Source organism: Cygnus atratus, chromosome 5 (assembly GCF_013377495.2).
Source record: "Cygnus atratus isolate AKBS03 ecotype Queensland, Australia chromosome 5, CAtr_DNAZoo_HiC_assembly, whole genome shotgun sequence".
NCBI lineage: Eukaryota > Metazoa > Chordata > Aves > Anseriformes > Anatidae > Cygnus > Cygnus atratus.
Window position 1 is genome coordinate 38,859,007 of NC_066366.1, and position 72,089 is coordinate 38,931,095.

Here is a 72,089-nt window from a genome sequence, read left to right on the forward strand (position 1 = left end):
CTCCTCCCACCCAGCAATCTCTATTTCAAGAGCAACCTGAGCTACCGGCAGCCAGAGCTAGGGAAAAGGAGTGGTGACCAGACAGGGAGAAGCACTGGCACTATACTTTCTTTCCTGACAATTTTTTCTCCAGTTTTCTGAGCTCCAGGCCAGCAATATAAGTTATCAAAATTTGTTCTAACATTATAAAAAGAACTGAGGGAGAATGTGAAAGCAAGGCCAAGCAAAGGAGGGTCAAAAGGAAGGCTCTTCTCCCACAAGACCTTTCTTTACTGAGGACACTACTTTAATAACTAGGACGTACTAAGACTATCTCAAGGCTTGCTCTCCTGCAAGCTAGCTTCAGGTACTAACTTCCTTAACAGTGGAATTCTTGTGGCTTAGAAAGACAAGCTTTCTGTCAGCCTGACAGCCAAAGAACAAGTTTTCATGCATTTTAACCCCTACCTTGCTCTCCTTCTCAGCCCAGCAGCATTGCTGCATGGGCAGCATGCTAGACCAACTGCCTTCCTGGAGAAGATGAGCACACAAATAGAAGCAGGCCTCCAGGATTTCTCCTTTTGCTCCACCTACAGCAATATTTGGCTGTCCTGTCCATCTCACCTGCTAAGCTAGAAAGGCTACAAAAAGGCTGACATTTCTTCCCCTTACTTTAAAGGTCATGAGTTTTATGCAAACAATGGTTTTCACAAAGGAAATATTAGTTCTATTGTCACCTCTGTAGGCAACGCTGATTCAATGCACAGAAACAGGTGGCTTAGACGCAAGGGCCTCATCTGTGACTAAAAAGCCTGAAGGTGTGTAAGGAACCCCATCCTTTCTGGTCTGCTTTGAAAATGGCTTCAGTGATTTAGGTCAAAGGAGGAAAAAAAAAACCCTACCACCACATCTCTTTCAGAGTCATCAGCTAGGCCTTTGCCTTTTCCTCTCTAGAGATTCATTGGCTCTGTCTCTCCATCCAAGTACATCATAAGGACTGCTGTATAGGTCAGACTGAAGGTTTACCTCGCCTCTTTCTCCCTCCAGACAGAAGCCTGTTGGGATTTCTGTGGTTTACAGGAGTCAGAGGAAGCATGAGACAGATTGTGTATGGAACAATCCCTCCCCTGCCACACCCTCCTTAATCCTGATGATCAGCAAATCACTCCTGTATCCCACAAAGGTCATTCTCACCGGAGTACCCAGAGGCCATAGCAGCAAATACCAGTGTCCGTGGGACTTGCTAGAACTTGTACTCACAGCTATATTTTGAGCAGGTAAGGCCACCCCAGCCCCATCTGCAAGCATCTCAAAGTTCACCTCCCACGGGGGTTCTCGGCCAATTTAGTGCAGTGGGTTGGCGAGCCTGTTAGCAGAAGTCCCCAGAGTAATAGTTTGTGAATACTTCCTCCTACCTATCCCTCCCAACTGATTTTCATGACTAACATCAAAATCTGATACTTAGACTTCTCCAATATGAGGGTGTGCATAACTATATATGAAGTTTTAATACCACAGCACATGGAGTCAGCTCATTTCTGGCCTAAAACAAACCTACCAATAAGATGGGATCAGGACAACCCATTTTGCATGGGCAGGGAAATGCCACTTGACCTCTGGCTGGAGCATTTGCTGCAGCCACAAGCAATCTGCCTACTCCAGTGCCTCTGAGCCACCAGGTGGGTGGCCTTAGAGAACAACTGAGTCAGAGCTTGTTTCTAGCCACCAGTTGACAATCAAAGCCAATCTCAGCAAAATCTACATAGGATGCAGTGGTCAACATTTGGCCTGTGATTTCCTGTGTTACACATAATTATATTACCCTTAATATAGAGGTAGGGCCACCGTATGTTTTTCACATCCCCCTACTTATATCATCACCAGCACCCAGCTGTGCTCTACAGAAGATTCCCAGTAACTTTCGTGAGGTCAGATATGTAGAATAAGTAGTATGAGGAGGAGGAACAAAGCCCTTTCATTATTTTTATAAATATAGCATTTATTTCAATTAAACCAGACACGTAATATTACTGAAACAGAATGTTGAGGGACTGCAAAGAGCTCAGAATAAAGGTTTAGTACAGCAGCACCCTCCAGATATGACCAAGGTGAAAGAAGTGACAAGTGAGCAAGCCTGTATAAGGATGATGTGGACACATTTACATAGTACAGGTGCAGCCATATTCCCCAGCCCTCCTGATTTCCCAGCACCAGGCATATGTACCAAGCAGGTTTCTACTACACACAGTAGGGAAGGCAAAAATCCTTTCTCAAATTACATGCTGTCCCCTTCCCACAAGCGATTACTTCAGCAGCTGAAGTCTGTGGTTAATTAGTGCAGGAAACTGCAGCATCTCACCCCGTTTCAGCAGGAAATTTGTGGCATTGCAGAAAGGCAGGAGCAGCTGCTGCTGTATTTTAAAGAAAGCATGCAGGACACTTCTCTGCAGGAAAGAAGTTATAGAATGGGGCAAGGAATAGTCACAACTTCTATAAATGACAAAGGTTTGGTTGCTCCAAACTGTAATCACAGCAGACCTCGTGATTTTTTCATTACCCTCATAAATTACCCAGTGAGAAACCTCCTTCCTAAAACCTTGTAAAATCCCATAAAATATATGTCGTGTTGTTCCAACCACTGTGAAGTGTCCTGCACAGAATGCTGGCACTTCCATCCTCCAGAGCAGCCCATAACAGTTAAACCTGCAGGTCACTTTGGTCCCACTAAAACCCTGCAGAGCCATCCTTACAACATTTGGGCCAGAGCTGAGACAGCAGCTTTCCAGCTTTTGAAATCGATATTTTAGAAGTATGCATGTAAGAGCGAGTGATAAAACACACACACCATTTACAGGAATGAAAAGGGGAAAGAAGAGGCTGTTTTGCTTCTCTGAATGACTGCTATGCAGCTTTTTTCAGCTGCAAGAACTCACTTCTACACTCACTTCTACTTTGGTGATTACCAAAGGTTATTTAATCACAGTCAATGCCATTAAATCAGGCCACACTAGGAAGAGAGGTAAGAGATGGCAATAGCCTGTGCTGGATACCTTTTGTAACTGCAGTAGTTTTAGCTCATTCAGCTTTATAACCTTACCCAGCACGTACAGGCGCGCACACATGCAATACCTGCAGCAAAACCTGTGCCTTTCTGGTCAACGGTGGCCATCCTCAGGGTACAGCAGCACCTGGAAAGGTTGCAGAGAGCTGGAGAGCCAAACCCAGGTCCTCCGAGAAATTTACCCTCCATCTCCCTCTGGTGGCTCGGTGCAGCACTGTGACACCGAGCCCGAGGTTGGCAGAAGGCGGCAGGTTAGCATCCAGCTCTCCAAACAGCAGATCAAGCTCCAAGGCACTGGCTCCTGACAGCAAACAGGGATTTAAGCGAATCATATGCAACTTAACTCAATTTTCAACATTACGGCCTCCCTAAGACTTCAAGAAATCATGAATTTCCAATGAAAATATATAAATATAAAATTAGATTTTTACTTGCCTTTAGGGATCACATCTCCCAGCAATTCTCCTTAAGCTTTAAGGTGGAAAAATTTGACCCTGAAATGATCACACCATTTGTTTAGCTGGATGGAACTGTTCAGGTGAAATACCACATACAATGCGAGAACTGGCAGACTAGTTTGACTGGGGCCAAGCATTTAATTGTTACTTTCTGTTGTGGAAACAGCAATCAAAGTGGATGAAAGGTTCTCAGACTACTCTGGCAGAGACAATAATCTTGAATTCTCAAAGTTCAGGTAATCAAATCCCCAGATGCCACCTAACCTTCCAGAAGCACATTCTTATTCCCTGGCACTAATCAATTGATTAAATTTAGCTAGCTTCATGAAGACAAGCTTCTGGTTTTTGTTCCTGAAAAATAAATAAATAAATAAATGTAAAAGTAGAGAACTACAAAGCAAACTGTTGGTTAAACATATCTTGTGATACAGAGTTTTGGTGCCTTCAGTGAAGACACAGTACTGATTCCAGTGATCCCTACCTGCAGGATAAGTGTCTACTGAACTGTGTCTTTCATGATGCAAAGAAAAGTGTGAAGTCCTATGATACAGGTGAGAAAGAAAAAAAATCCACTTGTTCAAAAAGGGGACTAACTTCCTTGAAGGAAAGGGTCAGGACTTGGACCAAACCACAAACTGAACAGGAGCCCAGAGTGCAAACCAATTGTTACAATTTGTCTAGAAAAGGTCAATCTTATTCTAGGACCACAGGAGCAGTACACATTTGGTACTAGAAAAGAAGCATACAGGTCTGTGCAAACATAAGTGATAAGGAGGACGTGGAGAACATTTGCTATTTCTCACGATGCAAGAGCTAACGGGGAGGGAGGGAGCAGTGGTTAAACTGCCAGACAAACACATCTGAGACAAGCTGTGGGAAATATGTTTTTTGTGTGGATAGCACATAAATTGAGGAACTCAGTGTCACCAGATGCTTTGAAGATTAACCATAAAATTTGTCTAACTTCTTTTTCAACCAATTAGCCCATCAGGGCCTATTAAACATGATGATGCAGATGCAACCTCCAGTTCAGGAAGTTTTTAAACCACTGATTGCTGAAAGCAGAGACAGACATATGGATTAAGTATAGTAGGATCCTTATATTTTCCCTATTCATAACTGAGTAGCATGAGACATCTTATAGTGCACTGAACTGTCCTGTATGACTGGCTGTTAGGGTATTTTTCTACCATTGCAGATTTCATCTCTACCTCAGCAGAGTTTTAATCTCTTCTAGGCCTCACGCTTACCCAAAATGCAAGCTAGTTAAAGGAAAATGAGTAATATTGATAGTTTAGGAATTACAATCAACAACAACAAAAAGTTAGAAAGAACATACTTGTTTTGCCTCACACAGGAAAGACTTCAGGAATATATGGCAAAATATCTTAAATATATAAAAAAATGAAATTAAAGAATATGGTTTAAGTTTTCTCCACCTGAAAAAAAAATGCAATTCTGAATTTATTATAAGCAAAATTTCAGTTAATCAGTGCAATAAAATTTCATAACTGTAACGTTAGTTAAGCATTATTGTAGGCAACTTCACTTAGACTGTGGAATCATCTTCATGTAGGATCCAGGAACAGGTTTAGACAATTCATCAAAATTACTAGATATTCTATACGAGATGGCCTAGGTATGCCTAACGCTGCCTTTGTACAAAGGAAGAACTGCATTCGTTTACTAAGTTTTTTTTCTGCCTGCATGTCTAGGACACCCAAGGATTCAAGATGCCAAGAACAAAACTAGTGAAGACAAAAGAGTGCAAAGTGGGGACCAGGCAATACACAAGGGGAGTCAGAGTTTCCCCCAGAGGACAACCTCTGAGTATTTCTAATACCTCTCTGGGTATTTCTAAAGCCTTGCAAGAATATCCAAAACAAACGTTATAGCCTATTTCAGAAAGGCTCAGTAGCAAAAGTGGAGGGAAAGCTACATCTGAAGATAAGTAGCTCTGAAAAAAAGCAGAATGGAAGCAACCCTCTTTCCAGGGAAAGAGAGTTTCTTTTCTTTACGTCCCACATTCACTATCACACCTCCACAACTCAAAACCCTGCAGCTTCCCTGTTTCATGCCCACCAGACAGGAAATAATGCCTTGCAGCCAGTCACAGCTATGCATAGCACCAGCTGGCCAGCCCACATCATGCTGCTTGGCAAAACAGATGCTAGGACACTGTCACAGCTGAGCTTTGCTGGTCTCGTCCTCAGTAAGGGCACCAGTCTGTGTTTCTCTCTTCTACCTACTCAGGTCTTTCATTAGATTTATAGGTGCTTTACTATTGAGGCAGAAAGACCTCTGCCTAATTTGTTGTCACTGATGACTAGGAAATAACTGATTCAGGTGATAAGTGGTTCACCCACTGGTTTCAATGGGCCGTATCTTTCCTTTAGCCTGCTGAATAGAAGATTAAGAGATGACTTGACAACAGTCTAGATACACCTGTGTTTCATAAGAGGGCCTTCTCTTACCACTGACACAAACATAATAAGCTCAAGTGGCCTCATACTGAAATCCTGACTAGAAACATAGCACACCTTTCTAACGTGGACCTTTACTAACCTTGTAACCTAGCTTTAAAGAGTCGCAGGTTCTCCCCCACTGGCCATTCTTGAATCAAAGCCAGATGATTTTCTAGAAGACATCTCATACAGGCTTGTGTTACGCAGTCAACAAGGCCTAACATGCTCATCTCAGTGCTTCTCAGGGCTCTTCCTTCCTCTGCCCCTTCAGCTGAGCTTCTGCCTAATTACAGAGGGCACAGTGCTTGTGGCTGGGCCTGCTTTTCACACAGGCATCCCATTATATCTGTGACCTTATTAATGATACAGACTGTCAACAAAAGTAGCACGGCACCTGTCCTGTTGCAGGACATTTTAGGTCATTTCTCACTTACTCTAATATTTTGTTCTTCAAAGAAAAGTGCAACAGACTCACCCAGACATGCCTCATGTCCTCCAACAGCCTCCACTTCCCCAGCATCACAAACAGCTTGTTTCTGGCACAGTTTTCTTCCCCAGGCTGGCAACTGCGGTGCTTACAGCTAACAATCTATTAGCTATAATTAAACAGCAGGTGCTGCCTCAGGAATCAGCTGCTCTAATCTGTTGTAGCAAAATGGTGAAAACATCCTCCATTTGGGAGATTTGAGTCAGATGGCACGCAGACCATGGGTTAGAGGAGAACAGATGAAATTACAGAGTGATCTTCAGTAGATCCAGTCGTATAGCTGCATTAAGCTGCAGGCCTTGATCCAGTGTGCAGAATACAGAATTAAGTCTAAATAACCTCCAACAGCACTGGGCCAGACCAGTAGCGTTTGCTGTCCTAAAGCATGGATTCCCCCCTGCTAAAATGAGAGCTTGGCACTGCCTGAGCCCTTGGCAAGTGACAGTCTGTGGGCATGACAGGTAAAGTACAGTAGAGAGCAGGCAAGGAAATTTGTTTGGGGCAGACTCAAGGCATGCCAGGCCCAGAAACCTTGTCATGTCCCCTTCCCTCTGCCAAGTCACCACGTGAGACCGAGCTCCACATCGATCCCTCCTCATTCAGAAAGGAAGATCTCAAGAACTGCCCACGTGCCTTTGGCAATAATGCTCTAACCTCGTGCAATAAAAACAAAATGATAGGCAGCTTTAGTCACCGACAGCTGTAAACACAGCCCCTCTCACCACTGCTACACTCACTTAATTGTATCATCCTGCCCCCTCAGAGCACACACACTGCCTGCTCATTGAGCACGGGAAGGATGTGGTTCACCAAGAACCATTTTCCAAATTCATCCCAATTGCTCAATTAATTATCCTTTAGCTTTGACATGAGGAACTAGTTTATACCTTCTGCAGCAGGTCTATTTTTAGTAAAGCATCCATTTTCTCTGTTTTGTTATCCTTTACTGTGTTAGTCCTGCCCATACAACAAATCTGGCATTGATCGCTTGTGGTAGACAAATATTTTGGCTTAGGCTATAAAAGAGGCAACAGGAGGAGTGTAGAGAAAAGGAATCTGAATAACCAGAAAGAGTATCGCTGTAAATCAGAGTTCCCACAGAGAAAGCAAACCTAATAGAAAGAAATCAAAAAAAAAAAAAAGTATTAGTACGTAGAAGTGAGTAAGTGTTTGTGACTGTGCAACCACATAAGTGACAAGCATCCCTCAACCTCTGCCCGTGCAAATTCAGGTTAGTAAAATATATGTGCATATGAAGGGAGGCTTCAGTTTTGGCTAGTGTTCATAATGTGGCAAAGACAACCCTGCACACTACACAAGATCATCCCTTCCTACCAAACTATGGACCTAGATCAACAGGAGAGGCAAGACTTATGGATCATTTTGTAGGCACTTCATATCCTCACAATGATTTCAGACTGTGAGCAGCTGCCAGAAAAGGGATTGATCTTATCAGAGATCTCACCTCTGTGCTAATTGCTTTCCTGCCTGACTGAAACGAAAATAAGCACTAGGGGTACTAATGGGACCCAGACACTGTATTCAAGAAAACACTGCTTGAATGTTGGTCCTGCTACTTGCACAGCAAAAAAGGGAGAAGTCAAAAGGAGATGTCCTCCTTGTCAACATTCATCCAGCTTGTAATGACACTAACACCTGAAGTGATTTGAAGCGAATGGCTTTAAGGCACAATCCAGCTCTTCTTGTTACCTGCAAGGTGTCACTCTCCATGGGTAACACCTGGTGCCACGTGGCTGCTGCTGCCCCCCTACCCCCACCAAGAGCCTTTCAGGAACTGTGTTGTGCAGTCTCAGGCTCTTAATTCCATGTTCTGTCCCTCACCCAGGTCCTCAAAGCACACCCTCTTTCCTTAAAAGAGGCTCTGCACATGAATCCAGAGCTAGACTAACATCCTCTGGTGCTTACCTGATATCTGTTCTGTGGCTGAAGGATATAAGTGAGGAAGCAGCACAAACACCCAGCCTGTGAGTGCAAGGTTTTTAGAAGGAAAAGGCCTCCCAAAATCATGCAAACCAAAGAAAGCCTGAAACTTAACGTGTTTTTTTTTGGACTCAGGACAGCAAGGAGCAGACTTGGCTCTGGCTGAAGATGTCACTAATGCTATATAGGTTCTGTTACGGACTGAGGAACCTATAGCAGAGTGAAAGCCAAAGACACAGGCACCAGGAAAGACTGAGGAGACAAAATAAGAGTACAAATTCTTCACAAACCACTTATCGTTGCGTACATACGCACCTACCACATTTATTCTTCAGTCATGATTTTGATTCGTGCTAGTCCTGAATGTTATCTCCTGCCACAGTGTGTGCATGAAAGGAAAATAATCCTCATGGGATCTGGAATTCTTGTATTCCTGACTCCCCGCTTCTCAGGACCACCGAAAGAAACAACTGCTTGCAGCCAGGCCACGTGCTGGAACAGCTTGGACTGAGATCCACTGCCCAGTGGAGACACAGTTTAGCAGCAGCAGAACCTGGACATCAGCCGGTGCCCCAGACTTTTAACCTTTCCACTAACTCAGTCTTTCTGTCATCTTGACCACAGTCCTCGCAGAACAAACGCTTCAGCGTGTCCTTGGCTGTGATGAAAGGCCGGGGATCAAGGGACGTGCACTCAGCCCATGGGATGGCTTCTGCGGCCTCCTGCCAGATCTCTGTCTGCAGGCAGCATTTCACCAAGGGGATGTGTGAAAAGCAAGGCCGTTAGGATGTGTGTGGGCATGAGGCAGACTGGGGAGGAATCTCCTATCTAGAGAACAGAGGAGTTTAAACCAAACCAGGAACAGAAAATGAGTATCAGAGATGTCTATGATCAGTCCAAATACACAAGCTGTCTACAGCTGTGGATATGTCTCTTGCAAGAGATGAATACAAAGCAGAGAGGGAAAGGAAATCCTGTAGAAAAAAAACATTTATCTTAATGATAGGCTCCACAAGAGTTTTCAAGCAAGCAGCACAGTTCGGGAGACAAATTATCAACCAAAGCACAGCTTCCAGGACTGCTGTCGGTAGCTCGGAGGAACAGCAGGGGAAGATTATTAGGCTCCACCTAGAAGCCTGCCCCAGAGCCTCAGGCCAAACGCTACATGCCATCCACTCCCCTAGGTGCGGCCGAAGCCGCCAGCATCACCGCGCCCTCGCCAGCTCTGTGAAAGGTTGCCGTGTGCTGGAGGAGCCCTTTTCCCATCCTCCTCGTCTGCAGAGCCAAGCAAACAAACAAACAAAATATCCAAGATAATGCCAGCAGATTTTTTTCCTCTGGATTCCCATCTTCCCAGGCACGGAAGTACCAATTCAGCACTTTTCCCCCTCACTTTAAAGGGAGAAAGATTGATCTGTTTGGGATTCTGCCAAGAAGATCTCAAGCTAGACTTAGCTTAGACTTTTAGGTCCTGTTTTTCCCCCATCTGTAAAACACAGGTAGCAAAACATCTCATTCCTCCACACCCTTTCTGTCTGGCCAGAGCATACATCCTGCAGTTGAGATCTGGTTATGGTCTTTGTGAAGACTTGAGGAGGCTATGGGTTCACAGTGGAGCTGAGTTTAACCCAAACTGCCTAAGAAAGCAAAAGATATCTCTTTTCACATTAAGGTTTGCATTACTCTTGTTCACAAGGAGCAGCACCTATGCAGAGCTACTGCTGCGGTACCACCCGCTCACACTGTGCAATCCTCCCCAGGAGGATGAGGGTAAAACTCTGGAAACAAAGCCCCCACCCCTCCCTGTGCTAATCGGCATATCTCGGGGGGGCAGAGGCTCGAGTCTTTGCTTCCTCCATAGGCACCACACCTAAAATATAATTTATTTTTCAGAAGGTGGGGGATTTTTTCATTTTTTCCCCATTTTAGCCTTTTGCAAGGGTGTGGAAAGTGAATAATTCCAACTGAGCATTCCTTACCTAACAAACTCACAGTTTGCTTCTTAATTAGGAATTTAATAAATGCAACTTAATTATCTCTTAACACGATTACTTTATTAATGCCCACGGTCATAGCCCTTTAGGGCTCTTGATCTTGTCAGATCTCAAAAACTAGGCTGAGTCAACACTTGAATAAACAGCTGCCAATAAAATACCTGGTGCTGCCAGAGGTGGCATTTGCATTTCACTAGATGATTCCCTTCCCAGCCTGAGCTCTGTATCTTCATCCAGTGCCAGTGGGAGGCAGAGCTTTGCTCTTGGAAGCTCCATTTCTGTGTCAGATGAAAAGTGACAGAACTGACCATTTTTGATGCAGTTCGCAGCAGGCAAAATTTTAGAAGCCTGCTGGCCATGCCCCAATCCAGCTGGAGTAATTATAGTTCCCTTTCCATACTTGAAGGGAACTTCAGTTTTCACCAGGAACCAGTTTTCTCCACTTCTGAAGAGCTGTTGTGCAATGCTGCCATATACTGTTAAGACCTGTCTACACGACAGACTCCTGGAAACTTTTTAGGTACCTGAAGTACCTATAAAATGCTCCTTGGCCATCTGTTACCTTTATGGCTGTTAGCATGTATTAGAAGAGAAGCATGTATGAACAACTCTTTTTAAGGCCACCTAATCATTTCTGTTCTCAAGTGGCTTTTTTCAGTTGTAGGCAACTTCATTAAACTTTAACCTTTTCAGCTGGAATTCTCCCCTTCTGGTTTCTGCCTAATATTTTTGGAAAGTTTGGTTCAGATGTTTTTCAGTTTTAAGGCAGTGAATAGGCAGGGAAAAATACAACTGCTGCCATCATTTAAATGTTAAAATAAATTTTCTGTCAACTCATCTTGAGCAATCCTGTTCTTCAGCAAGAGGAGCGAACTTTTAAAGTTGGCTCAGCCATGCACGTGTTAGTTTTCCAGTGAAAACACATCTCAAAATAGCTGAAACACTTCAATGCCTACTGAGCTAACCTACCCAGGATCCGCTACTTAAAATCCAGGAACAAATCCAGAGATGAGTCTCTCAGGCATTAATGTCTCAATAGCAGTAATGGTGATGGAGGTCATGACACTTCAGTGCTAGAAAAGACTTTTTCAGAGCCTGTTCTTCAGGGCAAAGGAAGGCAGTTTAAAGGAAAGGTTGCATCCAACGTCAGACAAGAGAAAGATAGTGGGAAAGAACAGCCTATTCCTGGGAGAAGGAGGTACAGCTCACCCCCACGTTTGCAGAGCTGACAAGGTGACATTCCTTTCTTCAGCTCCACAAAGAATATCTGTCCACTCAGATGGGTTTCACCTGGTCACAGAGCGACTGGGTCTGAGAGGAGTGAGGTATTGTGAACCTCTGTAGGGAAATTATCGAGGTGGTTGTTGGATCATCCCAAACCAGGAACAGGAAAAGGCAGTAATAGGGTAGAGCAATATTTAGCCTTCCACACAGAGAGCTCAGAGGGCCAAAGCACTTCTGAGCAATGACTTCAGAGTGACAGAGAAAACAGGAGTGGAGCAAGGGAACACCAAGTGCCTCTCCTTGGACCCCACTTCCAGGACGCAATTTGATGGGAGAGGTCAGTGCTCTGATTCAGGCTGCTCACTTTGGCTACCATGCTCCTCACTTAGTGCTAATGATCCCCCTGGGGCCAGTTCAGCTGTAATGCACATCCATGAAATGAACCAACTCCGATTAATTTTAAAGATTTTTTTGGTTGAAACAGTAAAAAACAAGCAACACCCTCCTACCCCAAACAAACCATGCTGTTAATTTTGCACAGAGCACAACAGAGGATGCAGTAACCCCTGGGGAACAAATGCCTGATGAAGTGACACCTAAAACTGGATCCACAGGTGACACTGCTGTTGTGGCATGAAGCAGCAAGATCAGCAGAAGGTTCTTATCATCCAGGCAGCAGCAGAAGAGTCGATATCAGACAACAAAAGGTCCTTTTTCTTGCCCTGGCTACTCACACCCCAGACCAAGCTAAAAATTGATTTTTATGAAAATTTGCATGTTCTGAGACTTTCTGCTCAGAAGACCATCTCTGCTCTGTCCATTCAAGGCACGCTGACCCTCGGTGCTGCATTCCCTCTCCTGTGATTCAAAATAGCCAGTGTTTCTTACATGCAAAACAACTGCAGCCCTGTGCACATTTTCTCCTGGCCTGCCACAAAATGAAGGCGTGTTTCCTGGCAGACAGCTTGTTGCTCTTCCAAACCACTCTGAGTGGTCTGTTCAGTGTCACAGCCAATGCAGCCTGCTGCGGAGCAGCACACTGAGGAAATGTCCTGGAACAGTTTTATTTGGAGCTGACATCTTTGATGGTGAGCTGATGCCTTGTGGAAAGCTTCGAAGCAGGACTAATGCTGCCTCTAGAGCACAGCAGCTTCTGTTCTCTCCCCTCCCTGCTGCAGATCGTTCTTCTTGTACAAAAACAGCAGAAACCATATTGTGAGGGGAGGATGGGGGGAGAAATAATCCGGAAACCAGAGGCCCAGCCAGTTCTCTGGATTTCACCACTATCGTGCTCTACATCTTTAAGTTAGTTGCCATTTCTCTCTGTGCATTCTCTTTCTACCTCAAATCTGTCTGCTCTGTACCAGTCACGAGCTTTTCAACCCATGGGCAGCAGCATCTCAAAATATGTAAGCCTCCAGTCCAATGCAGGGAGCATGGCTAAAATATTTAAATGCAATCAAAGATCACTAACAAAAGTCACGTTGTATAGGAGAGGTTTGGTCAACTTCTCTCATTCTTATGCACTTGAAGGCTAAATACTTTGTGGTACATCCACAGTTGTTCCTGTGTCAGTTATCCTGGACAGTGTAATTCTAAGGAAGCATCTCTTGTTTTTCTATCCCAAGATCTTAATAAAAGTACCTTTGACCTTTGGGAGGCAGCCACAGGAGGATGGAAAATGGATCCCACTGGTAAGGTGTCCTGGAGCACGGGCAGCAAGGCTGGCACTCGTCACACATTTCCAGGCACCTGCCCTACAGGAAGCCAGCAGTGCCACTAACACAATCTGTTAGAAGGCTGCAGAGGCCAAGTGACTCTCTGGCCCTGGCTCCAACCTGACCAAGCCAATGGGGTGAGCTCCTCTGGCTTCAAGTGGCCTGCATTCCCTCTGTGACTGTATCACGAGACACAGCTCACTGGTGGCATTTTCAGGCACACCTACATCTTGCTGCAATGCCATGCACCACATCCTGGCAAGTGATCCATCAGTTTCACCAGAGCACTTGATCACTCTGCACTGCAGCTGGGATGAATAAGGTGCAGCCCTGCTCCCACCCATCCCACTGCTCTGCTTTTCCAGCTGCCTAGGCTCATTGCCTCCAAGCAGTCTCACAGGCAAGAGGAGTACCTGGTGCTCTCGATCAGCCCATGCTCTCTGCTTATGCCTCCATACCCTCAGATCAGATGAGCTACGTGGCTGTATAAATGCTCTAAGAAGAAGATGAAGGAATATCCCTCCTCTTGGGCAATGGCACTGGTGTATTGTGCCCCTATAGATGCACGCCCCCTCACCACAACGTTCTGCCAGGCTTTGTCGTTGTCTTGCCACCCAGCTCCAGCCAGGTTGTCTGCAAAAAGCACTCTTCCTTTGAGTGCAAAGTACAATGGACATGGAGCTCAGTAAGAAATGTGAGGGACCCATCTCCTTTACCTCCTGCTCTCTATTTTTACTGCAGTCTGCAGAGCAGGCCCACTTTCGACCATTCCTTGACTCTGGTGAACGCAGCTGCAAGACCCGGAGCGCGAAGTGCTTTTCTCTGCCTGCTGAGCTGCCACCCGTCACAAAAGCCAGCAACAGCCCCCTCGGCTCATTTTCAGTTCTCCTAGCCCTTTCTCTTCTGAGCCAACAAGAGAAACCCACTCCTGACACCAAACCAACCTTCCACTTCAGCTGCTTGCACAGGCAGCTTACTCAGAGAGCGACACTGACGGCAGGCCGCAGTTAAGGCCCCACGAGCTTTGAATCACTGGCCACACAGGGAAGTAGTGTTTGTCCGGCCCCAGTAACACAGTATCAGCCCAGAGTCCTCATTAGCATGGACTTCCTCTCAAGACACCCATTTTTCCTTAAGTTCAGCTGGCTCAAGAATAGGTGGTGCTGTAGCACATCTACGTAGTCTCAGACTAATGGACCCCCAGTGACCTGCCTAGCCACCTCAGCCTCAATTTGCTGCACAGTCTGCTCTGCCTGTCCCACAATCCTTCCCCAGCTCTGCCAGTGCTGTGCAAAGCTGGCTGTAAGAGGCTCCACTCTAAGGCAAAAGTCTCTTTTGAAGCCTCCTTAGAGAAGAGAAGAACAAACACTGAGGGGAATCTGTACTGGAAAGAAGTCTTCAGCAACACTGCAAAGGGAAAGGGAAAGGGAAAGGGAAAGGGAAAGGGAAAGGGAAAGGGAAAGGGAAGGGAAGGGAAGGGAAGGGAAGGGAAGGGAAGGGAAGGGAAGGGAAGGGAAGGGAAGGGAAGGGAAGGGAAAAGAAAAAAGAAAAGAAAAGAAAAGAAAAGAAAAGAAAAGAAAAGAAAAGAAAAGAAAAGAAAAGAAAAGAAAAGAAAAGAAAAGAAAAGAAAAGAAAAGAAAGGAGAAAAGAAAAAAAGGTGAGATGATTTGAAAGCCCTCTTCCCCGGAGCTAGTCCTGTCTCCTGCACAGGGACTGTTTTACCTCTCTGGAGTGTGATAACCCTGAGGAACCAATGATGCCCATGCTCCTACGACCTCCTCTCTCCCAGGGCCTGTGGGTGGCCTAAGCCAAAGGTTACACGGAAATAATTTTCATGTTGTCGGAGGCTAAAATTGTCTATGTAAATATTACAGGGGTAGGTTAACAATGCAGACTGAATCCCCACCCAACCCACACAGTATCACAAGGCAGGCAGGTCAGTTCCAGCCCAGGTTTCAATTAAAGAGAACTTTGTGGTTAAAACTGTCCCTGCCTGCTTTTCTTTTAGGTTTAAAGCTCTACAATGCAGCTGCTTTTAGTGCAAGTTTATTATTAGTCTCATCTGTATTACGACCTCTTCAGCTCACTGGAATGACCAGGAAACCCACTGAGAAAACAAACAGCACAAGGCAGCCCCCAAAAAAAGGTATATGATATATAGGTATATCCTTTGATAAGCACTCTTTAGGTTTAATTAGCAGTAGTAAAGGGGTTTGCGGGTGTAATAAAAGCTCAGAATAAGGATTACCCCCTCCTGTGGCACCTTGCTGGTCAGTTTGGGCAGGAAATGGCAAGACATGAAGGACTTGAGCCAAACAGATTGAGAGATGTGGAAGAGACATCTCACACATGGTGGTTTTTTTTGTTGTTGTTTTTTTGTTGTTGTTGTTGTTTTTGTTTTTTTATATATATAAAACAAGAGGTCTGTGTTGGCAACAGGTGAGGCATATACACTTCAAAGCTGTTGTGGGATGACAGCTCCTAGACCAACACGTGCACATGTGAACGCAGCACATGCTGTGGGGTAGGAAGGAACAGCCATAGGGTATCCACACAACCTAGTGAGGGGATGAGGCAGTTCCACCTTGCAGCTGCAGTGCTCTGTCTGTAGTGAGAAGCAGTCAGAAAGAGCCTTAAAGCTGAGCTAGGAAAAGGACAATTTGATGAAGCGAACCTTTACACAGTCCTGTGGCCAGAAATGGGCTCTATGACCCTGCTACATGGAACAAAGCAAAGCCCACTATTTACAGCTAGCAACGCAAGTCAGCCAGGGAGCAACATCTCTTCAGCACTAACATCAGGTACCTCACAGAATGCTTCAGTTCTGGGAATTAATTTCCTCTGCAGACAGTTGTGTACAAATGCACGCAGAGGTGTGTTTCTCTTTCATCTGACCAGCAATCTTGTATACCCTGAAGTATGAAGGCTAATAGCCCCATACAGTTAAGAAAATACTATTCTTCATGGGAATACCTGGTCGTTTTTTTTTTCCTTTAACATGCACACAGTTCTCTCCAGCTAATCTGATTTCTTCATCGTTCACTGTCTCTTTGCAAAAGAGTTACTAAATCATCCCATTCATCCTTAGGATTTTTCCTGTGCCACATTAGCCTTCATGGTTTTGAACTCCCATGGGGCTGCTGCTCCTTCCCTTGGGAGATGATTACAGTCTGACAGCTCTCACTAAGAGCCTGACATTTTCCAGAATTCCCTGCTGGTTAACAAAACTGCAAACACTCAAAGAAAAGGACACTCTGCTCAGCCCCACACATGCTGATGGCAGAGCTGAGGCTTATGGCTGGAAAAACACATGGGTTGTCCCAGTGTGAGCAACGTGCATGTGCTGCCCATGTGGAGCCCTCCATCCCTTTCAGCCACTGCTCCCCTGCCTGCTTTGGTTCACATGCATGTGGTTTTAAACTGATGAGCTCATCTTTTGAAAAAGCTTTATGTTTGGCTACAAACAGACCCCAGGGCTGCGTGTGATCTAGGAGTGGCATGGAGGCTGTGTTAATGAGGCTCACCATTTCCTTCAAAAAGGGATGCTCACTGCATGTCACAGACTGCTCAGGGACCTAATTGCTCTCTCATACAGAGTCTCTCCACTTTCAGAAACAGAAAGGAAGGTGCAAATATTTTGCAGAAATTTCCAAGGCAGTGCTGGACTACAGGAACCTGCACGACCACCTGTGAGAATTATTCTTTGAGGAACTAAGAGCTACCTTGAGATCAACTGCCCCTGTCCTTATGGGAGACTTCAACTTGCCAGACGTCAACTGGAATTACCACACGGCCAACACAAGCAGGTCCAGGAGGTTCCTAAAGCACCTCGATGATAACCTCTTGGTGCAGGCGCTAAGGGAGCCACCAAAGGTGCCCTCCTAGATCAGTTGCTGGAGAACAGAGAGGGTCTTGTGGGGAACGTGGTAATTGGAGCGGCCATCTTGGTCATAGTGACCATGAAGTGGTTGAGTTTAAAATTTTTGGTGACAGAAGGAAAACTGCCACCAAAACTTCAGCCCTGGATATGGGGAGAGCAGACTTCAGGCTGCTCAGGGAACTAGTAAGCAAGGTCCCATGGGAAACTGCTTTTGAAGGCGTTGACGTCCATCAGTGCTGGTCAGTCTTTAAGCACTGCCTCCTAAAAGTACAGGATCAGGCAATTCCAAAATATCGGAAGTCAAGCAGGTGGTGCAGAAGGCCGGCCTGGCTGACCAGGGATCTTCTGCTGAAGCTTAGGCAGAAAAAGAAAGTGTACGGCTGCTGGAAGCAGGGTCAGGCAACGTGGAAGGAATACAGGGATGCTGTTCACATTTGTAGGGAGAAAATTCATGCGGCCAAAGCCCAATTAGAGTTGAAGCTGGCCAGGTCTGTGGGAGACAATAAAAAGGTTTTTTTTTTAATATGTGAACAGAAAAAGCAGGACCAAAGAAAACAGAGGTCCGTTATTTGATGGGAAAGGTCACCTCACAGACAAGGACATAGGCAAAGCAGAGACATTTAACGCCTTCTTTGCCTCTGTCTTCAACGCTGATGATGGGCTTCGGGACCCCAGGTGCCCTGAGCTGGAGGACCGTGATGGAATGATAAACTCCCAACTGACCCTGAACATGTGCGGGATTTGCTGCTCCACCTGGATCCATACAAGTCCTTGGGTCCGGACAGGATTCATCACAGAGTGCTTAGAGAAATCGCTGACGTCATCGCGGGATCTCTCTCAATTATTTTTCAACGGTCTTGGGAATCTGGAGAAGTCCCAGTAGACTGGAAGCTGGCAAATTTTCAAGAAGGGCAAGAAAGAAGACCCTGGTAATTACAGGCCTGTCAGTCTCACGTCTGTGCCTGGTAAAATTATGGAGAAGATTATCCTTGAAGTTATTGAAGCGCACCTGGGGGACAATGCAGTCATTGGTCCCAGCCAACATGGGTTCACGAGGGGTAGGTCCTGTTTGCCTAACTTGATTTCCTTTTATGATAAGATTGCCCATCTAGTCGATCAAGGGAAAGAAGCTGACGTGATCTTTTTGGATTTCAGTAAAGCTTTTGACACAGTTTCCCATAGGATTCTACTGAACAAAATGTCCAGCATACAGCTAAACAAAAACATCATACGATGGGTGAGCAATTGGCTGACGGGCAGGGCTCAAAGGGCTGTGGTAAATGTGGCCACATCAGGCTGGCGGACAGTCACTATTGGGGTCCCCCAAGGCTCCATTTTAGGGCCAGTCCTCTTCAATGTTTTTATAAATAATTTGGATGTAGGGCTAGAAGGTATTTTGAGCAAATTTGCTGATGACACTAAACTTGGAGGAGTTGTTGACTCTGTTGAGGGTGGAAAGGCCTTGCAGAGAGATCTGGACAGATTGGAGAGCTGGGTGATCACCAACTGCATGAAGTTTAACAAGAGCAAGTGCTGGGTCCTGCACCTGGGACAGGGCAACCCTGGCTATACGTACAGACTGGGCGGCGAGACCCTGGAGAGCAGCCCCGCAGAGAGGGATCTGGGGGTTGTGGTTGACAGCAAGTTGAATATGAGCCAGCAGTGTGCCCTGGCAGCCAGGAAGGCCAGCCATATCCTGGGGTGCATCAAGCACGGCATTGCTAGTCAGTTGAGGGATGTGATTGTCCCGCTCTGCTCTGCGCAGCCTCACCTTGAGTACTGTGTGCAGTTCTGGGCACCACAGTACAAAAAAGGATGTGAAACTATTAGCAAGTGTCCAGAGGAGGGCTACGAAGATGGTGAAGGGCCTAGAGGGGAAGACGTATGAGGAGCAGCTGAGGTCACTGGGCCTGTTCAGCCTGGAAAAGACGAGGCTGAAGGGAGACCTCATCACGGTCTACAGCTTCCTCACGAGGTGGAGTGGAGGGGCAGGGGCCGATCTATTCTCTTTAGTGACCAGCAATAGGACCCCCAGGAATGGTGTCAAGCTGCGACAGGGCAGGTTCAGGCTAGACATCAGGAAGAGGTTTTTCACTGAGAGGGTTGTCGCACCCTGTAACAGGTTCCCCAGGGATGTAGTCATGGCACCAGGCCTGTCGGAGTTGAAGAAGTGTTTGGACTGTGCAATTAGTCACATGGTCTGAATTTTTGGGTAGACTTGTGCGGTGCCAGGAGATGGACTCGATGATCCGTGTGGGTCCCTTCCAACTTGGGATATTCTATGATCCTACACTAGAATTTGGTTAAATCTTGACTTTCTTTTTCTTCCCACCCAGCCATGAATGTGAACATGACCTCTAAACGTGAGCCTTTTCAGGCTGACTCAGTCTCTCCCCCTTTCTTCTCTATTCCTTAGTCTTAAAGGAGTTATGCTGGAATATTTAACAGTGTTTACACTCACAAGCTTGGATTTTGCAATTTCATCTGCTTCCACTGAAGAAGAGGAACCACTTACCCAAGTCCATGACCCTCAAACTAGCATAATTAGTTTCACTTGTCTCAGCTTGAAGGGGTTAAAACATTTACCCACTTTACACGAAGACAAGTTATTTGTTTGCTTTTTCAAACAGACTGCACACTCCTGTCCAAATAGTTTTTTTTTTGTTTTGTTTTTTATTGAGAGCAGCAGGATGTTGGGCAAGTTCTGTGCACGAGCAAAGGATTTCTCCTGCAAACCTACTTCATAATTCAAACATGATTCCAGCCAAGGCACAAGCTGAGCATCACCCAAGGCTAACCAGGAAGTCCAAGATCAAGCAGAGACTCTTTTTTTTTCCCAGACCTTTGGGGTTTCCCTGCCAGAGGGAGGCTGAACAGGCGAGCTCCAGAAGAGCTGCACCGCAGCACAGCCTGCTGGCACGTCTCAGCCAAAGCAGGAGTGCTCTCAACATGATCAAACCTAAAAACAGCACAGAAAAACAAGATCTTAAGAAATATGAATGCAGTGAAGGATAATGGCCTGCTACACATTCTTGAACCACAGCTGGACTATGACATTTTGACACAGGCTGGACAATTAAGCTGAACAGCGTAAGAGTGGTTATAGATTAGGTTTGTCAGGGCCGAAGACATGAAACCACAAGGAAAACAGCCCAAAATGCTGTAGAGCAAACACCAGCTTCGCCAAAATGTCAAAGCAGAGGCCTAACCCCAAACGACCTAGGCCTTCCAGCAGATAGGAATCATTCTAGCTCTAGGTTTTCCTGTTGCGGAGCCTGCTTTTTTTCTAGAAAAGCATGAACTTACAAGTCCGTATTTTGTGCAATATGAAAGTATTTGCTTTTGAACCCACGGGCCAATTTCAGTCAAGTGCAACAAAGATAATGAAGTTTCATGAGACTTAGAGGCTGTGGAAAGGAGACAAGTAGAGTTGCCTTAGTCAAGGGAGATGCTGTAATATGAACTTGTCTTTACTGCATACCAGAGAACCCACAGTGGAAAAAGTCCTTAGAAATGCTTCAGTAGGGCAGGGCTGGCTCAGGTTTCTTTCTTTGATGCCAAAAACTCGCAACCACCAGACAAATCCAGAGAAACCAATTCCACAGATACCTCTGTTTCCAGAGCTCCCCATGTGTCTTCCGACTACCTATGTTAGCTGTTTTAAAGATAATGCATGAGAGTTCTGCTTATGCTCCCCAACTCTGGACACCACATGGCATATTACAAACACACATTTTCAGTCTATGAGTTCTTCATTCCTATTTTTCCATGTTTCAGTATTCCATTATTTCCTTTATTCTCCGCTGTCTAGAGCATCATACTTCTAATACAGGCAATTAAGTAATAGGGAGATGGCATTTAGAATTAATCAAACCTAAATTTAATTCCAGGATATTCCTGTGTTTCATTAAGAGGCCATGCAACAGGTTGAAACCAAATGTGGATCAGGTATAGTATGCTTCACAGCAGCACTGTTGTTTTTGGCAGTGCCTTGGCAGATGTCTTCTAGATAACTTGGTAGGACCCCGTCTATTGTTATACCATGAATTCAGCAAGCAAACTTTCAAAAGGCGTTGTATTTCCTTGTTTAGCATACTAGCTTCTTACTGCAGCACCGTACTGAGAAAATGGAATTGTTTTTGCCACCAGTTGCAGACTCAAAACCAAAACAAGCAAAGCCATGCTGGGAGGCAGGCTTTCACCCACACAGAAACAAAAAGTTTGAGGTAGAAATTACCAAGCAACTGGTTGCTGCTGGTGGCCTCCAACCTAAAAAGAGACAGCAGGGAAGAAGCTCTAATTCTTTCTGACCTGCACATCAAGCCACGGCTAGAGCAGAGCCCTTGGGAAGGCAGCATGGGCAGCCCAGCTTCTACAGTCCCACTGCCCTCCTGTTGAGTAGCTAAATGCAAAAGCATTACAGAATGAGCAAAGCTGCCAAATCTTTAAAATTGGTCTCAATATACAAACCAGAAAATACACCTTGACTTTTGGAGGCCAGGCTGCAACCTAATTATTTTTAATGCATGAACTGAGCATGTCTCACAAAACCCTTGGGATGCAAAGAAAAACCTAGTTGCCCTTTCTCCAGCTGGCACCACACTTGGAGTATCATTATGGTACATATGGTGATCTCTACCTTGTTAAAAAATTGCACTGAGGCAAGACGTGATCTAGCACTCAAACTTACGCTAAAAACCTCAGTTTCTGCCGAGACATTAATTCACAGCTGGAAGTGCCGTAACTCAAATCAGAACAAAAAAGACAAGCTGTGCCAGTATCTGAAGAGGAGACTGAGATGTAAACACACACAGGGCTGTGGGAACTGCAATAAGCTTCTGATGAGTACTTACCTTCCTGTAAGAACCTGTTAAGAAGCCACAAAGATTTTTATGGTAGTGGTTTCTTTTAGCTATGATGCAGTTGTAACATTCTCATTCCATCCATGAGAAACTCCCTAGGACTATTGTAAATACAGTTGTAACCCAATTCCAACTCTCATAATTATATTATATATACTTAAATTATCCCTGAAGGGTTTTTTTTTGTTTTTTAATAAACAAACCCTAGAAAGTCTGTTTTTAGAAAACTGTTTTCAGAGTCTAAAGTAATGGCCCCTTCCTCTCCTTTCCAGCTCTCTCAGATAAATCAGTACAGGGCTCTAATATCTCTTTACTAATATTTCTCTAAAGAGGAGAACAAAAATCTAATGCAACTTTAAAAGCTTCTGCTCCACTCCACAGAATCCAGCGTCCAACTTTTGGTCTTCCTCTATGAAGAAATCCACAGAGACCAAAAGAAATAAGGCCAGTTGGTGCAAAGTTCATTCAAAAAAATCCTGTTTCTTACAAGCCTGATGATCAGTTTGCCCTGGTGGAAATGGCTCAGGACATTTGAAAAAAAAAAAAAGATTACTACAGAGCACTAGATAATAGCTGCAACAGCAGCTCCTTATGCAGGAAGGCACTTCTTAAGGAGAATTCACTTACACTGTGAGAAATTAAAACAGAAGGCACTACTGCCTGGATTCAGCTTACCTCAATGCATGGCTCTATTTGAGAAGCCCAAATGAGGAGAAAAAGTAGAGAACTGAATCCAAGGTAACACCCAACTCCTTACCTGGGAGACAGCAGGGAGCTGAGAGCTCTTATCTCAGTATCTGGACCACAGCACAGACCACAAGCTCAGCTCTGTGGTTAGTGACTCACCTGCTTAAGTCATGCAATTAAAGGTGAAACCTGAGATCCCTACCTAAAGATCAGTCTTTGGACTTGGCAGTTGTGGAGTATCTGTCTGATGTCTGCTAATAGCTCAGAGCAGCGTGCTGAGAGGCCCAAGCACCTCGACAGGATGCAAGCATGCTGAGGGATTTTCCCAGCGCTTTACTGCATCAGATGCTGCACATGGGCAGCTTTGGGAAGATTAAGAAAATTAGGGTTCAGTTCCATTCTTTAGAGGAGAGGCACTGATTAAAAATAACCTTAAAATACAACAAAAAAGTCAGCCCCTCAAACTCTTTCTTGAGGAAACCGTGTGAACTGTGGTTTACACAACAAGCCTTCCAATGAGGGTGGCTCCCAAAACCACACTATCTTTTTGCTTTGAGAGATGCTGTAACTTATTGGAATGCAGATGCTGTCTATGCAAAAGCACTGTAAAATGGTAAAATGAAGTCAGACGCAGACAGGCAGGTTGTAAATATCTTTCCTCAAGATACTCTATTTGCTGTAATGTTGTCCCCAAACCCACAGCAGTGTTAAGAAGCCTTTTATAACAGAAAAGGCTCAGGAAACTACCTTCCACCTCCTTTCTTCCAACCACCCCTTGCCTCTGCTGCTGCCAGTGCTAGTTGGAGCTGTTTTCATAGCACTTTCAGCTTCATGATGAACAAGTCATGGTAACCTTTTCCAGGCTACAGACTCCATTCAAATTCTAAACACGCAAAGGATTTGGATAAATAACCAAAACCCAACAGCTCAAATTCTGAGGTTTGCCTATTATCAGCCTCAAGATTACATGCAAGCAGGATCAAAGAGAAGACAACTAATTTGAAGTGAGATACAAGACAATCTAGTTAAAGAAATACAATGCACCTTGATCCAGCATTTTGCTGCTAGTATATACACTCTGCTCAAAATTCATTGTTTGCTGAAGAATACTATATATATATATATATATGTATAAAAAACACAAATTGTTTTCTACTCCCTCTCAACTGCAGATCTTCAGAGGTCAGCTCTCTGTGTGCATGTACAATAAGGGTTACCAAATTACCAAATGCTCTGTGCTGGTCCTGAATGCAAGAGAAGAGCCTGATGCTCTATGCATGGAAGTTAATAATCACACTAAGGCAAGTGTCTCTGCATAACTGGGAGACTGGCAGCATAATCCTCTGAAGGAACAGAAGCCATACCCTGAAAGACAACCAGCATCTTCTGTGACACATTCATACCTCCACTGCAGTCCTCTAAAACCCTGTACTCCGACTACTCAAATAGATCTCATTGGCACAAGCCCCAGAAGGCCACTTGTCTGCTTCTAAGCTGACGAGAACAGGAATGAAAACAGAAATGCAACAAGATATGCCCTTTCAGGGCTCCATTTATTGAGTGAATACAAAAATAAGATCATGTAAGTGAAGATGCACGGTAATCTGCTCCCTAGTGAAAAAGGTATCTTGGATTAGCAGTAAACAGTGTTTACAATGTCTTGTAAACAGACCTCTTTTTACAAGCTAGAAGCGTACCGAAATATAACACATTAGATTAAAAGTTCCCCATTGTGGCAATACTTCATACTTCTCATCAAGTGATTTCAGAGTATTTTGTAAAAGGTGAGAGCATCCTCTGTTTTGTTTTCAGAAAGAAACACACATGAAACCAATGAAACATGATGAATTTGTAATGTAAACAGTTGAAAAAGTGCCACATCATTTTCAGACGATGATGGCTTACCCCTTGATAGGTAATTTACAATGAAAAATAATGATCAAAGCTATAGCACGTTATGGAAAGGTTTTAAAAACGACTATTTTTTACAGCAACCTGTTGCAGTTGAATAAAAAATATATATTTTTCTTAATACAGTACATGGCATTTCTCCTAAATTGCACCAGAATTAAGTTTGGAAGCACTTTCAGTTTCTGTTATAGGCAAATGGGAAAGAAAAACAAGCCAGGTAGGCCTTTAATCTCCCTTCCATCTCTTCTGCCCATTGCTTTATCCCTACCCTTTCACATCTCTGAGTCCACATACATTCCATTGATCAGGTAATCCACTTGCGTATAATCCTTCTTTTTGTAACTTTCATAAGCCTGCATAAGGAAAAGGACTATGACAGTTATGAAAAAAAACGTACCAAATAAAAGCACTGCAAGAAGCGAACTTTTATCCACTAAGTACTGAGTCAGAGGCTCAGCAGCAATGAGAAGATACTCATTGTTTGTGTCCCGAGTCTTTGCAATGTTCAAAGTTGTTGTTCCAGGTGCATTTGCTGGAGTGGTGGTTGTATGTTTGATTGAAGGAGTGAGAGATACTGACTTTATTCCATGCCCAGTTGTAGCTTGTGCTGTAGGACCACTAGTTAAACCCATGGCACCTCTCGTAGAACCCTGAGAAGAGGTTGATTCACTTGAGGATGTTGGAGCTCTACTTGTTTCTGGCAACATGGGGAGCGCTGAATTCACAGAATGTGGACTCACTGAGGAGCTGAACGTAGCAACACGAATAAAAGCAGTGGAAGATGTCACTGCATCCTGTCGGGTGAGCGTGGTTGATGTTGTGCTCCATGTTGTGCTCATTGTCTTCGGGCCAGCTCCAGCAGTAATGAGGCTACTGGAGTGGGGAGCGCTGGTCGTGTTGGTGGCTGTGCTAAACTGCTCAGTGTGATTCATTTGAGTACCTGCTCCAGTAGTGGCAGTGATGGGAGCAGAAGAGGGGGATGATACTGAGCCAAAGCTATCATTTCCTAATTTTTCAGCGGTGGTCAGGAGCTTGGTGATACTCCTGGAAGTGGAAGCAGTGTCATTGGTAGGAGTGGGAGAAGGGACAGTGGATGACATGGCAGCAGGAAGGAGCACTCCTGAAGCATTCGAGGCTTTGGCAGTTTTTTCATTAGCTGCACTGGGGACAGTTGCACTTGTACCAGCCATCGTTACAACTGTGGTAGCACTGACAGTTGTGGTGGTGGTGCTAACACTGCTTGCAGTTTTTCCTGTGTTTGGTGCTTCAGGATAACCTGAATTCACAGCCAACTGCCTCAAGTAAATCTTGTGAGCCTGAGTGGTGGAGGAAAATAGGTTCTCTCTGTTGTATTGTTCAATCTGTGCGTTCACCATCCTCTTCATTTTCTGTGGATAGCTTTGGTGGTGAAACTGGACTGTTTCCCTTTCCCCAAAGATGATTTCTTAAAAGAAAAAAAGTTGTAAGAATAAAACTCTGAAGCCCAAAATCTGACCTCACACTCCCACGTGCAAACCAGAATGTGTATTCTGAAGTACATGCAGTACAACTGGACTGAATCAGTCCCAAAGTCAGCAACAACATGAAAACCCAGACCCCTGCCTTTATTGCATCCCTTTGGGTTACTTTTTTTTTTCCCCTGCCACAGACCTCTGGCATTTGCCCAACCAGGGAATTAATTCCATGAAAGGAGGGTAATGAAGTACAGAGCTACAACACAAACATTCACAAAAGGAGCAGCGTCATGAACACCAGCTCTGAAGAAGCAGTGTTATGTTTTCATCAGGTTACACATTCTCAATAAGCCCTTCATGCTTAGATTCCTAATTTTCACCTCTCAAAACTGACAATTTCCACATATACCTTCATACCTCAGGAGAACCTCCTTCACAACTAGTCATCTAGATTTATTGCGACATAAAGCCCATCTGCTTATCAGAGGTCTGGTTGCTATGTTGCAGAGAAACTTTTGCCAATGCAAAAGAACAATGAACAATTTTTTTTAAGCCTGTGTATGGCATACTCTTGAAACATACTTTAAAAGATCAACTCCTTGATTATGAGCAAGCTCTGTTTTGTTACTTAGTCAATTAAAATTGAAGACCCTAGCACTCAGAAGTGACCATGAGCAACTGCTACTAAGACTGCTCTGATTATATAAGCAGCCTTCTGCCTCTGGCACAAAAATCCTGGCAATCTCAGAAAATACAATGCCAAGACATTTTTCCTTTCTCTTAAAAAAATAATAAATACATCTGTTATGCCTTTATTTTCCTAAGGACAGAATGTGGAGTGCACATGGGCTGAATGAATCATGCCTTTCACATGGAGAGGCCAATAAAAGTTACCCAAAGACATATTATGCACATTTAAGTACCAGAGCTGTTCGTAAAACATTTTTCAGTTACAGATTCATCCTGCAGGTATTTCATAACCCATCGCCCTTTATCTGAAAGCCAGTCAAGGTTTAAATTTAAGGCAAACAGACCAGATCCTGGATTTAGCAAGAGTTTGAAGCATAGCATTACCTCCAAGCAGATCTTTGATTTCTTGCTCTCCAGCATTTTGGCACACACTTAGCTGGTGACACTGCAAGAGGATGCAGCGATTCTGGTAGGGCACTGACCAATTGCAGTGATGGTTACCTAAAAACAGCAGAAGGCAGGTATCAGGACTATTAGCCACTTACAACACAGAACCCCTAAAATCCAATAGGCCAGAACAGACTTTACCTTAGTTGGGCTCTTCAAAACCTTGCCTGACCAAAGAACACAATTCCAGATAAAATAAGAAAATGGATCATTACACACAGCATAACTGAACATATTGCTTCATGGCTGTAAATGAAGAATTAAAACAAAAACCAACTAATATCTGGAAGGTACGGTGTAAAAGGAACCTGACTCAACCTTAGTCAAAATAACTGAAAAGTCACTGGAGTTAATATATAGCAGCTGCAGCCTACCAACCTGCTTGTCCCCTGGAGCCAACGTCTAACAATAATTTGATTACCCAGACAATAACAAGATGTTCCTTTGAGTTTGGACAGACCCCATTTATATGCTAGCATTCACCTTGATGTCTTAATGAGGAAGAAAAAGCGAGTTGCAAATGAGATAATAACTGTCACCCACGGTAGATGGGTGACATCTCTCGTATGTCTCCATAAGACATGGCTCTCACCTCAGTGCTTGAAGTTACACAAATGTACTCCTCATCTGCTGAAAAATAATACCACTGACCAGGGGAGCCATCAAAGAAATTGCCTTTCAGTATGTCAAATTCCAACACAAAGTTAAATAAGCTCATATAAGTCATCACAGAAGGAACTCCCACTCCTGTCATCCTTTCTAACTCGTTACCTTGTGTGTAATGCATTTCTAGGACTGGGAAATATCATGTGCTGTAACAAGAAGCAACAGGAGAAGATAGCTCTCAGTTTGGGATGAAGCAGATGTGTACCCAACTGACCACCCATCAGTAGATCAGAGAACTTAAGTGTATGGCAGTAGAAGTTTGTGTTTTATTAGAAGTGTAGGAAAGGGCAAAGAACAGACACATGTGGTACACATGGCTATATTTAAAGCTCTTATCTACAAAGGGAATTACCCTCACTGAGGATTAAGGCTGTGAGAAGCTTGAACTTTTACAATAAAACATTTACATTACCACAGTTATTAAAAGAGCTTGTGGAAAATTTATGAACTTGGAGAAATCCCTGTACCGACAACTGTAGTCTGTTTTGACAGCCCTAAAGAAACTAGCAAAGTGGCATATTACTGAGTTACCAAATAAAATGTTAAGAAAGTCAATGAAACCATTCAAACACTTGAAAATTGGTACTTAAAAAGCAATAAAATTAAGAGCTTCAACAGGCACACAGAGGAGGCTATACTGAAGTCCCCTCCTCAGACAGGAAACCATGTTTGAACGTGCTCTGATTCCTAATCCCACCTCCTGTTCCTTGCTTGAGGACCATGCTAGCAGAGGATCACAGACTGTCTACTACTGTAAATAGTGTCAGTTCTCATTTCTTGGGTAAAATAAAAAAAGCCAGCAGCATACCTTGTATTAGCTAAATATCTAATAAGTCAGGTCAGGAAAAGACTGATGGGGTCAACATTTTCAGCAGCCTGATTTCTGCTGCCATCAGAACTGCACCCAACTGCATCCCAGAAGAACTGAATGTTTCCATAGAACTGGACTGATGAGTGCTCCCTTTGGTGAGAGCTGGAGTTACAGACCAGGGCCCTGGCTGCTGTTTCCACTGCAAGACACTTGCTGCCCTGCCACTCCTCTTTGCTCATATCTAATTAAGGGGCAGCAGAAAAAGACAGAAACTGGAAGGATACAACAAAAGCTGATCATACATATTTTGAAAGGAAAGCATATAGGCAGCAGACATCAAGGTCTTGCCGTGCAGAAGTGGATTATTTCATTTCTAAACCTGCTGTTACTGGAAAGAAAACTCAGATCCCCAAATGCAAGTAGAAGCCAAGTATGCACATGTATAGTGGAAGCAGGAGTATTTGTTCTTGCAGACATCTCATAGTTTCCCTTTATTTTCCCCAGAGCATCCAAGACTGCCCAGAATTATGACCTGGTGGCTCCGCTCTGAACCAGCCTGTTCAGATGGACGAGATATCCAGACCTGTACACCACCACAGAAGCATCTTGGGAGGACTCTAGAATATGTCTGGGGATGCAAAGGGAAGAGCACAAGCTTATCTGACTCCCCAGCATGTGCTTACCTTGCTCATCAGGAAACTGGGAATCCTCAACTGACATATTCTTGCTGAGATGGGTACTTTCTCCATCTTGTAACACTTTCCCTAGCAGCATCTGAAGGCTTGAACCCATTATGTTAGAAAACATACGGAGATTAAGTTACTACCCCTGCTATCAGCCCTGGAGAATTTTCCAGCCAGCCCCCTCCTTTCTGCAGGACACACCTGAGATGTTAACATACAAAAGTGGTTCTTTGTGACATTTACACTACTTCCCTAAGTTAGCGAAGTTGTATCAGCAAGGGCTCTTCTCCTCTCATAAATTCAAACTACAGAAGAGAGACTGATCAGCCAGGAATGTGATCTTTCCACTTCTCTAAGCAACGTAGTTATGAAGATGTCTCTTCATGCAACCTTGTCCTGCAACTTAAAACTAATACCTTTAAAATCACAACCACTGCTCCTTTACTTACAGTTATGTAGGTGTAATTATTGCAATATTCAATAGTCTTTGGACTCACATCTGTAATGAAATGGCAAAAAAAGAAGCACCAAAAAAAGGCATTCCAGAAAGGCAGAAGAAAAGCAGTAAAGTTGATCTTAAAACCTTAAGCTAAATCATTAAAAAAAAAAAGACATCAGGTCTTTGTCTCCAGATGATCTCTCTGCACCTGACTATACACTTATGCCAAGAGTTTGTATCTTTTCTTTCTCCCTGATAACAAGACATAAAGCAAGAGACTGGTCACCAAGTAAGAAAGAGGAATGAAATTGCTTCAGTGGGTTTAATACAGAATGTAAAACCTGATAAGGGCAGTATATGCTATGGGAGTTATTTTTGCATGGCTTCTCAATGACGGACCAGGTCACCTAATTTTACAACCTCAGCCCCCTCTGCCCAACACAGCTAACACACAACAGGACTTGTTCATTATGAAACACCATACCAGTAAGGAACAAGGGGATGAGTACAAAAAAGTGGCTGAAGTCAGCAACAGGGCAAAGTATGCGCTCCATTCCGAACCCTGATGACAGACTGAATTCCTGATGTTCCTCAGCTCCCTCCTCTGGAAGAGGCAGCTGTAGCACCTTCTCTACCCTTATAAAGATCTTGTGAAGTTAAGATGACACATCCATAGCATTTAGAGATTCTCAGGTGGAAGAGATAAACATGTAGTGTTACAGACCCCAAGTATCAGCACAGTGTCTTTGTGTCAGCTCTCTGTGGAGCTCTGAAGCTCTGGTGCCCGGGAAACAAACCCACCCACATTTTATCTCCTAAACAACAACAACAAGAAGTTTGCAAAGCTGCTTTCTTTCCACTGTGAAGGGATAGAGCAAACTCATGTATAAAATAATTAAGCTCTAAGCATCAAAAAAAAGTCCTTATGATGTTCCTAGCAACCTGTCAGACATTCATCCACCATCTCATCTCAACCACAGCACCACTGATTTTTTTAAATGCTACAAGTTTTGACATGTGGCTAGATAAGTTAGGGTCCTTAATAAGGACACCTCTCAAAGATTCATTTAAAAGTTTAATGCTTTTTTAAAGACATCTCAGAGGCAGACACCAGAAGGCTGTCATATCCCCTGGTCTTAATGCTGTGCTTGGTTGCAGGATAATTAACAACCAGTTTCTTCTAAGGTGGATAAAACACACACAAGGCTACTCACTCCAGTGCAGCTGTCTACTATAGCATTGTTCACTTGCAAACATCTGGCAGCATGGAATAATCATCCTTCAACTCAAGTGACCTAACACCATTTGCACGCTACCAGCTCACACCAAGAGCACATGAATGCTGTTTCTTACGGAAGCTAGAAAGGCCCTGGGAAATGGTTGCTCTGGATTCAATTTAACTAAAGCTGTCAGAAATTATTTAGCACCACAGGACTGCACACAGAAGCCATAATTGTAAATGCCTGTAAACAACTGGAACTAAGATAAATAGTTGTCAGGGGAGCAGAAGAGACCTTTAATAAAGAGAAACACCAGCTGGAATTCCCACTGAAGGATGAGAACCTCACCTGAAGCAGCTGAGCCTTTACAAGCCTGCCTGCATTGCTTTTCAGTTGTCAGCCTGTTTATTTGCACTACATGGACTCCTCTTCCTTTCAGGACAGGAAATCTGTTTTCACATATACAGAAGGAAATCAGCAGGAAGAATACAATGGCAGTCCACATCTTCAGGGTTGCCTTGCCGGGAGGCTTCCCTTTCCAGGAGCCTGTTGCACGGTAGAATGCTTTCTTGTATCACCTTCAGATCCACTGCAACATACCTACAAAGAAAAGAAAGTGATTGGTTTTTATCAAAAGGCTACACTTGAAGTGTTTTACTAAAGACACTCCTATCAGTAAGAACGACAATAAAACGTGCATAAGGCAGGCAAGTATCACTATCAGGATTAACATACTGATAATGAAGCAGAGACAGAAAGAAAAAAGCCGATCCCCAAATTCAGTGTCTTTCTTTGGAAACAGTACTTTGCTCTCCTTTTCTCAGACACCAACAGAAAACAACTCAACACAAAAGCTGCAAGCGGTGGGTTATACTTTATTCCTTCATTTTCCCTAACGTCGCAAAGCAAAGACGTTTTAAAGAAAAATGTGAAATTTATCATTTTCAGTCAAAATCAGCATCAAGAACAGGAAGAGCTCTGCTGCCTCTTGCTCTGACTTCATCTGGAGGAGTTTATCTGACTGCTGTCAAACAGTCGGTAGGCACAAAGCCGAACTCAAAGCCCACAGCAACACAGACATGATACCTTTTGGCTCATCCTGGAACCCTTTGTGTTGTTCCCAAGCTCAGCAGAAGCATTTTGACCAGCTTGAGGACACTGATACTACAGGCATCTATATAATAATGATGATGTTAATAATGATAATATAGGCAGTCCTGGACTATACCCAGGACACCCTGCCTTTACACCAAGTCAGTCAAAACCAAGAATCAGGTTTGGTTCATTCCTGCTTCAATTTTCCTGCTGATTGTCAAAAATGTTGATTCAAAACAAGCAAGAGCCAGTAATTCACATCTTCCAAGGTGCTACACAGACATCAGCTGTTAGTGAAGAAGATCCACACCCACAGTAAGCTTCCATTTCCCCACATAAAACAATAAATAGGCAGAGCCTTTTCTTCACTCCCAATGCACACAAGAGACTTTTGTCTCTGTGGATGAGCTCTCACCCTGGCAGTCACTGGAGGAACTCCTGTTGACTTCAGAGCAGATCACCAGCTTCTATCTAGATTTACCCTACTGTTTCCAAGATTTTCTTTAAGTTTTGTATGAACAGGTACTTCCAAACAATCCAGCCTGAACCAGATTAAACATCAGCCTCTTCCCTAAGTAGTTTTTAAGGGCAACTCTTCCTCACTGCTGAAGCAAGCTTTAGCTCTCATCCTGCAGTCATGAAGAGAAATGTCATGGCCTCCAAAGAGTGGTGAGATTTAACTATGCCTGACATCTCAGAGGTCTACATGACTGCTGCATTTGAAGACACTCACAGTTCACAGCTCAGGGAATGAGCAGCATGCGTGAAAGGTATAAATAGCATAGTGAAAAATATCCAATGGTCATTGGGAGCAGGCTACAGTCCTGACTTAGCCATTCCCGCAAGGTTTGCCTTGAGCTCTGAACCCTACTCCCAGCTATGTTTGTGAATTTAAGAATTTGAGTTAATCTTTATTGTGGAAAAAATGCCTCCAAGATAATATTTACTCTTACACCCAGATTGTGACATCTTGATACCCCAATGAAACTTTTCTCGATGGAACTTTTGTTTCCAAGTTTTCTCCTTGCTCTACTTTCTGAAGACCTGAACACGGTAGCAGACGTTTCGACTCAAAACTCTCCTGCCTGGAAAAAGCTGAAGTGTAAACAGCTCCCCCAGATTTCACAAAGGACACATACACAACATACAGGTCTGCACCGGACTATCAAAAGGTCAAAGATAGGGACAAAACTTGATAGAAAGTTGCAGTGCATCAAATTCAGCATCCCTAGGCACCCTACGACTTCCCCCAGGAAGCTCCACTTGCTCCCCCAAACCCTCTTCTTGTCTGCCTTCTATTTCTCCTAGTGAAAAAATTGCTATTTTGTTTGTTGAAAATAGATGGAGGATCTCTATAGCAGAGAACAGGGGGAGCCCCAAAGGAACGCATGGCGGAGGATTTGCACTATGCTCACACACTGCTCCGTGGCTCTCTCCTTGGAGTAAAGGCACACAGCAGCATGGCTGCTTTGTGTGAGTGGGTTTCTCACTTCAGACAGAAGTTCAGGCCTGGGTCGTCCCAGCTGGCAGCTGGAAATATTTCCGAGAAGCTTGGTGGGAAAAGGCAGCTCACCAGCCCCATCTAGTCCTGCCTGCCAGGGAATGCACTGGCTTTACAGCCAGCCCCAGCTCGGCCAAGGACTCCCTGGCTTTTCCAAGGGTGAGCTAGAAGGATTTGAAACAGAATCAACACAGGAGAGAAGCCCTGTGCAATGCACAACTGCAGCGCCCTGCAACACAGCATGCTGATGTCTGCAGTTTGGGAAAGCAGTTCCACATTTTCAGAAGTCTGAGTCTGGGAATCTGAAAGGGGAAACAATTTGTGTTACTCCCTCAAGGTAACTTCAATACTCACCCTACTGCTCTGAATTGCAAGGCACTTCGGCATAGTTTAACCATAGAAAGCTCCAGTTGACAGTAAGGAAAAAGGGAAGATGTAAAATACTCTGCCTGCAAGAGACGTTTTCCTAGAGCAAACAGATCTCTATAGCTGACAGCCAGAAAAAGGTTGCTGTAAACTCTGAATCCTTCAACTTGAAGCAGGCAATCTGGGGTTCCCTCGCAGACACTGTAGGTACTTTATCAAGATACTCAGAGCACTATTTGTCAATGCTGGGCAGAAACAACCGCAGGTTTTTTTGTTTGTTAAGTTCACAGGCACAGATTCAGCAAGCAGTATCTGGCCCACAGGAAAAAAATATAGATCTTAAAGGGTAAGTTTTACATTTTAAAGACAGTCCTGTTTCTGTCTGCAGTAAACTTCTCAAGGTAAGAGCACTTACTAGAAATTATATTTTATAGCCTAAAGTGTCAACAGGAATGAACTGGCTGTGCAATAAATGTATGCATTTACTTTTTTTATACAAAAAAATGGAATAGCAACTAAAACAAATACAGAGAGCTCTCTCGTTATTATAGATATATCACTTAGCATTACTTTTGTAATCACAGTAAGCAATCCCAAAAGAATAAGTCTCCCATTACATTTCCAAAATGCAGATATAGCAGCATTTCACAGTTAACACTGCATGACTCCCAGCCTTGACCCAGGAACTCATACACTTGTACAATTGTGCATTAATCACACGAGGTCTAGAAGCTGTTTTGTCAGCACAGATAACTGTCCCCCACGCAGAAGCGTCTTGTGTCCCCAACCACATTACCAGGCCAGAAGCCCCTGCCAGCCAGCCCCAGCTGACTTCTGTCCCATGTAACTGCAACAGCTCCAGCGAGCAAAATCCCAGTAAGTGCCTCTCACTCCTTCCAAAGCACCTGGGAGCCTTTCTGGATTAGGCCAGCACCAGTAACAGAGGACAGACCAAGCTCAGGCATCAGAAACACCTGCCTTCAGTGCAGTTCCCCTTTCCCTCTCAGTAAGCACAGTCTCCTCAGGGGCCAAGTGATGCTCATTACAGAAATGTGAGCATTAAGCTGAACACTCCCTGCTCTGCAAGACCCAAAGCTAACGAGCAGCAGCCCAAAGCTCTCAGGAGCTCTTGATGAGTGGTGCAGAGGGTTTGGTTCACAAGGGTGACCTACCACAGAGGGTCCCAACTGCAGAAGAACTTGACTTGGACCATGCTTGAGGCTCTCAAAACATACAGAGAACAATGAGAAACCATCATGGAGACTTTCAAAGACACACGATGCATCTCTGACCTCAGGCAACACAGCTGTCCCCCTAAGTGCTGCACTCAGTGCTTGGCAAAAGCACACCCTGTGCTCGCTCAAGTGAGGGGTTCAACAGCTCGGGCTGCAGCAAAGCAAGTACAAAGCCACTCCAGGCCCTGTGGTGATCTACCTTACCCACCAAAATCTCATGCTGTGAGCTCTCTGCTGCAATGAGCATGGCTTACTAGCACTCTCCCATCACCATGATCCACGCTGAACTTCATTCAGGTCTGAATGACCTCTGGAAGGGGTGGCATCCAAGTCAACACCTTGACACAACAAGCTCTCAAAAGAAAGCTACAGGTAAGGCACCTTCTAATTGAAGTGCTTAAACTGCTGAAGTGAGTACCAGTACCACAACCGTAATCCTCTTCCAGAACACAGGGCTGTTTTCTAAATGACGCCCTGATGCCAGCGAGGGGATAATCAGACATAGTCATACCTTAAATGCAGTCCAGATGACACTTGGGATGCTGTATCAAATATCAGAACCTCCAGCCAGCATGTTGTTGGGGGTGTTTTTGCCTCTTTTACCTTTGCACAATCTCATACATCCACAGGAGGAATCACAATTACTTACAGATCATTTTTCCCAACATAACCACTGCCTTTTATAATTACAAAAAATAGGCCTTACTTCCCCCCTCCCCTCACGCTTCTAACCAGTCCCATATGGCTCCATTTGTACTCCTACAAAGTCCACAGAGCATTCACCCCACACAGCTACATCCCAGAGAAGTACTAGCTAAAGCTTCCCCTCCAGGTCATGCTGCTCCCCAGATGAAACCGTTCTCTTGTATAGTCAGAGACAACATGAAGGAAGAGATGAACACTAGTATTCCTATTGGAAGCAATTTTGAGAAATCAGAGCAAAATTCACACTGAGCACTACCTTTTCCATATGTAAAGCATCTCCAAGGAAATTAAAAGTCAAACCAAACCACAAAAGCTGGTGAGTGAATAAAATCTGGGAAAAGACTACACTCTGAGAAGTGCAAAGTTTACTTTTACCATCTGTGGCTATAACTCAGCGGGGAACAAGCACGCTAGAAAACCAGAATAACTTTGAGTCAACAACTGAATGACTGATGACTTTGCAATGTACACACACAACCAGAAGGCACTGCCTGCTGGGTTTCAGAAGTGTTCCTCCCTTCTTGCTGATTTCCCTGTAGTTGAAGCCAAGGAATCCAGAAAAAAAAAATCAAAGTATTGTTTCAAACAACATCTACTTGATTGGGAGTGATGTTGCAAGAGCAGAGCAAAGCCTTTGGAATATAAACCCTTTGTCTCCATGCCATCCTAGCCTCAGATGCTCCTGGTTAAGCAGCTGCAAGGTGCATGCAGTGACTGGACACAGGTGGAGCCCAGCATGACAAAAGGAGAGAGGCACACCTAGAGAAAAACATGGGACAAGGGAGAGGGGCTGTTAGAAATCAGAGGTGTAAAGTACGCAAACAAAGCAAGTCATTTAGGGCAACATGTGCTCCCTCGAGCTGTCAAAGAGTCAGCAGCCACTGCTCCGAAACTCGTAATAACATGAAATGAGGTCAGAGAGCTGCAAAGAAGTCATTTTCCATTCCCTTGGAGCATCTCTACCTGTTTCTAACAGAAGGTGGAAAGGAAACCTTGAGATTTAGCATCCTCCTGGGTAGGAAGGCACAGAGCAGGCAGCGTACAGTATGGACTTGCTACAGAGGAATCCAGAGAAAGGCCACAGCACCCAGCACACTGAACTGCCGGTACCGTGGTCTCTTTTCACTGCCAGAAAGATATCTGTGCAGTTCATGCTCCCTCAGGCTGGGCCAGAGCCGAAAGCAACTGAACAAGACTCCTTGTCCTTCAGGGAAATAACATGAGGACACAGCACAGGATCATGGGGTCCTCAGGGTAACAGCAAAGCAGGGAAGACAAGGGTGGAATACATACCATAAATAACAGTGCTATTTCTCCCATTAAATTGAAAAGACATAAGGCCTGGTTTCAACTTGCAATTGCTGCTAAATATTTCATGTGCCATCAACTCTCAAAACAAGTGCTGTATTTCACTCTTTGGAAAACAGAATTAAACCAGGCTTTGCTAAGGAAAGACAAACACATCTCGTTTTGTGAATTGAGGCCAGAACACAGGAGACAAAAGAATCTGTTCTGCAATCTTCAGGAGCATTTGGCTTTCCAAGTTTCTCTCTGAAATGGCACACACGTACAGGTTTGGAGACAGAAGGGGCAGCAACAAAGTAAATGAGGCTGATTTCTGAATCGCATTTGCATCAGTAAGGCAAGAAAAAGGGATGAGGATAATGGCAGGAAGCTACTTATCCCTTCAACAAAACTTCACTTTGGTCATGATTTGTATCTGTAACAGTGTCTGTCATGCATGAATTATAACAGTCCCAAAGCAGGTTGAGAATGTGCAGGAACAACAACGCTTCGTTACTGTGCTAGAGAAAAAATAGCTGGCCCTTTAGATCATTTGAAAATGATTTAACTACATTATGCAAAGAACCCGCCCCAGAGCAAGTAAATACAGCTTGAACTGTGGGTTCAAAGCCTCTGTTAATATGTACTCCCCTGCATCTCCTGTTGAGTCACCACCCGTGGTCAGCAGAGCATGGCCAGATGAAGTCACATCATGCTCTGAACAGCAGCTTTAAAGCCATCAAGTTCCTTTAGTCTCCAAGGAAAGTTAATGACAGATTACAAAGGTGTTTCCACAAAATGTCACTTGCCATAAACACACACAGAGCTGACCAGAGGCTGTGAAGCAGACAGTGTTATGGGTTACAGGGCAGCAAATGCATCACTGATGACTGGAGGGGATCCCTGCTCTGGGCACAGTTCCTCTAACTGTACTTCACAAGACATGCGAAGCTCCCCACTTCCTCAGAAAAGGCTGCCGTGGTCAAAGGTCTGCTCGCTGCTCCAGGACAGACTCCCCATGCCTCCATCATTTCTCCAGTATTAACAAAACGCTCCTCTGGGAGGGTGACTGAGGTGGGACAGGCAAAATTCTACACTCTGAGGGAGTTTTGAAGAAAATTGTGCCTAAAAATCAGCCATGGATACATAGGCCAGGCTAGGCTCAGGACCAACAAGCTGAATCTGATCAACACCTGGCATTGACATGAGCCCAGAAGAACATTCAAGACTCCTGCTGGTGCCAAGCACTCTTCACTACCCTGAGCGGCTCACAAGATTTCTAGTAGCACACCACAAGGAGAGGAGAGAGATGTGTAAGAACCGCTCGTTTTCTACAAGGCTTAACTAAAATTGGATCTTTTTGTTCCAAGAAGTAATTTCTGCAAAAAGGTTGGTAGGCAAATATCTCCCTGCACCTCACAGGGCACCAGACCCTCCCACAAAGAGGAGCACGCTCCTGATGCTTGATGTTGATGCTGCAACACCCCGACACAAGTTACACGTCCTCTGAAATACAATGCAAAGAGCAAACATTGCCAGCTCACGCCCGGAAGAATGTCATTTATATTCCTCCTCCTATTACACAGCTTCTTCAGAGCATAACAGCACACAGCTGGCTACGTGTTACAGAAGAGCTGGCACATCCTTCCACATTAGCAGGCACTCCCTTACTGCAGCTGGTAGGATAGCATTAGACATCAGTAGGGTCTGCTGCTGCTCTTCCAATGTTTCTCCCTATACACATCCACTAAAATGACTTTGTACGATACATACTTTCTTTTTTTTTGCCTGAGTCCACAAAGACTCCACCATACTGACTCTTAAGGACAAACCACTAACTGAAAACATTTTAATTAAGCAGTCACAAGATTATACATCCTCTCTGCCCCTAAATATGAGCCCCCTCATTCAGTCCCCATCTTATTTTAGTCATTTTAGTCCCCATCTATGGCTGAATCCCCCACCAGCCTGCATGGCACACAGCCCACAGCAAATGCAACTGCAGCATTTGCAGTAACATTCACAAGCTCCAGGGAATGAGCCCGAAGATGCCAAGAGTTGCAAACTATAAACTTAAAAGAACAGAGCATCCTTGTTCAGCGTCATCAACACCCCCTCCAGATTCACGTCTGACCAACTTAGATGGATGTTAAGCTAAGAAGCAAAGGATAAACCATAGCCACTGAGCAGACAGCCTCTGACAAGGCTACCTGAACTGCTGCAACCTCTGAAGACTGGCGCGGAAATGGTGATCTTTAAAAGAAGTTTGCAGCTGCTACAGTATTTGTCCAGCTGCCACTTATGCAAGAAAATCTATTCTTTTGCTTGTAAATGGCCAAATGTTTAATGAGACTTCCAAAATGTTCTACATAATTAAAACAAACATTTTAAAGACTCTCTAAGAGGGGTGGAACTCCAAGATCTGCTGAGAAGCTCCGTGATTAAACTGGGACTTGGCTGACATGTGAAAGTTTCCCAAGTATAAAGCCCTTCAGGCTTCACACTGACAAACGATGTTGTACATCACAGGCTGTGCTCTGCAGAGCTCACTGGGAGCAGCAACAGGGAGAAGCATCTGTGCAAGGTCAGCAGCTACCATGCTCCACAAGGAATGGAAAGCCATTTCCATGCAACAGGCAGATTAATCAGAGAGTCTGAATGGCAGACCTCATTCACACAGATAAAGGGCTATATTCTTTAGGTTCGAGACTTTCAGCAACTCGCCCCACAAACAACCTTTCCCCCACAAACAACGCAGAGGGGAAGGAAGTTTTGGTGGTTACAGCCCATGTCTGACAGCTGACAAAACCAGAGCTCAGGTTCCTTCTCCACTTCCAGCTTCCCGTGGAAACGAGGCAGTGCTACTGATTCACAATCTTGGGCAGATAGAGCCCCGGTGGTTTTTGTGGTTGTTCTTTTTTGGTTAGTTTTGTTTTGAATGTTATCAGCTTGACTCATCTCCTACATCACTGACTGCCTCTGTCTTTCTCTGCCTCAGTTCCTCACCTGCACTCCCCACTTCTTCCTCTGAGCACGGGGCAGCTCACACAGTTCTTACCTAACTAGTGAGAAAAGCCCACACTGGCACTGTTAAGACTTTATGCCCATCACAGGTTACCTCTGACAAAACAAATGTTAAAGCCTAAAAAACAGGAATTTCCCCGTCTACCACCACCCGTCATCCTTCCTCGCCCATGTTCACTGCCAAGTTCTGCATTTCAGATGGTGAGAACTACTACTCCGCAGGACTTTTCCTGTGAAAAGTGACTGGACAGCTGTTTCATTTGTGAAAATATGGCTTGTTTTGGAATATCTGAAACAATCCCATTTTAATATAAAGAAAAATGAACTGCCAAATGCTAACTGCATAAAGCTGGATCTGGACAATAAATCTGTCAACACAAATTCTTCCAAGGAATAAAAATGTGCGCTATGGCAAAACTGCAACCTTCCCTAGTATAATCCGTACCCAAAAAAAGATAGCAAATACTGCTGTCACATTGGAACAGGAGAGATTGTACACTGGGCATCTGCTACCACATGTTTCAAATTAAACAGCTTTCAACACCACCCAAAAAGAAATCACCCCAGAACTCCGCAGCCACCAAGCTAATACAGATCAAATACCCTTCTACGTGGGTAGGAGGCAAGCTCATGTTTTTGGGCTCTAAGTACCTAGAGAAGCATTTACTTTGCAGTACAAGTGCTTCGTGCTTCCTGATAGATGGCATTGGAAGCCAGAAGCAGCACTCCCATGTTAAAACACAGCATGCACACTCAGAACTGGTCTGAGGTGTTATTAAATCTGAAACTCCCAAGTCCAGAGTTAAGAGAGACTTAAGAAGGGATTTCAACCTGAAGGTACAATTAACCAGGTGTTAGTTTTTGAACAAATAAAACCACAAATGTGTTAAATGTCTGGTCACTCACCTACCTCCTGGCCCTGCAGAATTTTTACAAGTCAGCAATTTGCTAGCAATACAGGTCAGGTTAAATTTCACCGAAGCTAATAACTTCAACGTCAACTTTCACTTCAGATATTTTTGAGAAATCATTATGCTCTTCTGTAGGTTCACGTAGCTGTAATGCTAATTTTAGGCATTTAGAAACAGAACACCTCTACTTAGAACACACAGGTCTGCAGATTTGCTCAGGAATTTAAGACTGCGCAGGGTTTTGAGCAGGACCATGCTCAGAAGTGATGGCACCCTACATTACAAAGGCATAAGGCAACACCACGGAGAGCTCAGAAAGAGAAGTTCAGACAGCATGGCAATGGTCAGAGAGTGATCCCAGTACAATGACTGAAGAGGAACTTTTGCTCAACACTGAAAGAATTGGGTTTAAGGAGAGCATTTTCGGATCTCTCTTTTCTCTAAGGATGCAGAATCTTTGCACAAATCCTAAAATACGGAGAGTTAAATCAAAAGATTTAATTCAAAAATCCTGCCTCCACTGTAAGTTATTATCGAAAGCAAAACAACTCAAAAACCTCTGTAACGTAGGAGTCATCTTTTTAAACTATAAAACTCTAGTTAAAAGACAAAGGTAGCTTTATATGCAAGGGGTGCCAGGTGAGATGCAGCAAAAACACATTATCACACATTCCAGATTATCACAAACCAGTCTGACACAGGGGAGCTTTTCACCGTATATACGTTGACACAAATCAGAGGATTCGTCCCAAAATCTCCAAGCTAGGAAGACATTCATAGCAATAACAAATAAAGGTTGCTGGCCACAGGCCTCACTGCTTTTTGATTTTGACAGCTTAAAAGATGTGGAAATCACCAGGCATAGTGGGTGCAGAAGATTAGCCACATCTATTTTTCTAAACAATGGGAGAATTAAATTCAATGGCAGCTCTCCTAATCCTTGCTGGCCTTCCCTGTGGGAGTTTCGTAGCCAACAAAAGCCTTCTGTAAGCCATACACCAACCTAAACTTAAACCTGGCAGTCATCTGAACATACATGTGATAAATACATCCTTCCCTCTCCTTACTCACTGATTTCTGTGGCTGTCCAGGCAGCACCTGTAGAAGTACCAGACCAGCTCAGCACCACTCAGCTGGCTACACAGACTGGGAGCAGGGCACCGACAGCTGCTCTGACCCTCTCTGCAGGTTCTCTGCTCTTGGGTCACTTGTCTCAGGTCTTCCCCCAGGGCTTGGTACTGGGGCCGGTCCTCTTTAGTATCTTTATCGATGATCTGGATGAGGGCGTCCAGTGCACCCTCAGTAAGTTTGCAGATGACACCAAGCTAAGTGCGTGTGTCGATCTGCTCGAGGGCAGGAAGGCTCTGCAGGAGGATCTGGATAGGCTGGAGCGATGGGCTGAGGTCAACTGTATGAAGTTCAACAAGGCCAAGTGCCGGGTCCTGCACCTGGGGCGCAACAACCCCAAGCAGAGCTACAGGCTGGGAGATGAGTGGTTGGAAAGCTGCCTGGCCGAGAAGGACCTGGGAGTATTGGTTGATAGTCGGCTGAATATGAGCCAGCAGTGTGCTCAGGTGGCCAAGAAGGCCAACAGCATCCTGGCCTGTATAAGAAGCAGTGTGGCCAGCAGGTCTAGGGAGGTGATTGTCCCCCTGTACTCGGCTCTGGTGAGGCCGCACCCCGAGTACTGTGTTCAGTTTTGGGCCCCTCGCTACAGGAAGGACATGGACGTGCTCGAGCGAGTCCAGAGAAGGGCGACCAAGCTGGTGAGGGGTCTGGAGAACAAGTCTTACGAGGAGCGGCTGAGGGAGCTGGGCTTGTTCAGCCTGGAGAAGAGGAGGCTCAGGGGCGACCTTATCGCTCTCTACAGTTACCTTAAAGGAGGCTGTAGAGAGGTGGGGGTTGGTCTGTTCTCCCACGTGCCTGGTGACAGGACGAGGGGGAATGGGCGAAAGTTGCGACAGGGGAGTTTTAGGTTGGATGTTAGGAAGTACTTCTTTACCGAAAGGGTTATTAAGCATTGGAACGGGCTGCCCAGGGAGGTGGTGGAGTCGCCATCCCTGGAGGTCTTTAAAAGACGTTTAGATGTAGAGCTTAGCGATATGGTTTAGTGGAGTACTTAGTGTTAGGTCGGAGGTTGGACTCGATGATCTTGAGGTCTCTTCCAACCTAGAAATCTGTGTCTGTGTCTGTGTCTCCTACGTGGCAACTGATGTGCTCACTCACCTCATCCCACATTCCCTCTTTGCAGTTTCAGAGGAATCTATTTAAGTTTTGATTCCTGACACTGATTAATTAAGTAAAATAACCTTGGCTTGAGCTCCTCAAAGCTTTCCCAGTACAACTGTCTTTGTACAAAGTGTATTTCATTCATAGAAAAGGGGCTGCACACGCAGCAGTAAGTTTTTCTGAACCCTTCTGAACTTGATATAGAAGATCCGCCTATGATGCTGCTAACAAGGACCCCAAAACCATTTCACAAAGTGACCTGAATACCAGGTCTGCTTTATCTTCCCACCTACCCTATTTGATCAAATAAGATACCACCATTACTTAGAAATTTTGCCTCAACAGAGTAGAACTCTGCAGCTTTAGAGAATGTCCATTTCCTTTTTTTCCCTCCTCCTTCGTAGAACCAGAGAAGAGGGTCTGATCTTCATAAAAAGAAACACCAAGACAAACACAGTTCAAATGGATTTCATCAACATAGATGCTTTTTATCAATTTACATTTTACAGCAAGAAAATTGCAATTGCAAAACACAGCTGGAAGAGATATGTCTCAAACTGATGGGATCTTTTTCCTAAAGGAACCCACACAGACTTTTGTGTAGCTCTGCTAAGTATTTCAGTATGTTACACGTTTCTATCCTTATCCTATGGACTCCGCTGGCTGTTACTTTCTCTCTTCACTTCCAAACACAGACAGACCTAGCAGGCTGAGATATGATACATACCTGAACACAGATTTCAAACAGATTTTCAACATTATTGCACGCCTATTAGAATAACATCCCTTTGAGTGGTACTTTGCCTTTCACTGATCAGAGATTTCTACTTTGAAAAACAAAGATAGAAGTCCTCTCTCAACTTAGAACACCTTGGCTCAAAACAAAAGCAAGCAGTTAGTCTTACTTCTCCAGTTGCGTCCTAAGAGCAACAGCACAGACTGAACCCATTAGAAACTCCTGGCTATTGATTTTATGCCAACAATATTCTTATCATGTAATGAAGGGAACACTGGACTAGAAATGCCAAAAGAATAACAAGAATAGCCCACCACGGTCCAAAAATGAGGTCAGCATACACTAATTATCTGAGTTGAGAGACTGCCCTGGGGGAGGCTGTCCAAGCATGGACAACAAAAACGAGGATAAGGACAAGTCTGTGAAAGCCACACTACAAGTACTAACTCTTACCACCCTCTTCAATACACTGAACAGCATTTTTTGAAGAATTTAGCTCCATCCTAATCCAATACAAACCAGTCTGATCCCATCTGTAATTCCCCCAAAGGTCAGGACTCAACAAGTGGAACAGGCTGTGACTTAATGAAATCAAACACAAAACAAAAGACATGTCAAAAATGAAGCAATTCACACTTGAATTAACATGTACTTCCTGCTGACCAAATACCACCTTTTGCTCCAAATCCAGTTTGTTGCTAGAGTCTTTGCAAACCTGGAATGAGAAGAGGCTGTAAATGCTGATGAGTGGGGACACAGGCAGTCAACACCAGGGAACAACACTTTTTCAGCCTCCTCCCTCAAAGCAAGTTTAGGATCCTCAGAACTACACATCAGACAAGTCCACCACACAGGACGGACATCAGCTGTCTGCTGGGGCCTCCACCCACAAACCCAACCTTGCCCTCTTGGCAACTCTTGCTCCTGCTAAAGGCTGTTTAGCTACGCATGAAGCAGCGCTGAACCACACCAGTAAACTAGGCAGGTTGAGAACTAAGTGCACAAAGTGAATTGGCACCAGCTCAGATTTCCTTGATTCAGTACAATGTGATTTGTGGTAAACCAAGATCTGTCCCATAAACAACAAAGTCATCCATACAGAAGGACAGGAACCTCAGAGTGATAACATATGCCCTGGCAGAAGGAACAGCTACAGCCATGAAAAGATAAGCCCTTCCCAATTGTCAGAATTTTTATCCTGCAGGGTGGGAGGGATGCTTTCACTCACTCTCACAAGCAAGTTACTTTAGGCTTTCTTCCCAATCTGGTACGGAATTGCTTCAAAAACCTATCACTATTCTTTTAAGATATTATATATCCCAAGACGAAGGTAACTGTCTACACCTTTGAAGCGTGTTTGCTTCTTAAATCATCCAGAAATCTCAAAGTTTGCAGAGGAGATCAGAGAAAACTCTGGAGGCATCTTTTAAGCAAACACATGGGTCATAGGGCCAGCAGTCTTCTTTTCAGGTTCCCTCTCTGCTGTGGGTCAGTTCATTGCAAAACCCTCATCTCTTCTCAGTATTTGAGGGAAAATGGTCCTTTGTGGAAGGCTGTGGCTGTCTTAGTAAGAAGCCGAAAGCAAACTCCCAGCTTGTTCCTGGTAATGCCAATGCCAATCCTCACCACCAGAAGGCAAAAAGGCAGAGAAGGTTGGTTCCCTGAGCCTTAAAATATTGTTGGACCAAGGCACTATGAAGGAAGGTCACAACCAATACCAACCTCCCACCTTTGTCAGCAACTGGAGGGCATCAGGCCTCAGCAGCGTGAATCTCAACTTCCAAGCATAAATAAACAAGAAACAGAGGGAACGCTTCCACTGCCTGTGGGGCAACAGCCCTCAGGCTCTTGCAGCTCTCTTCTGTCATTCCAAAGTTAACATTTGAACAAACAGAAGCCAGCCCCGTGCCAAGCATGCAGAACTAACTCAAACTATACTACTACAAGCTCGACTGAGTTCTGACGCTTAACTTCTTTAAAAGATGTACTTCGGCATTTCACACAGAATCCTGTCTTTAGGCTTACGTGAAATGAACCAACAGAGCAAATCTTAACATCAAATCTCAACAAGGATCAAACCCTACAAAAACCTGTCAAGGTACTAAAAAAGGTGAATTTTCTTTCAATGCAGAAAGGACTGGACAAGAATCAAACTGGGACACTGAGAAAACCTCTTTGAAACCAGAAGCTGTGACCAAGTTGCATGTCCTGTTGCATAGCATGGCTAGCCTGCACCTAAAGAGAGCAATGACCCTTAGCCATCAAAAACAAAATATTTGCATAAGTGATGCATTTAGCCAAAGCATGAACTAACCTGAAAACTCATCTCTAAGCTTGATGACAAAGCCATCTTGTGAAACTCTCATCTCTTCCTCCTGTCCTCTACCCCCTGCGCCAGACCCTGCTCAGGTAAACACCACTCAAGTGCCACGTGAAGTTATCGCAAACCATCTGGGTCAGACACAGCCTCCCTTCCTCTCAAACCACAGCTCCCTTTCTGTAAAGGGCAAACAGCACACCAAAATGCTATTTAACTACACCCTGAGGGAGTTAAATTTGCCTTCAAGAAATTGATTCACCTGCAGAGCAGGAATGAACAAACAATTCAGGTGATATTTATTCTGGCCATTTAGCAGATAAATGACAGTGTTATATCAGACCCCTTATCATTTGCAGGAAGTACATAAATTATCCTAATGTCAGTAACCATGAAGACTTCAAAAAGCACCACGAGAACAGGGGTTCTCCATCAGAAGAGGCTCCACCCCACATTCAGGGTCCTAATTCAGAGCAATGATGCCAGAGACACATACAAGCTTCAGCAGGGCAGGGAAACACCATCGGCCCTGCCAGCTGCATCTAGAGTTAAGTATGCAAGCATCCATGGGAGGAGTTAACAAAGCTATTATAACAACTCATATTCCTGAGAGCTGGTATGTAACTGAATAGTCAAGTAACCAGTACTTTTAGCTTTCAGTGCAAGGATCTTCACAAGTGTGGAGAAATTAAAGGTTTCCTCTGCCCTAGAAAGAAGTGATCATCTCCACAAAAAAAAAAAAAAAAAAATCAAGCTTCTTTCTCAGCACTCAGTTTCTGCAGCATCCAAACCATTTTACAGGAGTGCACTTAGATTTCAATTGCCTGGAATTGTATTATCAGGTAAATCTGCCCAACCAGATAATGTAGCAGAAAGAGAACCCTACAGTGAGGATTAGATGTTCACACCTTATTTTTTGTTCATATGACAGTCATCTCAGAAAGAATTAGGTTTCAAATCTTGCTTACCAAATCCTCTAGCACTGATAGGCAAAGATAGGAAACTCTTTCCACATACTAATGCCTATAACATCAAAGAAACTGTAACCACTTCAACCGCATGCCCACCATTTAGTCTTTGATTCTCAGAGCCGCTGCACATTTCCTCTATTTCCCTCTAGCAATAACCCTCCTGGAGACAAGAGAAAAAGTGAACCAAGTCATTAACAACAGAGCCCTCACTATGCACTGCACCTCTGCAGGGCAAAAATCAGAAGTGAACACGGGACCTTTTTGCAAGCGCTCACCTGTACACAGGACTTCAGCCATTGATGTCTTCAGCAGGAGCAAAGCAGATGTACTAACGAGAGGTCAAGGGCATGCAGCGTTTTACTGGAACTGTATAAAGAAATAAAACTGTTAGCTTTAAGCTGGCACTACAAACTCTTTCCAAGCTACTGTAACAAAAGCCATTTACAGGGGCAGAAGTACAGTGGTGGAAACAGTCAAGTTTCCTGATAGCATTCATGCTAATATCTTTTATTTGTGTCTAACAACATGATTTGTACATTAGTTTGCCAAGATAGAAAGCAAACTGTTTACACTCAGTTCTAACATCTTTGTTCACTCAGTTTCTTCACCTCAACCTTGCTATCAGGGTGGCAACAGAGGTAAAGTACACACACAGGCACATTAAAACCACCTGTGGTCTCCTGCACCATCTCTTACATGTCTAATAAATTACTAAAATAAGTTTGTGCATGATTTTTGTTTCACAAATTCTATCCTTCATCCAGATATCCTTTACAAAGATGAATCATTGCCATTGGACATATGAAGTATGTTCACTGGATGGCACTCACTGTACATTGAGCAGCAGCAACTGCAAATGTGAATGCTTGAGTGCACTGTGAGATATACCTCATGAATCACAATTTTGGAGCACATACTTCAAATCCAGAAGGAACCTCTGCTGATTTCAATACTGCTCTGTAAATAAATGGATTTGCCCCAAGACATGCAACAAGCTAAGAGCTCGTTCAGCACAAGGATTTGCAGTTCTCAGTCAGCTCCCAGAGGACCACTTACTTGCCCACTCCACAGTTTGCATTACATCTGTTTCCAGTTTCAGAGGGGTCAGAGACCAAGCGTAGAACACACAACACAGAAAGAACAGCTCGCTAACAGTATCGAAACCTGCAGCTGCAAGGCAGAGGAAAAACAATCTCTCCCTTGCCAAGCGTTTTCTATTTTATTCTAAAATTCTTTCATTCAGATATTCCTTCTGAGGATGGTGTTGTGGATGAAACTATACACCTCACTCATGAGAGAAGCAGCTATGTATTTACTGATACATTGCAAAGCTTAATTGTAAATAAGACAGCGACTTAAGATACAAGACTGCAAAATGCACTTGATTAAGAGGTAAGGAGCCTCCGTGTGGCTGTATCCACTCCTAGCCCCAGGCTTGTTCAATGGTTTATGTCTAAGGATTAGATGTGCACAAACAAAGATATAATCTTAGTGAAGACTGCAAAGTTTAGCAAGCTATTAATCACTTACCAAGGACCTGTAGTGGTAAGGAATCTAGCAAGGAATAAGGGATGCAGCAAGCTTAACCTGAGAGGCATCCCTATGCAAGGGGAGATCCTGTCATGCAACCAGCTGCCACGCAGAAACGCTCCAAGGGCTCTTGGCCTGCTCACTATTTATGGGGTAAGAGTTCCTTTATCAAAGCCTCTTCAGGTCGAAGAGTGCCAGAAACACACATGAAGATTCACATAAATTACTGTGAAATCCTAGTGACAACATCATTTTTGTAGACCAGTTGGGACAGTTTTAGAAACAAGAGGACATAACCTTAGAGAAAATTAGTCTCAGAACGAAAAACCCTGGATCAGCACAGCTGAGAAAAGCATTAGAAAGTTTACAGCAACACTTTCTGTTTATTAACAATTAGACTAGCATCCAGAAGACCTTTTGTAGAGATTTAGGAAGTAAATGGGGATGCTCTTTGCTCTGACACTGGGAATTTGACCTTATCACTGGATGCTTCTAGACCACCAGACACTCCCATCCTTAACTTGCTCAGTAAGTAAATCCCCTGTTTGTTGTTTGGTAAAAAAAAAAAAGTTTATTCCATGACATTTTCCAACACGCTCTCCTTTTTGATTAGATATAGGAACTGAAGTGCAAACGCTCCTGCCAGTGTAACTTCTGTCAGAGGGGGAAGGTGTTTAACTCTTCCAGCAAAAGGATAAGCTGATGTCAGCTTTGCTGACACACATACAGCAGCTTAACCTTTGTAACACATATCAGTCCGTAATACAACAGGGCATCAGTTCAAAAGAGCGCAGTGGAGGTAACACAGACCAAGCCTCCCTTATCTCACTGGGCGGAACAGGAGGCATGAGAAGACTGAACAGTCTTCTGTAGATCCTATAGCTATAGGAGGAAGTGGTCAGAGCTGGAAACGAAAATCAATCCAGTCTCTTCACATCCAGCTTAGTGCCTGGGTCTACTTTTCATATGAGAGCGTATACATACGAAGTGTCATTAAGGGCATTCCAGGAACAAGCAGAAATACCTGCTGCAGAGTTTGTCTATTCTGAAGAGAGGTAAAGGAGTGTTCTTATAATGTTCTTTACATACTTATACAGATAAAAAATAGTCAAGAGTTAGATTCAGAGGAAAATGTACATTGAGAAATGAGGAAAGGAAGAGTACACAGATAGCACAAATGCCTTACACAGTCTCCTTTCCAATTAATGGCTTACTTGATTTTAAATAGATCCCCTGTATTTCCCTTCAACCTGTTTGCATTCATAGCATTAGGTCCTTTATTCCCTGTTCTTCAGCATATTCCCAGTTCACAAATAGGTACAAATTTTGTCCTCGCTCATCTGGACACACACAGTTCCTGCTAACTTCAACCAATTCTCCCTCTCCTGATGGACTTGTTTCACACCAGTTCCAAATCTGTCCAGACGGCGTGAAAAAAAAAATCATTTTGAGGGTAGAAACTTACCAGGCAAACACTTAACTATGACTTGCTGTCAGAAGTTTTGGGGCTTTTAGGGGTAGCAAAATCCAATAAAAGCCTGGATACAGAAGGAAACTACAGCTGAAAGCTCAGAAAAAAATGCATGAAGAATTATTGTATGCAACCAGAGCCATATCCCTGAGACTGTCAAAGCATTTGCACAAAGAGATGGATGAGCAGAGAGGTTTATCCTGCTTTTTAATACAGAGAAGCCAGACAAAGAAAGATAGAGAAGACGACTCACCAAAAGAACATGCTTAATCCTATTAAAATTAATGAGATTTCAGCCTGGTCTCCACGTACAAGTTGTATTGGGAGTTTAACTTAAGTGGATTTAAACACAGATTTAGTTAAAGTGGTGCAAATTCTCCCTAAGCTCAATAAACATAAACCCAGCACAAATATACACGCAAAATTCAACGAGAATATTCATCCATTTCACCAAATTGTTTTTCTCCCTACGTTTTTTAAAAAAAGACTTAAAACCCTTGCACCTCCTCCTCTGTCTGAAGTGCATGCTCAAGTCTTTTGCTGGACTACTGCATAAAGCAGTTGTCCAGGCTGAGCACCAATTCTGTTGGCGCTTAGGGAAGGCAATCCCAATGATCTTTCCCTCCATTTCCTCCTCTCCACTGGTGCAAGGATGCATCTCCCACCTACCCAGGTAGGCAAACATTTGTGGTTGTGCTTCGTACTACACAGCAATCTACCTAAAGGACTCAGCGAGGCCTACAGCCTCTTTCTGCCCAACTCTGCCTGCATACACAAAGAAATAGCCCCGATCTTAAAGAAGTTAAAGCAGACACAGGCCTATCTGTATGGCTAGGGAACGAAGGAAGGATTTTGCTGAAAAGATGAAGTGACCTGACTTGCTGAGCTCTTCAGCACGAGGACTGAGCTCAGAATCCACACTGCTGGTGCTCGGCCCTCAGCTCCTTCCTTCATACCACCTTTTCCTACAAGAAAAATTAACAAGTGCCCCAATGTGCTTTCTAAACAGTTGGCAAGTTATCACTTGAACTTGGAGGAAAGGACATGATGGAAAATCCAGGCTCGGTCTGTCTTTTGTCGCAGGGACAGCGCATCATGCGAAGTGAGACGAGCTCTCCCATGATGGCAACGCAGTCCCTGCAGAGGCAGCCGGAGCTGTGCCACAGGAGCCTGTTCCAGCCCCGTCCCATCTGATGACACGCAGCAGCTCGGTGTCACCACAGCGACACCACCGCTCCTCAGCGCTGGAATTCAAGATCTGATCCTGGAGGCAAAGCCCGCAACAGCAGAGAAAAAACAAAGGTAGTGGAAGACTGCCAGAAGTGTGGGCACCTATGCTGACTGACATTCGAAACTGACTGGAGGAAACCTCACTTCAGTGATAATCAGGGTAACGACACAGCAGAGCCATCAGCTACACGCAGAGTTTCCACAAATAAGCCTACAGACCTGAAGCAGCAAGGAACCCAGACAGCACAAGCAGCTAAGCATTCACCCCTCTCTCCACACCAGCGAGGCAAGCGGGTGGTTTCACTGAGCTGTAAAACCCACTTACTTCCACAGTTCTTGTCACTTGCTCGTGTTGGTAGAGCCTGGATTAACTGTTCACAGGAACACACAGTAATGGAAAGAAGGAAAAGAAGAGAGGAGTGTTTTGAAGGCGGATATTTTGTTCTAACCCAGCCCACTGTGCCACCAAACAACAGCACCAAAGGGGCTGGGAGCTGAGATTCAGAAACCTGAAATCTCAGCGTTTCACTGAGAAGCCACATTCTGGCTAGTGAAAGGCACGCTGATGACACAGCCGAGACCTGAGGCCATAACTTCATAAATCAAAGAGAAAGTCACCCTGAAACCCTCACATCCCTGCAAGATGGGGACCCTGCACCATGCTGCAAGGAGACAGCTCCCAATCCAGGAAACAACAACCTACCGCAGGCACCCTGGGGCCTTACCTCTGTGACAACCTTCTTGGATTGCCAGCAGCAAGAGCTAGAGGAACCGTGAATGACATTTCCAAAGCACACTTGAGCTTCTGCCTGCATTCATTTTCAGCATCACTACTGTCCCTGCAGCTCCAGCAACATCCTTACACCCCAGCTGTCAAACTCACCAGATTCACAAGCTCCATGAATTTTTCCGAGTCGAAATCACAGAGAAGGAATGAATGCTTGCAGACTGCATGCAGTCCAGAACGGGCTCAAGGAATACAGCAGTTTATTTCAGAGGACTTCTTGGCTTCCCAGTCAATGAGGTCAACAGCTCTTTGGGAGTAATTCGAGATCCAAGTTTACTGGGTAACATTGACAGTACAGGTATGACAAAGGGTTACACCTTGAGGGCAGGCTGGAAGCCAGGAAGGGAAGCAACCTCACTAAGCTATGAGCACACAGCAGCAGAAAGCATCCAGCAGAAGTACAATGCTCTCCCAGTCCTTCAGCTGGTGAGTCAGTGTCCCATCTCAGCACCAGAAGACAAAGCACACTGGCTGCTCAGTCCTGGCAGCCTGGCTAGAAGACACGAACATCAACATTTGCCCCCACACACTACCCACACAGTACTGAGTCAGATTACTCCAACAGAATTACCTCCCCTTGACTCCATTTTTGTGGTTTAGAGAGTCACAGATCTTAAGGGTAGGAGGGAAAGAAAATAAAAGCCACAAAGATCCCCCAGTTCAGCTTCCTGTGCAGCATAAGCCATAGAATTTCATCCAGTAACTCCCCTGCAGAGGGGAGCTATCTCACCTACCACATAAATGAACTTTGCACCAGCTACGTGTTAATACCATGAACATCTTTCAGAAAGGCATCTGATCTTGATTTAAGCACTTCAAAGGACAAACAGTCAGCTGGTATGGATTGCCACTGCTCTGCAAGGCAGCTGTAACAATTCACTGCAGCTGAGGATCTGCACGCAAGCATTGGTGAATTGTCTGCTTTTTCCTTCAGCTTTCCTATTGCATAATTGTTCTTGCTATTAGGAGCGTGTATCAAATGTAAAGTACCAATTAAAGGGGAAGGATAAATTAAACCAGACACGAGCAGTGTCTGAACATGCTTACATGTGGGGTCCAGCTCCAAGAGCAGGCCTCCAAGCCAGAAACAGGTCAGAGCAGAAGGATTTGAGCATGGCTGTTCCCCACACCCACGCAGGCAATGTCAAAGATCTCCATATGGAGACTGGGACCAGGAAAGAAACACGTGCAAGACACCCACCCATTGATGCAACCGCTCTGAACAGCACAACACCACTCCACGCCTAGAGCACACACGCCAACCAGGATGAAGCAGCAAAAACAACGCACCCGCTCCTCTGGTTTGTGGGTGCACAGCTGAGTAACAAGTTCATTCCTCCTGCTTCCTCATCGTTTTTCACTTCAGCATGCTGGCATAAACTCCGGCTGGACCTACTTTATGGTGCTTTCGATTTATAAAACTGGTTCAAGCATGGATAACGCTACCCAGAACACATGCTAGGTTAATGCTATGCATCAGAGCACAGGCAGCTGTCAGTGGAAGCGTGCACTAAAAGCCTCACAGAGAAAAGTTTTACCCAAGCCTTTAAAAAAACAAAGCAAGATAAGAAACTCGATTCAAATCAATTCTGCACAGTTTCTTCAGGCAAAGTTTTGCATGTTTCCAGCAAGCACTGCTTAAAACAAATATCTCTGCTCTTTAATATCCCTGCAACGTTGTCCCTTGAAAAATTTAGTCAGTCATATACCCTGAGAAGTCAGCTACTACATTTAAACAAGCACCTACCCTGTAATCCAGGGTATGCAGCCAGAGCCTTTAAGCACATTATCAGGCCTTCAGCACAGGCATTTTTCATCACTGAAGCTTGAAATTTCGCTTGCAAATTATTTCCATCGCCTCTGATAAGTCTGCACCAGGAGACTCCATTTAGGAGGCTGGGGCTGCAGGTTGCACAGAGGTTCCAATTAGAATTTCAATAGCAGATAGCCAGATGCAAGGCCTGTTTTCTGGCAGATGATTTTATAAACCCAGCAGGGAATTTACAGCTAAAAAAAAATAAAGACGTCTGCAGCTACACGTTAAGAGGCCCGTAGTCCGAACTTTTCCCCAAGGAAGTACAAAAAAGGACACGTGCATATACAAGCATATACAGTATTTAAACTAGAACCAAGCAGCAAACATGCACAGCAAGTGCATAAACCCATTATAGACATTAAAGATAATAAAAATGGACAGATCCCTTCTAAATTACCCATTGCCATGTAATGGACTGCATTAACATATACAGTAGTGGATCATTATGATAGGTAAGTAAGATTAATACAGAAATACGTGCACTTTTGAGAGAGAGAGAGATCAACATGCATCTTAGAGCCCAGTTTTCAAAGCTACTGATCAGTCACAAACCCTCAGAGGCCTAAAGGGCACCAAATACTCAGTATCAGGGAGTTCACTTCGATCAGCAAGGCCGCAGATTAGCTCCAGGCAGGGAGGGTCAGCGTTCCTATGGTGGCTCCTTAGGCAAGCAGTCGGTTAACTCACTTTATCGGGAAGCAGGAGTGCTGTCGCATGACCAAGCCTGGCAGGGATTCATTCAGCTAACACATGGGACGCCAACGCACCTTACTCAATAGGATCCTGACACGGGATTTTTCTTTGCCAGTCCTACAAGACAAAGTTTGGAGACAGCAGAGAGGCGAGTTAAGGGATTCACTAAACCCACCAGGGCAAGAACCACTGGAACAGGACGTCCCCAGAGGATGCTGTCTTTAAGAGCCTGGTCAAAGACCAGGATTTGTTCTTCTTACTGTCTCGTGGCAGCGTGCTAACATTGCCTAGGGTACAGTTAAACCTACTGAAAACATTTACTTGGGGTAAACGATGGGGGCACAGGATGAAAAACATTTCATTCCTCCACGTGAAGCGGAAAGCCACTTACAAAGGCAATCTGTATTTCATGCAGCCTCCATCGTTTATTCAGACACCAGACTTTTTGTGAGTGTCTGTGACACCGCCAGGAAGTGCCCCAGACCCCGTGTCTTTGAAGGGGTCCATAGGGAAATAAAAGGAGCTGCACGGAACGCCGCAGGTAGCTCTGGGGTGCAGTCAGGGTTATTAAACACGCGCTACCCACACGGCGCTCCGCCCACACCACGATTTCTCCGCTGCACAACTTCAGACCCCAGCCCCACGACAGACACCCCTGCCACGACACCCACCGGACACCCCGCGGGCACCGGGGGGGAGCTGTTCCCAACAGCCCCCCCCCCCCCAAAAAAAAACCCAGGTCTCCTGAGGATCACGGGGGGGCTGGTCACCTCCCGGTATGGGGCATGCAGCGGCACCGGGTGCTCCCCGTTAGCCTCCGGAGCTGGGAACGGGACCGGGACCGGGACCGAGACCGAGACAAGGGCTGGGGAGAGAGAGCCGGGACCGGGGAGGAAGATAGGAGAGGGGAACCGGGACCGAGACCGGGAAGGGAAGGAGACGGGGGAGGGGAGAGGAGTGGGGAACCAGGACCGGGAGAACCGGGACCGCGGGCAACCGGGAGCTGGGGGAGGGGACGACCCGGCGGAGCCCTCCCGGTGCCTCCCAGGCCCCGCTCCGCTCCGCTCCCCCGTGCCCGCGCCGAGCCTGCCGCCCCCTCCCCCGGCGCTGTCAGCCCGCAGCGGGGCGCTTACCGCGGCACTTACCGCGGCCGCACGCCCGGTACCGGCGCGACCCCCGCGGGGCAGGAGCGGAACCGGGCGGCGCCGCGCCCCGCCACGTGCCGCCGCCTCGCCCCGCCCCTCCCGCCCATCGCCGCTCCCCATTGGCCGGCCCGCAGATCGCACCGCCTCCTCCATCTCGGCCACGCCCCCGGCCACGCCTCCCTCCTCTCCTGTCACCCCGGAAACGGCGAGGGGAGGGCGGAAATAGCGTTGCGCGGGGGCTGGGCCCAGTGGAGGGCGGAGGGGCCTGGAGGGGGCAGTCGTCTCTCTCCGTCCTCTGCGTGAGCGTCGTTTCGCCTCCTGCCCGGCTCCTGTCTGAGCACCGGGCAGGGCCACAGATGCCCCTTTGCTGTCAGCGCGTGTAAATTACCCCCAGATGCGCACCACGCGTTAAGACGTGCCTGCTTTGTGAAGGTCAGGCTCATACCCTGGCCTGCTCTTGGCTGAGGAGTTGCAGCCAAAGGGGCAATTTTCTTCCACAGTGTGAAAACTCCTGCTGCAAGCTGGGGGGCAGCCGCAGGAGCATCTTTCGGTGTACTAAATTCATTACCAATACACCTTCCCCACGTTTTCTGCAAGCAAACATTACAGGAGGCTTTGTGTTGAGTAAAGGAAAGGTGGCTGGGTTGGTTGTGTAAGACTTCCACAACTGTCTCTGCAAGGAAAAACTAGATAGAAACATGCTCAGGCTAACAGCTGCTTGTTATCCACAACTCAGTAACACACGTCTTGCAATAATAAATGGTTATTTTGCCGTTTTTAGTGTTCCCGTCAACGCCAAAGGTTTGCACAGCACCAGTCTGCAGCTGCTTTGGTGTGTTATCGGGAAACCCTAGCAGCAGTGGAACTTTGAAGCATTTACGCACTGCAGTATGTACCAGTACGTGCAGATACATATTTAATAGGTGTGCTGGAGCAGCATTCTGCAACATGCAGCCAGCTCCACAAAACGACAGAAGGAGCACAACTTCCTTTAAGCTGTAAGCGCCCATTTTAGATCAAGCACACATTCAGCACATTTGGGTTATTTCCAGATGGCCCAGAGAAGAGTCTTCAAAAAAAAAAAAAAAAAAGTGCAGGTGACAACATTGTGCGTACAGGCATAGTCCATATTGTGAGATGCTTTATATAGTGATTGTGACATTGAACAGGTTAAACAGGAGCTTTTGCTACCTCAAGTAGGATCTCAGCTGCTACTGCTAATCTGGCCATAGATGAAAGCGATGCTGAAATCATTCACACATGCTGATGTAATTTTAGAATGCAGAAATTTGCTTTTAGAAATGAGCAATGAGGAGGAGGAATTTATACCCTAGTCCATCAGATAATTAAAAGTAGACAAAATGCAGAGCCAGACAGAGCTCCACATTAAGGACTCAAAGCGTGTCTGCCTGCATTTGTTGTGTAGATGTATCATTCCATCTTTCATGTAAGATACTAACATCTACTGAAATGCTCCCTCCCATCCTTTCCAGAGAAGGAGAAAGGGAGGAAGAACCTCTGCTATTCAGGAGAATTAGAAGAGACGGTTGAAAATGGGGGGAAGGACTGTGTGCTGTAGAAAAAGATTATCTGACAGGATCAAGTGCAAAGATGGAGCAAATAATACGAAGCAGGAGGGCTCACACCCCTTGGGTTGGTATGGTGGGGAACAAGCACATTTCTTAAGCAGTCTCAGGAGAAAAAAATAAATGAAAATGCACACGGAAAAGCCCAGATGTGGAATGGGAAAATAAAGGTACTAAAGTAAAGCCGTGATCACCTAAACAAAGAGAACGTGATATCATGAACGTGCCCTGTTCACCTCTCTCCCTGTGATGCACGGGGAACATCTGCTGTTCAGGCCCCGAGAGGACATCGTTTTGAAAGGTGTTTAAAGATCTTTGCAACTTTACACGCCTCATGTGAAAAGCTGGGGTGCTAAGACATGCAGGCAATAGGAGGTTTTCATAGAATATAAATGAGGTCTAAGCCACTGTTTATCTTTCAGTTGGTTTGTATTTATTTGAGGTTGTTGAGAGAGTAGAGATTATGGGATGTAATGAAATGGCATCAAAGGGGATTGGGCTGGAGGTGCAGTAAAGGAGATTTTAGGATATTAGTTTAAGCAGAAGTGGCTCCAGTATAGTCGAGCTCTCTTCCAGACATTAACCCATGCAGGGTTTTGTGCTGACAGCTAGAGAACAAAAGGCAGGTCTGTGTTTAAAAAATAGTCTCCTTTCCAGAACAGATGGTGGTTGGGATAGCAAATATTGGCTCTTTTGGACTGCTCAAATAAACTTAGCCAGTTGAGGCAATGCAAAGAATAGTCCTTCAACTCTTTCTACATCTAAGAAGGAGTGGAACTACATCCCTTCAAACAGGTGGAAGGTTGAACCTGCCTACCCTACACTGTAAAGTCCCTTTTAGAGCAGTGCCAAGGTCCCTTTTAGAGCAGTGCCATGGTCTGCTGGGGGAGAGTAGTCCCTCTAGAGGCACAAGGATCATCCTTCCAACTCTCTGTGTGGCTCCTGCACCAGAGTTTAACTTGTGCTGGGCCATATTCACCTCTGGTATAACTCCAATCAAATTAAGCCAAGAACCTATTTAGCCTGCAGTCGTTTTTTTTTCTTTCCTTTTTTTTTTTTCCTTCCCTTCCTGTAGCCATCTTTTCATAGAGGACATGCCTCTGCCAACTCTCAAGCTGCAATTAGGGAAGAGTCTGGATAGAACCGTTGACAATATGTTTGCAGAGTACTAAATACCATTGACTATGATCAGTAAATATTTACACTTGGAGGAAGAGATTTGCTCTTTGCATAGTTTGCATGTTGGCATCTGCTAGGCTGAATAAATTACTAATAAAAATAACATTGTGGAAAAAAAAAAAGCCCATGCTGGTTCTTTGGAGCTATTTTATTAAAATCAATTAAATGATAAGTAAACTCATTCCTTGAGAATTACACTCTCTCCAAAATTTCAATGTTGGAATATGCCCTATTGCACCAAAGAACTGAGGCAGCCCACTCTTGGAGGAGTGTGAATTTTTCTAGTGAGGAACCCTGGGCTGACACAAAGGCCATTTTAGTTGGGGAAGGAGAGCCCTTGTTCTCCATCAAGACTAATATCTGCAGCCAACTGTACAATAGCTCATTTTGGCATGACAGTTTTGAAGGAATTTGGCCACAGTTCTTTTCTGGTCTTGCATTTTGCACAGCTCTGAATTCAGTCCCACCGAATCGTGAGTCTTGGCAGATCTTGCAATTATGAGTCTTTTCTGAACCTTCTAGCTTCTTCAATCAAGACACTGCATAAGAATCTTGACTATCATTTTAAAATGGATTTGGTGTATGCAAGGAAATGCAGAATACATGTCCCTAGAAATGGAAACACAGATAAGCAAATCTCAATTTCAGTAAGCTAAACTCCCCATATCAGAGTACGGGGTATTCCATCCACTGACAGTAGTCACCTAAAAGTCAAATTTCATACTTAAAATTCGAAGTGTTCTTCATAAACTTATTTTAAAGCCAAGATTCTCATGTAATACCATGTTTGTAGCAATGTTAACCCAATTAAAGAATTGGTCACAGGGACAGAGCATCAAAGTGGCTGCATTTTGAGTTATTATAATGAATTAAATATGTGCAAACAGCTAAAAAAGATTGGTTCTGTGCATCCACTGAACATTACAACTACAGATATAACATTACTCACAACCCATCAGGATGCTCCAGTTCTCTTCAGACACATATAGAGTTGTCCCACTGGCATCATGTTACCGCAGCTTCATCATGAAAAATGGATGTCATGCTCTGCCAGAGATCCTGCCTCTCTGAAGCCATAGGAATCCCTGAAGCACAAGTTAAAACACATTAACCCTCACAGCTAAGCAGCAGCATGGAAGATAAGTCTAGCAGTGCATTATCAGACAAGTATCATACCTGATACCATGGCACAATTTGCTGTAACTTTCTGTGCTTAACTAGCTTTCTCATTACTGGCTAGCATTGCCTCTGCTTGCAGATCCTTACTAGGCTCATCACCCTTCATAGAGTTGAAGAGAAAATATGGGCCAAGGGCAGCGGGAGCCTGGGTTGAAGATTGCCATGGACCACACAAGAGGTAGGGCAGAATGAGGGTGCCTGTAAACTGTTAACATGAGGCTCAGGGAGCCCATGATGTGACCAGACCTTTAACTTGGTGGTTGGCTTGGTCCAGCACAGCCTCTGGGCTATGGCACAAGGCAGAAGTTTCTAGTGACAGTCCTGTCACCTTACCCTGCTACCGCACAGCAACCTGGACAGCAACCTGGAAAGTCTCTTAGGTGAGTACAAATGCATCGTTCACCCATGGTGGGCGTCATGCTGTACAAGGACTGGGTGGCAGCACTGCTGCAGCTCATCCTGCACTGCAGTCGGCAGCTACACACCGTTGGTGTGGCATGGTATACACTCCAGTAGGTAGTAGTGCTGTCATACATCATATATATGGATATATCATAGAAACAGAATATCCTGAGTTGGAAGGAATATATATATATATATATATATATATATCATATATATATATACACACACTCAAACCAGAACTGGAACTGGAGCTTGCACTATAATTTGATTCATATTCCCAAGGGTTCAAATATGACCTTCTTGGTTGTTTCAGCATTTGGATTTCTTATGGCACAGTGACTCCAACATCACCACAAAGGGGGCGCATGTGGTGTTTTCCTCTTCTGCTTTGTAATCTTCGTGGTGAACAGCTGTGGAATGCTTGTGATGGGTACTGTGCACACAGAAGAAGAGCTGGTCCTCACTCCTAAGACTCCATCCCAAAGCAGACAGGCTTTGTCCTCACTGATAGCAGGGGAGAAGGAGAAAGGACATATTCTCAATATGTTAACTGATAAATTTTCCCTAAAGGAAAGCAAGACATGCTTTAACTGACCAATACAACCTGCCTCATCCGCACGAGGATTTTAAGCACACCTCTCTTTCTGATATTGGTATGGCCATACACTGAAGTAGAAGGGTTGGGAGAGAAACAGATCAGAAGAGAGATGTTGGAGGTATAGCTAAATTTTCTTGAGAACTCCTGTTGATCTGGTTTCTGCTCTGCTGTTTAGCTCATCCGTAAGGATTTCTGAGTCATGCCAGAATGCTTTGCACTAGCTGCTTCCTTTGTTGAAGGACAGCCCAGGCTGATGCAAAGGGTGTTTTGGGGAACAAGAGGCAATCCCTTCAGAAAGGGAGACTGGAAGAGCAACATAAGCAAAAATCCAAACACCCAAAAGTGGGTTGCTGAGAAGGGTGGCAGAGAACAGGTAACCTCCAGTCAGAAGAAAAAAGAGTGATGAGAGTAGTCACCAAATCTCATCTTTGCTTAGAGCCATGCCGGGGAGGAGTTTTGGCTTGGTGGGATTAAAGAATGCTTAAAAATTATAACTTGGTTTTTAAGCCTGTATCTTTTATGCTGAAAGCAGGGTTTATCCTGCTTGAAGAGGTCAGTCATGATAAGGAATCTAGCTAAAATGCTGCCTACCCGGTCAAACAGCACACTGCACCACAGCTGATTTTGAGTGCAATGTATTCAAAGGAAGCTGTTTCCTGCTTCAGACCTGCTCGCCCTCCCTCCTCCTCACACCACAAAACAGGACCTTGATCCCATGCCAAGAACACCTGAAGATTATGTGCTGCTGAAGCTGGGGCTGACTGAATGCTCTGTAAACAATGTTGTAGAGTTTTTGCTTTTTCCAGTCTAAGTGTGTGCAGACAATGCATTTGCTGATGAATTTTGAATTGTTTTCTTTCTGCACGCTGCCTTAACAGTAGCCTCCATTGAACCATCAGCAGTCTGGCCTTAGGCACAGAATGAAGACTCTGTAGCTACTTACATAACCCAAAGAAACAAAAATTATTACAGCAATGCCTGGCAGTGCTGCTCTCAGCCTCGTGTCTAGTGGCATTTTTGCAAGACACCATTCTTCCCAGCATCCTTCCACCCCAGGGTTTATAGCTTTTATATTAAAACATGAGGTGGACAGAAATTTGCACAAATTAACTCTGTGTGGAGCATAAATGTGTTTGGTTTGTTGTGCTAAAAAAAAAGTGATTTATTTTAATATAAACCTTTTGACTGAATTCAGACAAGCTCTGAGGCTTTCCTAGGTTGAAAGAGACACTATATTAACAATCCATCAGAGTCAGTACTTGTTTGTGTGTGTTTTTAAAGAAAAATCAACTCAAACAAATCGTGTGCATTCTAAACAGTGGAAGTACCAGAGGAAGACTAGGGTAGCTGCTCTAATGACACAGCAACAGCATGAATGTTTGCCTCTTTTTAAATGGGGGGCAATGCAGTGTCAGCAGAAGATGGAGAACAGCATTGCACAGTGCCATTATTCTCCTTCTCCTGAGATCAGGTAGAGCCAGTGCAAGAGAGGGCGGTTAACCAGTAACATACTTTCTGGTGATTACTTTCCCAAATAACAATCTGTTTAACATTAACTGAGTTGATTATGGATTTCCCCCTGGCACGTGGGGGATATATCCCAGTCAAGGAGAGATTCAGAAACTACCCCGGGGCTGGCAGGGGAAAGGGCAGCAGGAGGAAGCAATTACAGAGGGCCATGCTAGGTACCCTAACAGACTTTCCTCTCTGGCCTGCCAAGGCACTGTTGGTTTCCCAGCCTCCACCCAGGAAATCCCAGGACTGCCAAAAGGGTCAGAGAAGGAGTGGGGGGGTGGAAGGAGGTTGCCTGAACACCCTTTGAGAGCCGGACTGACAGGAAAGCAGGCTAGACAAAGGCATTTACACATCCGAAAGTGGCTAAGGGACGTACTCCCCTTCCACAAGGCTGTAAGGAAACACAAGGGTTAAAGTTTCTTCCATCCACCTTTTTTTTTAACCTATTAAAGCCTATTTTAAACTGTTTTTTTAACCTATTGCATTCATGTCAGCCAAAATTAATGTCTTTGATAGACGCCAGCCCTCATGCCACTTTGATGACAGCAATGCCCTTACTGCAGAATAAAACTTAAGGGGGGGACAGAGTTGAACTCAATCCGTAAAGCCCCGACATCGACATTCACCCAGACCACTTCAGGCTTTCTTTGGTCTTCTCTTTTACACTCAGCCCCATCCTAGAAGCAGAACAACAGTGTTCAGTCACACACGAGCCACCTCACACACCACAAGCATGCTCAGCAGCTGACTGAGGGGCGTTTGCCTTCACAGTAGCATCTGCCGATGGAGAACGTGGCCTGCCACCATGCAGAAAAGCTGCAGTGCCCTATGTGCTCCACGCTGGGCCTGAGCCTCCCTCACACACCCCTGTACACACACACACACCCCTTGTGGCCCTTTGCACAAGTGACAGATGAGGTGACACCGAGCTGCTGCTCCAGGCTCACCCCATCCTTCCAGCAGCCCTCAGTGCCATCGGCCAGCTGGACTCACCACTCAGTGGCTGTGCTCCTGGGCTCTCACACTAGGACAACTACAGCAGGCCACCTCAGATCCCTCCCAGCTAGCCGCTTGACTAGTGACTAGCTAGACACCACAGAGACTTCACTGTTTGCCCATGGCCTCTGCTGCCTTGACTGTCCCCACAGGGCATCTGCAAGGAGAGGCCTGTTGCCACCTCGGCCAGTAGGCAGGGACCTTCAGGCAGGTCACCAGGGGTTGGTGTGGTCCTCATGGGTCATCTTCGGTGGTCTCTTGGCAATCTCACCGGTAGATGGCAATACAGAGACAGAGAAACCTAAGCACACAGAGGCAGGAAGAGGTGCTGGATGCAGGAAGAAAGTACAGAGGATGGAGAACTTCGCAGCGCCTGCTGGACAACTTCACTGCTGCCCTGCTTTCCAGCCATCGAGGCAGGCTTCACAGCAGGGCCCCACCTGTATTTTGTAGGTAGCAAACAGTCACGGTCAGGTTAACATTTCAGGTTGTTTCAGCTTTTTTGCCGGAACATCACGGTTGATTTTCCAAATCCCCCCATCTAAGGGCCTCGTCTGTGGCTCCCAGCCACAGCACTGCCCCTTCAGAGCTCCGCAGAGCCCACCCTGGCCAGCGAGGGTCTTGGGGACACGCACCCCTCTGCCATGACTCCACAGCCTGGGAGCCGGCACTGCTCACCTGTGCCAGGCTCAGCAGCAACGTCCCCACATCTCAGGGGACACTGTGGGGGACTTGCCAGAGTGGCAATAGCCCACACGGCAAAGCAGCTCCTAGCAAACATGAGGCTCTGTGTCTGATGGGAAGGAGGGGACAGGGGAGCCCTGCTCATTGCCCCACGAACCGTTGCACGTTTCCAACACGCATCAGTGTGGGTGGCAGTAATGGGTTGTGCACGGCTTATGAAGCTGCTCACAGTCTGAAGAAGGTGCTCAGATGTTCAAACCATTGTCCAGACATGCCATATACAGCAAAAAAATGCTTTTGGCTGTAGAAGACCAGCACACCACACCTGCTACCTTATTCTCCCAACCTGTAACCACACATCTAGACAGCATTAGGAAAAAAAAAAAAAAAAAGACTCCCTAAAAATACATACAGAAATGTATCCATGTCCCTAAATCATAACTGGACAAATATTTGCCTTCTTTGGCTTCACATGCTTTATTTTCTTTAAGATGACAGACAAAGTGAATGTCAAAGTACTGTCTAACACAACAGCAAACCATAAAGTATACAAGTATCCATATTAATAGGACAAAATATCCGTTACCTTTTATATGCAGACTCAGTGTTGCTTTCTAAAAGGCACTAAAATGTATGTTCTTATACTGGAAAGCAGTCCTAAAATACACATTCACTATATGAGAGAGCACCATCTGCCAGCCGCTGTGTTTAGGACATCGTAGGACCCCCTTCGAAACAGAAAACAACAAATGCTTGGCAAACTCATGCCAGCCCCTGGAGTTTTGCTTGTCCGCAGGCCAAATAGCAGCTTCTAGCTTGCATATATGCATAAACCAGACCATCAGAGGTCTCTCTCTGGTCATATCTTTATTCATGTGGGGCCTTCCTGTCTCTGTGCTCTTTCTGTTCATATCCAGGTTTAAAGTACACTTGAAATTGGTGGTCCTATGGGCTCCTTGGACTAGCAGCATGGAGATAAAACCCTCTAGGCAAAACCCTCCTGGAAGGGGAAGCATGCTGTGGTAATATAGACCAGTCATTTCCAATCTTTTTGGATTGCATAGCCCTATCAGTATAAAAAAAATGTGTGCACTCCCCAGTATATTTATCTGTTTATAAATTATATACATGTACTACTGAAGTTCTAACATTTTCTTCCTGCACTCCAGTGGATCATCTTGCATACCTCCAGGTATGCTCACCACGCTTTGGAGCCCACTGATCTCTACCACAGCTAAACCTTCCTCTCCAGTGCTCCAGGCAGACCCCTTTCGTAATCTTTATGTCCTAAATCAGAAGCTTGGAAGCTTCTGTAGTACAGGCTCACTCTTCAGAAATGACATTGGCTTACTCAAAGGGTATTTGCTAGAGGAGAGAGGGAAACTACTGAAGTGAGAATTAAGAGTTCAGGTATGAGGAAGGGAGGGGAAAGAAGAGTTTAAGCAGAAGCTGTTGAATGGTTCCCTAATAAATATTCTTACACCAGGTCCATGGGAACATTGTGGTGCTCAAATTAAATCTGTTTTTAGGAAGAAGAAAGAGGATAGAGAGGAGAGTAAAGGAGGCTAATAATAATAATCTCACTATAATATCCAACAATTGTGCCCAAGAGCAGTACAATACTCCCAGGTGCTTCTACCCCTTACAGGCTACAGGGGAGTATCTACAACCATCAGTCATATGGCATGGACTGGATTACTTGGCCATGGGCATATTCAATCCAAATGCTTTCCAATACAATCATGTGGAAGGACAAACACTAAGAAATATAGGGTTTTGTCCCAAGCTGACAAGAGGTGGTTTGAAGTGGAGGAGAGAAAGGCACAGGATGTGTCTTGGACAGGGATGTGGTGGATGTGATAAAACACAAGCTGAACACAAAGAGCCTTGCAAAAGACATAGCAAAAACAGCTAATACAACTTTGAGATGGATTAATATGTGATAACAGATATGATTTTGTCATTCATGTACAGCACTGCCAAGATCTATAATGGAATGCTACAGTGTGTTCTATTCTTGTTTTATAAAGGATGTTAACCAGCTGTAGAGGGCTGTATTCTCTGTTGGTATAGAGGAAAAACTCTTTTCATCAGCTACTAAGAACTAGCGTTGGGCTGGCAGAAGCTGTGTAGATTGATTACCTTAAAGCGATGAAGAGACAGGACACAAACACAACAATTTAAACAACGGTTTTCTTGCCTTTTAACCTCATGACTTTTCCCCAGCTGAAGGGAAAAAATACGCATAAGTGACTAGTCTCTGTAGTTCTCTACCTCCTCTCCTTGTGGATAATAATCCAGTTCAGCAGCTGTTAGGTCCTTGGGGCCAGTAACTTTAGCCAGGCATTTCATGCCAAGAGAAAGAGCAGCAGGTAAGGTGGGAGCAAGTGGTGCTGCTGGCTTGGGGGCTCATATCAAAGGTCTGTATATCCTAGAGGTGTCTATAGGGGGAGCACAGGAAGAGAAACCTGGGAATTATTCAGGACTGGCAACTGGCAATCACATTTAGAGACTTGAGTCATATCTGTATGTTAGTCTCCTCTTTGATACTTTCCAAGTATTCCATCAACAGTGAGAAATAAGAGAGGACCTGACATCTCTGATATTGCAAAAGCACAGGAAAAAAATGCATAATCGCATCAGGAAAGAAAACCCCTTAAGAAAACAAATATACTTGCAGGCTTCTTTCCTCTATCAGTATGAAGCAACATGGACAAATGCCACTTATTCTCTGATCTTTTGATCATCAGAAAAAAAACAAACAGTGCAAATTACATCACTAGTTTTGTCCATACAGAATGTTCACAGCTGTTGGCACAGAAAACCATGCAAACAAACCACTGAAACTGCATGAGGTCTTTAGTTCCCCTTGATCCAAGGCTGGCACCATGCTATTTGAATTAATAAGGTACTGGGTACAGTCCTTCTAAACCCCAAATGGTTGCACAATGCGTTGAGTAACAACGTAACGCACTGAAAAAAATCTGTCTATGCTGGCATATTAGCAGAATGAATGAGATATACAGCCCTCCACTCATTAATGACTAAGTGCAGCAATTGTTTTTTTTCAGTACATCACTCAAGCCACATCAAACCTTAAGCAGACCAAGCAAGTTAGAAAATACTCCACAAAGTTTGCACAATTACCAAAAATGCTAGATAAAACTCTTGGGTTTTTAATAGATCACTAACCATTTTTAGTAGTTTTTAACTTCGCTGGAGTAACATATGATTTCTGGTTTAATAAACTAGAGAGTAGAAGGAGAAATGAAATCTGGAGTTCCTGCAAGAGCGGGCTAACACCCTTCAAAGAAATGAGTACATTTCAGAGAACCGTATTCATGGATCACAACCATGGGTTGCAGCTGTTGCAGCCTTCCTTTTGAAAGGGCAAGAGTCTCTTTTAGAGACAGGAAAAACACTTTGCTCACTGAGTATCTTCCACAAAGAAAGGTATTGCTCAGGTCTTGTGCTTACTACTGTGACGCACCTTCCTTTGCAAGTCTGCAGGAGCAGCAGGTGTGATTCGGAGATGATCTCAGTTCAAAATCTCAACCAGCTGCTGAAGGCTGATCTTTTGAAAGCAGCACCACTGGGAGCCATCAGTTCTGGGCGTAAATCTGATATGATGCATTTCTGACTCTGGGGGGTCTTTCCTTTTTTCCTTATCAAGCTACCTTCACCCTGAAAGCAGTGGGAAGGGCAGAGCGATGGAAACCCAATGGTGAAATTCCCACAACCTCTAATCTAGCCACTGTTTTCCTTAGTGTACCTTTAGCGTGCCAGGCTTCTTGCAGCCCCAGCAGTGCTGAAATGGTGCAATGCTGCATTTGGGTGTAATTTTATACCATGAGAAAAGGATGCAGTAGATACCAATATCTATCACACAACACCCTCAGCAATCCACAGGACTTGGACTAAGAGTCAAATTCAATCAAGTAGCTCTGCTCCGTGTTGTGTGTGAGCATAACTGCCTGTGTGCGAGGTTTTTGGAATTGTCTGTGGCCTTCTCAGGCCCATGGATGGGCTTGTCTATACAGCAGCCACAGTAAATCCTGTAATATTTCCAGAAATCAGCCAAATGGTATAATTTGTGCCCACCACACCAACTCAAGACTCAGCAGATCAGAGTTTGGTTCCCAAAGCTGCTGCAGACATCTTTTCATCATCTCCCACTCACCTTTCATGCCAAGCATTTCAAAAGGGATCAGAGACTTCAGCTGCCACTTTGAGATACCTCAGACATGCCTGGCTGTCAGAAAGCAGGCGCTCAACACAGACACAACGCATGAGCACAGCTCAATTAAAGCATGTTGGAGCCACTTCACTGTGCTCTCTTCTCTGTACTTCTCCCAGCTTCCCACCATCTCACCTCTACCATAAAATTACCAAGAGAGAGAATTTTCACAGCAAGATCCTCTTTCCAGTTGGAGACTTGAAGTTCAGCTGATTAGCACATTTGGTAACAAAGGTAAATTTTTTAAAAGGGTTGTAGAGCCCATTAGCCAACAAAAACAGTCTGTTGCCATGGGTGGCCAGATAAACCTAAACTGTCTGATTCCTAAATAAGTCTCCACTCAGCTGACTATACAATTCTCACTACCTGGGGATTTCAGTCACACTGCATGACTGGGCAGCATCCCCTGCTGCCAAGACCAGCTCCCCTGTCGCCCACCCATGGAGTACCAGAAAGGGTGAGTTATTATCTTTAGTCTTCTTGGGAACTGATGCCTACTTGTAGGCTCCAGAATTATCACCCGCTGACGTCACGGCAGAACATGGCATTATTTAGTGTCCTTTCTGACTTCTGCTAGCTTGATGTCAACTGCTTGCTAGGTGCCAGGAGACATTACTCATCACACGAGAATTAAAATTGTTATTGGCCATATTTTCCCAGCTGGGCTTTCAAACTGGTTTCATTTTGCCAATGATTTGTGTAGCCGAGCTGCTCTTTTTTCTTTTTGGTTCACATTAAGTTTCATTTGAGCTGTATGTCACTGCATTCTCTGAGGGTTACCTGTCTGAATGTGGAGGTGAACGCGTGCCATTGGAGCTTGCTCCCCTAGACATACTGGTAACGTTGCTTTTCACGTATCTCAGTTTTGCCTGCATGCATGCTGCAGGTGATATACTCCCTATAGAAGGATCACACACACATACCATTTATTCCCGGGACTGGAGGTGGGCTGCATTCTCAACACAGGTGGCAGAGCCCTGAGAGAAGAAGGCCTTGGGATCACTGGCTCCCAGCATGGTTTTGGGGAAGCTGAGAGAAAGAGCAGCACTGTCTGTGCAAGAATATCAGCAGGGTACAAATGGAGCTGTGGCTGGCTGGACCAGCTCCTGGCAGGGAGGTGCAGCAGGGCAGAGCACAGTTGCATTGGTGAAGGTCGAAGGGTTTGTTCAGTACATAGGGGGATAAGGGAAAGGAAACTCCTAGGCTAGACCTACAGGTGAGGAGATGGTCTGATCTTCTGAAGGGAAAGGAGCATTGTCATTTTATCCACACTGACAAGCTATTTTAGTGCTTCTCTTCCTCTACCAACACTGAAACACATTCAAACAATGTGAATACAGGATGGGAGAATGAGCTAGTCAGGGCATCATTTTGTCTCATAGGATTTCCTCCATTTAGACAAGTTACTGTGGCATGAGCACTGTCCACCAGGCCTCTCCAAGCAGCTTGCACCTCCCCATCAAAGCAGGCTCACACAGAAGACGTTCCCATTCCAAGCACCCCCTTTCAATCCTCAACTACATGTTTGCTGCTCTGACTTCCTCGTGAAGTTAGGTTTATAGTCCTACCCTCCAGTACACATGGGGCCTGGGGGACACAGATCTCTTCTTCTCTAACACTCCTATGAGCTGAGTCGATAAGGAAGAATGATTTTGGTACCCCCCACTGAGAAAGAGGAGGCACAAAACATATGACCATTATGCGACAAAAGGGAATCCCACAAAAGGGTAGAATTTGAAAAGCTTCATTGGAGTTACCTCCTGTTGAAGACCGCAGAAGCCAACTTGGAAATACAGATCTGTTAAAAAAAGAAAAAAGAAAAAAAAAAAAAAAAAGAAAAGAAAACCCACACCCTGAGTCAAACCTTCCCCTCTTCACAGAAAAAGAAGGTAAGAGGCTGCCTGACCAGATCCCAGCAGGGATGCCTGTTGTTCCAGGAGTCACCAGAACCAGCCCTCCTACCCTAGCTTTTCTTCCACCATCACAACACTGCTGGAATAAATAAAAACCTCAGGGGAAAACAGCATTTGTTTCTTTATACCTCTAGGGTTCAGCACTGATTTTGTCTTCTCACACTGCTCTCCACCATTAATCAAAATCACTCTCATCAAGGCAGCCAGGAGCCTTAGATATAAAGGAGGAGGATTTGCAGGAGAGGAGTGTTTGGAAATTAACCCAGCTGCTTTGGGCCTGACTCATCTGCAGCATTGTCAACTCCACTATTTTGCAGTCATGCAGTTGGGCTTTGGGGGTGTGGGTTTCCAGCTCCTTAATCAAAAAGTCCTTAGATATCTCAGCTGTCACCCACTAGCAGTAATACAGATTTATGATCCTTAAGGGTAGAGAAAAAAAAGTCTAAGAACAAGTCAGGTTGTATCCTGTAACCCACAGTAACCAGCAGAGAGCTACATTTTACGGGGAAAAAAACTCAGTACTGCTTAGCATTGATCAATCCAAGGCCAATTGGAAGACACAGCATTAGGCAAATGAACACATCTGAAAGGGAAGTAAAAAGACACAGAAGCCCTTCCACAGGCCTAAAAAAAAGCAGCAAATTCAGGCTAGATTGAGCCCCGCTGTACCTCCAGGCAGTGCAGCCAGACACTGCTCCCCACGCTTCAGCAGCCCCATAGGGAAGCAACCCTTGGTATGAATATCATCACATCCCCCAGCCCTTTCCAGATCTCTAAGGCTTATTGAAATCTCCAGCCAGGCTCTCACCTGGCTAGTAAAACACCTCCCCCAGCCACATTTTCCTACCACCACCACATAAAGCAGGAGTCCTTCACGATCAAGTCACAGCTGAGCTAAGACTTTTATTGCTCTCTGCATCCAGCAACTATTGTAGGTTGCGCAGAACACTCATTTCATCCCTAATTAACCCCCTTGTGGACATCCAAGACCTATATTAGAAAAAAAATCGGCACGCAAATGTCTCTTGGGAACCGCCCCACAGCTTGACAGTTCCTGGAGTTGCAGTGTAAGAGCAGGTCTAGAAGCCCCAAATCCAAGTGGTGGACAAGTTCTGCTGTGCTGTCAGGAATCATTTATCCCCCCATGCATCTCATGTCCCAATGCCTCTGTCGGTCTCTGGGATCACTTCATCCCAGCATGTGAAATCCCTGCGGGTGCCCCTGGGGCCTAGGTTTTGTGGCCTTGCTTTGCTGAGGCCAAAAAGCTTTTCTTTTTTTGCCGAAAGCTGGCAGGAGAAGCGATCATTTAACCGTAGGAAGCTAGGTCACCTGAAGGGCAGCCCTCCCTCCTCCCCATGGGTGTTATTTCTCCTCCAGTGGGAGTCAGCACGTATTCCATCAAAACCCGGTGCCGCTTTTTGCAGCTGTTTCTGCCTGACTCTGGCAATCTTCATGCATGGCCATGCATTTCAGATGTGTAATGCAGCATGTCTGCGTGCCCTACAGGTTGCTGGTTCCTGCCAATGCCAATCCATATGGGGTTACTCAAGGGTAAGAGAGTCCGAGGTTTGACCCCTAGCCTACAAAGATTTTAATTTCCGAGCAAACTTTTAAAGTATGTCTTCTGATTCGGTTGTGACAGATGGTCTGTCCCCATGCTCCGACTCCCCAGAC

The 72,089-nt window shown here is 44.9% G+C and overlaps 1 protein-coding gene across 32 annotated transcripts; it reads right to left on the bottom strand.

Moving 5' to 3' along the window:
• Positions 1 to 24,278: 24,278 nt before the first annotated feature.
• C5H11orf24 (chromosome 5 C11orf24 homolog) lies at positions 24,279 to 56,214 on the bottom strand. 32 transcript variants are annotated; one of them, XM_035539576.2, is made up of 8 exons: positions 56,112 to 56,210; positions 54,838 to 55,095; positions 53,760 to 53,861; positions 52,566 to 52,958; positions 47,727 to 47,817; positions 31,426 to 31,677; positions 27,196 to 27,312; positions 24,279 to 26,111 (listed from the first exon to the last, which is right to left on the bottom strand). In XM_035539576.2, exons 6-8 carry the CDS (start codon positions 31,580 to 31,582, stop codon positions 24,940 to 24,942), a joined length of 1,446 nt encoding a protein of 481 aa, XP_035395469.1. In that variant the 5' UTR covers positions 31,583 to 31,677; positions 47,727 to 47,817; positions 52,566 to 52,958; positions 53,760 to 53,861; positions 54,838 to 55,095; positions 56,112 to 56,210; the 3' UTR covers positions 24,279 to 24,939. The 32 variants fall into 32 exon arrangements, with proteins under 32 accessions (XP_035395469.1, XP_035395471.1, XP_035395474.1 ...); XM_035539578.2 differs by having other exon boundaries at positions 56,124 to 56,177; XM_035539581.2 differs by having other exon boundaries at positions 52,566 to 52,745; positions 54,973 to 55,095; positions 56,124 to 56,168.
• Positions 56,215 to 72,089: the final 15,875 nt, after the last annotated feature.

Excerpts from the sequence above, each read along its gene's own strand:
- C5H11orf24 (XM_035539586.1), bottom strand. The coding sequence starts at position 31,582 with ATGTGGACTGCCATTGTATTCTTCCTGCTGATTTCCTTCTGTATATGT. Across the intron at positions 27,313-31,425 it reads TAAAGGCTCAGCTGCTTCAG|GTAACCATCACTGCAATTGG; the intron begins GTGAGGTTCTCA and ends TGCTGTTTTTAG. Across the intron at positions 26,112-27,195 it reads AATCAAAGATCTGCTTGGAG|AAATCATCTTTGGGGAAAGG; the intron begins GTAATGCTATGC and ends TTTTCTTTTAAG.